Source organism: Poecilia mexicana, unplaced genomic scaffold (genome assembly GCF_051168715.1).
Source record: "Poecilia mexicana isolate PSO_F unplaced genomic scaffold, ASM5116871v1 scaffold_16, whole genome shotgun sequence".
NCBI lineage: Eukaryota > Metazoa > Chordata > Actinopteri > Cyprinodontiformes > Poeciliidae > Poecilia > Poecilia mexicana.
Genome location: NW_028263385.1, coordinates 16,882,109 through 16,954,197, shown reverse-complemented (window position 1 = coordinate 16,954,197; position 72,089 = coordinate 16,882,109). Strand labels below are relative to the sequence as shown.

The following is a 72,089-nucleotide window of genomic DNA, read 5'->3' as shown; positions in this document are numbered from 1 at the left end:
TTTTACAACAGAACATTACTTTGTTTTACCATTAATTACAGAGAAACTCTCAGAGTGGAAAGAGTATGCATAAGCTGGTTAATTAGTCAGGCTATCTGCTCAGGTAGCCAGACTAATACCACAGTTAAACAACTCCATATCCTTTTTTATGGGCATAGCAGAAGAACTTGATGCCAAGCAACACCCTGGCATTTCCTTATTGCACATTTGAAACTGTAGCACCAAATATTTGACCGTCTGCTAAGCTAGGCCAAAAAAATCCTGCAAGGAAATCTGTAAGCATGCTTCCCCTGCTGTGTACCACTGCTGCAGAAGTATAACTGCGATTATTGTTGTGATGCTTCACTCAACTCGGAGTGCTGCATTGCTTGAAAGTGAAATTCTAGAATGACATTCTTGCTGATTAATTCGGCTAATAATAAATTCACTAAGATGAAATTTCCAGAAACTCAGTAGATCCTTGAATTCTTAAATAAACAAAATGAATGGGAACGGTGACGTCACTGTAGTTTCAACCAGCGGCAATTTGCCGGATTATGTCAGTCTCGTGCGCTCTTTCTACATTTCTGTCTGTCAAATAAAAGAAAAATGAGGCCCAGAACAAATATATCAGCGTTCCTATTTCAGTTTTACAGCAGACATCTCTGGCTGAACTGGGAGAGATGAGTGTTCATTGTGTGCACTGCAGCCAGGTATCAGGGGTATAATGCGATTTATTGTGTATTGTGCATTTTTATGGATAGCTTTGAGAAGAAACTAATAAAGAAAGACTGTCCATCAATACGTAATACATCCCGTTTCACTTTTATTTTCAACAGTTCCTAGATTACAACTTTAGACAGAACTGAGTAACTGTGAGATATAAACCCCCAGCTTTTCTATTTTTGCTCCAGTCCTTTCTCTCCACCTGTCTACAGCAGCCACAAGAAAAAGAAAAAAATGTGAACACGGAAAAAGATAATGAATCATTTTTATAGGAAGCTACCCCTATAGTGAACAGCACTGCAGAGAATGATGAAAACAAAAGCAATAAATCAAGGCAAATGCTTAAGTCAGAAGCAATACTCCTGCAGAAATATTCTGAAGTAATCTAAAAAAAACGCCGCTGATTACTCACACTTTCACAGAACTCCAACAAGAATAACCACACAGAAATAAACACTCATTCAAAGAGTTTGAAATTGCTTTATCACACATTTGCACAAAAAAAATGATTTAATTAAGTCAGGCACAGTTTTTTTTCCTCTTAAAAATTTCACCTCTTTTTTGTTTGTTTGTTTTGTTCTCTCGCTTTAAACTTCACCAATATTTAAAATGCATTCCTGCTCCGCGGAGAGCGTGATTTTTTTTTTCTTTTTTTTTTTTTTTTTTCAGCAGAGCGCAGGTATGAATATTAAAATCATCAAAGGCTGGCGGCATTGGTGGATTGTAAACACATCTGTCACTACTGTTTAATTGGTAAACAAGTCTGACCGCTTTCTGTTTGTTTGTAAACAACCATGTCCCTGCTTGATATAAAAGGTCATTAAAACCAGCCTGTTTACTCCCGTCTGCTCCATCCGAACTGTCTGCACCTCCGCCTGGACATGTTTCATTTACATATAAATCGGAGCCCCCCTGCAGAGGATGTCCTTTCACTGTTAACGTGCAGGAAGGGGGAGGGAGGGCGGGTCACTTAGTGTTATGAAATCATAACCACTGTGAGTCCAAAGTCAGTTGACCTTTAGAGATAAGCACAGGAGGGAAAATGAGGGAAGAAAAAAAAAAAAGAAAAAAGATGAAGCGGAGGAGGACAGACGGCTGTGATTGAGCAGAGTGATAGGACTGAGAGGAGCTTCAAGGAGAAGTCGTTTCATTTTGGTGACGGGAACATTTTTTTTTTTTTTTTTTTTTTTTTAAGCAAGCCTCGTCGGTGTGCCTGCCTCACTCAAATAATGGATAATGGCACAGCAACTTTGTGGGAATCACAGTACAGACACCTCTATTCCTCTCCAGCCTGATTCCTTTGACTTGTAACTCACAGCAGCGAGCGCAGGCGGTGAATCAGGGGCCAGACTTGAACCGCTGCTGCAGACCGAATTTCACAGCATGCTTGCAGGTATGTCTTGGGTTTTTAGAAAACTTTTTTTCTTCTTCTTCTTTTGCAAGTTCACTACTACTGCACAAAAGTCCGGAGAGCCGGTGGTAAGCGGTAAAAAGAATAATGAAAGATGTGTAAGTGTAAGCATGTCAAATGTTTCTATGCTTGTTTATTTCCGAGGTTCACGCACCAGCATAATTTTGTGTTTTGGAAGGCTTTTGTTTATTTAAAAAAAAATTTTATGGATAAACCAATCAAGTATTTTCATTGTGGGGTCAGAATTTCTGCTACCTGGAATGTTCTGCATCTTTGGTAGCAAATAGATCCTCAGAAATTATTTTAAAGGGGCAGTATTTAAGAGCACAATCAAGCAATTATGTTACTTTCAGTTATTATAAACTGAAGGTATAAAAAGGCTGTACATCAAACGTAACCATTGCCCTTGGAAAACACAATAGAAAAGTGGAAAAATGGCATGTGGGCGTGTAGGTTAAGGGGTTAAAAGAAACTTGACTTTGCAATTTGACGCCTTGAAATTGGGACTCTGTCTCTTTAAGAAGCTCCTGCTCTTTCCAACACACTGCATTTAGCACGTCATCACAGAAACTTCACGTCCAAGTTTTGTACAAATAGGCGGCACTTTGAATGAGCAAGAATTAAGCAACTCCGAATAGTTGCCATGGGAGACGTAAAGATTTCTCAAACATGAATGAACAAATCAAAGCAACACTCCAGGTATGTTTTTGATTTTTATGTGTAATGCGATAAAACTAAAGAATAAAGTATTTTTTCTATAATCTTTCCCTTTATTCCTTTGCCCTAATTTATACAATAACTACAATACAATAATAGCTTTGCAATACTTTAGCAAAGCACTGATGAGCTGGTTGGATTTCTGATGTAAGCGGCTGCTTACATCAGAAATCCAACCAACTTTTGACTTACAAAAATCATTGTTCATTGTTCAAAATCTGTCAATGAAATTCATCAAGTGCTGGCGTTGATTTTATAATTACGAGAACCGACTATCCAGGAGAATAAGTACATAAAGAGGGAGCTCAACCAGCCAGAGAGAGACCATTTTTGAAAGAAGAAGAAACATTTTTGGAAGAGAGATCCTAGGACAATTCAAGAAAAGTATGTCAAGTCACAGCGGGAGACGCCTCGGGCAGCTACACAGAGCAAATATTATTATTAACTTCAACTTTTCAGATAATGTCTTTTAAATCAAATCCAGAGAAATCAACCTTGTGGTTTTCTAATTTTATTAAACAAAACACTTCTGAGTATCAGAGCCAGCGAAACTCGGCCCAGCAGGAGAACCAGCAGAGCAAAAAGGTAAAACAGCTGGAGACTTTTAATGCATCTACATCAAGGAGCCGCTTTAATTATCTCTCATCATATTGATCCCCTATTTAAGGTCCAATGTAACGTAACAAATTTTGTTTCATTTTGTGTATTCCATGTTGTTCTGTTCTGCAGTGTGTGAGAGACTGATTGACATGGTAAAGTGTTGTAAATGAATGAAAGTGAACAAGTTATAGATACTTGAAAGTTTAGGTCTTTGCTTCACATGTTTTTTGTTTCTTAGTTTTTTTTTTTTAGATTTGTAGATGGTCCATGAATGAGTCTCCCAAAGCCTTTGGTTGTCCTGGTATGTGAGGCCTAGTGTGCTCTTAAGAGCTGTCTGGTTCTTGTGTAACCAAAGCATGAAATGTGTCCAGATTTTTGCATCACAGTTGAGCTTGTTCCTGTTTTTAAGACTCAGGGATGCGTTTATTATCAATTCAGTTTGCAGCGTTCAGCTACAAAATCTTACTCATGAAGAGAAGTGACTGTGACTTTATTTTACATTCATATCTGAAGCTCCAGCATGGCTTTAATGCAAGCTACCCAATGTGTTTGCCTTTGTGTGGAATATCTTAGTCTCTTGTCCACGGACGGTGGTTAGATGGAGGTAGAAAAGCACACTGGGACCTCATCTCCAGTCGATCTTTTAATATTAACCTAAACCATGTAATATGGAACATGACCAAGATATTAGATACAAAGTGTTTGAAGTTAGTTACCTCAGACTCAGCCTTAGATGTAGGGTGAGGGGCTCCACTGCCTGAGGAAACTTTGAAGAAGAGCAGACGCTCCAGAGCATTTTCTGGAGGTGCTGCAAGGATGGATGGATGGATGGATGGATGGAGTTTCTGATGTTATTAAAACTGTGGTGACGATACCTAAAAAATTCTACAGAAAATATCAGACATACTGTAAAAGCCCTTTTATTACACTGAATTTATTTATTTTATTTTTTTAAATAAAGCTCAGGTCCATTAAAAACATCCCCCCCCCAAATCCGTAAGCAGGGTGGTTCTTAAGCTTGAGAAAACAAGCAAACATTTATAAAAAAGTGTCAGGAATGTTCGGTGAACCTGAAAACTTCAGTTCCTTTATTGTATCTGGTCATAATTTTTAAATAAACAATATTCTTTCCACTTCTAAATATGTACATTGTTGAACTGATTTCATAATTGAATGTAGTCCAGCTCATGTTAGGTAACAAATAACCTTAAGTGTTTGAGTGTGTGTACATGCATTCGTCTGTTTAATGAGGTTTACCTGTGATTTAAAAAAAAAAAAAAAAATCGGGGGACCGAAGCGGCACAAACTGTTTGTGTGCTTGAGTGTTTTATTGTGCGGATGAAACCAAAGTTGCTGAATTTTTATAGGCGGATGGATGCATTATTTCAGTTTTTGTGCGAGTCGGTCTGTGTATAAATGTGTGCTCATGTGTCAGAATGGCAGTGATCCATTGACCTGACAGCTCTTCCTGGGGGAGTGCACACATCCCTGTTATTACCGCGGCAGCAACTGCTGATTGACTGCTTTCAGCACTGCTCAGGAGATGTCAGTCAGTCACACTGCCGATAACAAACCAAAGTCAACACATCTGAGTGGTGCCGACAGGCCACACTGATCATTATGGATAATGAAGTGCATTTAGTTGTATTGCTTTGACTCCACAGCTCAGTCACATGTTGCAGTGACCGACCTGTAGAGCTGCAAAAACACCAGCAATCGTTGAGAAGTAAATAGATCTGATTGATGATCAACAGGTCAAAAACAGAAAATGACAAAGTGAAACTTGTTCTCCTTGTTTTTGGATGCATCAAAACCGAGAACTCTTTTAGTGCGTTTCATTGTTTTAAGTCAGAAATGCAGTCACCAAAGATAATTTCCTTTAATGCACCTTTTGTGACTTTGATAAAACTTTTATAACCTTTGGGACATATAAATGGTCATCAAAATTAAATTTGTTCATTACCGGCGTCATATTCAGTTTCCAGAAAAAAAAAAGTGATATAATCAGCTCAGATTCCCAATGAAAACTGGAAATCCTCATAAGTGCATATCAGTTATGATCATAATAATTTATGCTCATAAATTTCTTAGTAAGATCTAAATCACATGGAACAAATGATTGCTACCACCACATTATTAATGTATTACACTGGAAAAACTTAGTATTTAAAAGAGAATATCAATTTTAAGTGTTAAACTCATTTTATGTTTTAAAAAATAACACAGTTGCTCTGTGATTTTAGGTTGCAGCAGTTCTGATTTTAAATTGATCAGCGCCTGTTTGTGTCGCCCAACTCAATTTTTGTGCACTTTGTAAACATGACCTCAGGATTTTTAAGTTTGTCTTTAAGCAGAATTCCCTTCTGTTCGTCTCTTTTTGTAACTTGAGCTGTTTTTCAAAAGTGCTGTAAGTTTAATTAAATATTTCATACATTTTAAGTATCTTTTTACTGCATTTTTAAGAATTTGGGTCCTTCTCTGTTAACGTACCTTTAACAGTCCTTTATCTATTTTGCAGCTCTGAGTGAAGTTACTCATTCACCCATTTGCACCAGTTTTTCACATCATGTGTTGCAATTTTCCTTCTGGTTAAGCAGTTTTTTTTAATTAGATATAAAAAATGTATATTATTTATGTTATTTTCTAAGAAATTTAAACTGCAGTCTCTTTCCACTGATTCTCCACAAGTTGAATCTTATAAAATATGACACAATATGCCCTGCTGTAAACAAAAATGTTTATATAAAACTAATATCCAAAAGATAATTGCTGAAATTCCCAAATCCCACTTTTGTGATGTGGAATATTATCAAATAATAAAAAAAACAAAAAAAAACTTTTAATTACTTCTTACAGCAGGTGTGAAAATGTTCCAGGGTTTAGTATAAAAAACCATGACAGTGTGAGATGGTGATGGATCCCCTTCATAAATGGACTCTACATCAGTTTTTCCTGACGTCATTTCTAGAGGAGTTTTACAGTCCCCAGGGTGTAAAGTGGACCATTAAATGTATTCTTTTTATTTAAAGTGGAAACTTTTAAGTCAAACGCTATCTTATAATAACTAAGTCAACCACATTAACCAAGACAAAAATAAAGAAATGAGTGGGTTGAAAGTAAAAATTTAAATAAAAATTGAGCTTGCGTGGCAAAAAATATATATTGCATCTCCTATCGGGCACAAAAACAATTCAGGTGTTTCAGTTTATTTCTCCAGAATGTTCTGATCAACAACTTATGACACAGGTTATTAAGCACAGAAACTTCTGTGTTACACACACACACACACACACACACACTTCCTCTCATACTCACACACAGTGTTTTTGAACCCTAGAACTCCAGCCTTGTAAAGGATTGTTCTGCTCAGCACCTTCACATCTGATTAATTGACTTGTCAGCACGGTATTTTTATCCTGCTCCCCTGTGTGGGTGTGTGTGTTTGCACGCGTGTGTGTGTGTGTGTGTGTGTACGAGAGAGGGAGAGAAAAGGCACCTATATATGTAAACGTATATGTGTCCGCATGTAGGAATGTGGGGTGTTTGCAATCTTTCCCAGTGTCCTCCCTGCACTGGTTTTACTCCCCTGGTACTATGACAAACATGCCTATAGCGAAATCTGTGAGTACATAGTTGTGTCGACTCACAAGTCTTCTGTTTATGTTTTTGATGAGCAAAGTTAGAATATTCTTAGTTTTCCAAAGCTAGCTTTTGTTTTAAACCCTAATTAAGCAATTGAGCAACTTATAAGTGTGCCTGTGTTGTCTACTTTCTTTTGCATTTGATCAGAGCTGACTTCAATTAGGAGCAGCTAAAAGTTAAGTTAAAAGTTTGATGAACAACACAATGGAATCAGATTTGTAAAATGCTAATAATATGTGGATAGGGTTTTATGACTTAAAAATAGTTTAAAAAAAACTAAGACATTTATTGAAGAAAAAAAAAAACCTTAATGTTTTCAAGGCTCACATAGAGCTGGATGATAAATACAAATCTGTAAAGAGATGAAAAAGCTGTAATAAACAGAGGTAGGTGAAGGACGTGACTACATTTTCAAGTTTGAACGGCATCTCTAGTTGAAAGTACATCAAAGTAGTTGGTTGTGAAGGAGCTTAAAGTTTTTAGAAGAATGCTTCGTAAATTACGAGATGTTCGATGGGACCCAAGATGATCACAAAAAGCTGAATATTTCATAAACCATAGAAGATGTCAATACCAAAAAATATAGCCATAATGTCCTGAATGAGCGGAGTACGGCAATGTTTAATTGTTGAAATAGACAATCTAAGTGTAGTTAAGTGGTGAAAACTGTAAGGAAAAAAGTGGAGGACATCAAAACAACAGCAACAACAAAAAAACAAGATCATTTTGAGGCAATGCTTGTGGATTGCTTACAAATACCTGGGGCGATATCTTGGCAGCTTACATTGTTTGCATTGTGATTTTTACTCCTTTATTAATCCAGTTTGTTGAAATGCATGCATACTCAACCAATAGGCAAAGTTGTGAATCAGTTTCACTTTTCACAATCTAAGTCTGGGCTTAATGAAGTCAGGAAATCTCTGCTCTAAATCAGAAGGACAATCGGAAGTACTTTAACTCCATTATGTTCTCATTAGTGCTTGGGAGCCCCTTAAGAAAATCTCAAGATTTTTTTTTTTTTACTGACAACAGTTCTAAAGCCGACAATTTAACATTTGGTCATGAAATTAATTCTACTTAACACTAAAATAGTAAATTGAAGTGACTTTTTGTCTATTTTTCTTCCAGGCCACAGATGGTGGGGGCAGAATTTGGCAAAAATAATGTGAGACCACAGATCCTTTCAGCCTTGTGTCAACAGTCCATGCTGTTGGGGGTAAAACGGTCTGGGGACGGCTCCTTTGCCATTATGTCACTGTTTTAGAGGAAAATGGCAATTTTTTTTAGTCCCGCCGTCTGTGTAGACGTTACTTTCACATGTACCACCTGAGTATTGTTGCAAACCATGATGGAAACAGTATTTCATGATGGCCTCTTTCAGCACCTCTTTCAAAACAAAAATGGTTCCAGAGTGTTTTTTAGGAGCAGTGACTGGTTTGAGGTGTTGACTCTGCCGTCTAATTTCATCCCTGTTGAGAGTCTGTTGGATGTGCTGGGCGAAGGATCCCAATACTCACCCACAATGTACGGGACTTTAGGGATCTGCTGCTTCCGACATCCTGTGAAGTCCTTGCTTCGTTGTCAGGGTTGATTTGGCAGCAAAAGCTGACCAAAATTAGGCAGATGATCATAACGTCGTGTATATAGAAGACAAAATGCTCTTCGCCTGAAGCTACACCCAGTGAGTTGCAGTTTATGGTCATGAATACAAGGAGAGAGTTGTATTGCTTGACAGATGTTAAACAATGTAAAAAAACAACAACTACTTTTTAATAATAGGAATATTTGTGGAAAAAAATCTTAGTTGGTCTTTGAAATCATGTTACTTTTCTCGTTTTTTTCGTATGCAATATGATTTCCGCAGAGATGATAATGGACACCAGTCTCTCCTGAGTAGCATTTAGGAGATGGGAGAAGCTTCTGGTGTCAGGCCTCTGGCTGCAGACGCTCTCCAACAAGCAGATTTGGCAAAGATCAGTCATTAAACTGTTAAAAACAATAAACATCTGCTTTCCTGTTGGCCACATATTGCTACAATATGTTGCAACATGAACTAATTAAAACTTCTCTACTGATGCACACAAACTCTCCTGCAAACACTACCTAGTGCGCCTAGCATACACACACATTGGACCTACCACCAAATATAGACAAACATTAAAAGAGTTCAAGAAAATTAAGAGAAACGCATATAGAACTTTAAAACTCCAATTCCCAACCTCCCACTGGGGCAATCCCAGAGTATTTCTTGCCTTCACAACCAATCGGGAGAGAGCTAAATGAGCCACGGTCATCAGAGAACTGACTGATTGGTTTGGGGCTTTGAGGATGAGATACGCACAACTCAGAGAAACACATTCATCTTGAAATCCCAAGCATGAATTCTCAGTCTGGCGGCACATGTTGTATAAAGAATTTGTTTGCATAGACTGACATTCAGGCTGATGTGGCTAAACCTCAGCCGGGCCACCAGAGAGCGTTTTTTTTTACGGACACAGGAGCAGCTGCGTGACAGCTATGAACTCAAGTAGCACAGACTCTGACTGTCTCCTAATTTGTGCGCATCCACAACACAGACGGTAGTTGTTTGAAGTTTATGGTCCGAGGAATGCTCTGTTAGGTTAATGAGAAAATTCAGAACGATATTCATGCAGTGGCTCGTGAAATGTATGCACCTGTGCAAAAATGCCAAATTTGACAACTTCTGCCTTATGTCTTGTGGAATTCATTGGAAAAAAAAATTAAAAACCTACAAAACCTACTTGCATACGTGTACATGCTAAGCTGACACTTTGTCAAAATATATTTTTTGATTTTATTAAATGATTTTTTGTTCTCCTTTTATCAGTCCGAGCACTAAAAATCACTATTAGAAATGTCTTGTCGTTTGCCTTTTTGTATCCTTTGCAGAGATGTTGCAAAGGTTTAAAATGACCTCATTGTACTGACATATCTGTCTATAAAATGATACAGAAAATACATACTTGGCGAGAGAATGGGACACCTGCTATATTACAAAAGTTGAACATTTCTTCAATTAAGCTGAAAAAGAAACTATAGGAGAATTGTCAGGGTTTCTGCTAAGAGACAGACTGCCAGACAGGAGGAGCTGAATAACGTTCTGGTTGGTACTGTTGTGCTCAACATGTGACAAAAGTCTCCTACACTTTCCCGCTGTCTGGATTGAGGAATATAGTTGCAAGACAAATGCCTTTTTTTTTTTTTTTTGCAAAGGAAACCAGTCTATAAATATATCCTTTGTTTTCTGTTTCTCCAAGATCAGGTTGCATGAGCAACAAGTTCAGGAGAGAATTTCAGGCATCTTGGTCCCCGCCAACATTCACCAGTTCATTCTAGAATCCCCCAGATAGATAAGAAAGAATATTCCTGAAACAGAAAAGAAAAGAAAAAAAACTCCAGGCTTTATTAAAATATCTCCAAGAAACGGCACGCTCAGCAGTAGAATGATCGCTCTGCACCAGGCTGTCCCCACTGGCAGTGGACTTCTGGAATAAGCTCCATATGTTTGCTAAAGTTGAAATAATCTAGAAAATCTGATCTAATGTTATATTTAAAACTCTTTTTTTTTTGCCTCTAAGCTTAAGTTTTTGTAGTAAAATCTGACAAAACATGACTTTAGCAATTCAGTCCCAAAGCAGAGAATTTATTAGCAGCCTGAATTCGATATCTGGTTCAGAAATGACACAAGTTTGAACCTCACACTGATACAGGATCAAATTCTGCCTTTTTCTACGTACATGAGCTTGAAGGTTGCTGTGTTATTTGATCTTAGTTGCTAGCTAGCATCATATCACGCAGGGAGTGTTTCAAATGTATCCTGTGTATGAAATACTTTCTGATTTCCTCCGTGCCTCGTCTGCTTCTCTACTCCTCTGCAGCATTAGCTACCATCACATTCAGTTAAACCAGTTTCATGCATCCATCTGTTCATGTCTAGCATGTGTATGGATGCAAAATAAATATAAACTTGGAGCTATTCAGCAGCTCAGAAGTCTTGCTGTCCCGAGAAAACCAGAGCAGTTTCGACTGAGTTTATTCGCCTCTTTATGGGAGGCTTGTTCACCAAGGTTTAATCAGTAAAACAATATCTGGAAGTTTGCCCGCTTAGGACCATGCAGCCGGGATTCATAAGGGCCAAAATGTCCAATCCAGAGCACCGAAGATTACGACACACAGTGGGAGAGTGACCTCTTTCCCTGAACATGCTGCCAAAACACAGCTGCACCTTCACACAGCAAACAGTCGCCTGCAATAGTACAAGTCTTAACATTTAACCTTTAAGTACCGTTCTGGCATCCATCAGAAATGAAACTGTTAAACTGTTTATTCTTTGATGTTTTCTGCACTAATCTGAATATGTGGAGACAAAGACTTGATTAATAAACACGTAAGGGTTGCACAATACCAGGAAAATATGTAGTAGCTCACACAACACTGATATATTTTCAGTAGACTTTTCATTAGCTGAGTTAAGAGTTTCACATTCTTTAAAGGCCTAAAAAGTTATCGTGGTATAACACTTTGCAAAAAAAAATACTTTACTTGAACTTTTCCACATCTTGTCATGTCACTGAGCAGTTATTTTTATTTGCTCAAAAATAAAGAAAATTACTGCTTTGTTGATTTTTGATTTTTTCTTTCTTTCTTTCTTTCTTTCTTTCTTTGCTGTAACAATGCTTCCTGGAAATAAATTCTATAGCATTGAAAATCATTTTATTTCCATTTAAAGGGTGTCACATTGGTGAGGAAAATCTGTTTTTATGTGCAGCAGCAGAGCTCGGTCTGTGGGTTGTGCCAACCATTCTCTGCCTATCGCCACTTGTTTGGAGCTACTGCGTCTCTTTAGGTGCAGAAAAATCAGGTTCCTGATTGGTGGATGACGAACAGCTCCGGTGATGAGTCGGTGTCCACTCCAAGCATGCACACTGATTTGATCTGGATCAGGGCCGTGCCATAAAGTACAGCTTCAGCCAAACCAAGTTGCAGCTTTCTTTGGAGTGAGACCATGTGAAGCTTACAGTGGATGTAATTCACATTTCCTCCTGTGGTGCAAAAGTCACCTTGTCAAACAGATAAAAAAAATATGTTCTTGTGTTGTTTGACAGGCGCTGAATAGCATCTGTTGTGCTGATCTATACCATCGTATGAATGACCAGGAGTAGAACCAGATATCTGTTGTGAGTGCAAAACAAACATCAAACTGTAACATATCCTGGTTTTAAAGGGATCGGACTTTAGCTTCAGTCTTTTGTTCCAAACTGTTAAGAAATGTCAGCACTGTTGTGAGGCTTCATGAATATTCATCCGTATGAGCAAACATTCAGATGCACAAAGACAGAGCTTGCCATCGATGAATTATGGATGCCATGTGTTGTATGACGACCCTTAGATTCAGTCTCTGTGCTTGAAGGATGCATCAACCAGCAGCATTTAGCCTGCTCAGCAAGATGCACAATTCCTTCCAGCTCCGGCGGTACTTTTGTAAACCGGGCGCACAATCTGAGACACCTGGAGATTTAGAGATTTAGAGATAGTAGTTTCTGTCGTTAAACAGGAAGCGGGTTAAGCTGGAGTCCAGAGCACATTTTTCACAAGCAAGTGGACGATTCAATTTAAGCTGAGAGTGGTTTTGCTAAGTGCTTGACTTGTTTATAAACCAACTAAAAAGTATAATTTATTAGTTGCAGGAGGAAAGTTCTTCCTTTTTAAACTCTTTTTCTTTGCTGAATATAGGCACGTTTTACCTACAGCCTCATCTACTGTTTAAAAAAAGAACTGCACCAAATGCTGTATGCATGAAAGAAAAACAAAAGTTTTACTTTTCTGCCCTCAAGTCTGAATTTTCTCAAGACTACCTCTATAGTTTGCTTATTCATGCGAGGGGGAATGGTTATCTCCGACACGGAGGGAGGTCTAGTCATTAGAGTAAATTTGTAGCACTTCAAACAAACAGCAATGAGCTTCTGTTTGACTACAGAGTCAGAAAAACTGCAACTTTTTTGCCTTTCAAGTTTAGGCATTTTCTGAAAGTGTCTTACAACCTAATTCTACTTCACAGAATTACAGAGTTTAATCCAATAGAAGACAACGTATGACATTACAACAGAAACTGCAGAACAACAGAGACATACATTCATTTACCTGAGACAAATGGTAAAGGAGAAGGAAAGAAAGAAAAGCAAAGACGTCTTTGGAGAATTGCAAGAGCAAATCTGATTTGTTACTCCTGTGTAGAAAGTTTTATAGTAAAGACGCATTCTTGTCTTTTAATTTATTCAAATAAGGCATATCTTTGCTCATCCAACCAGGAGCTGTCTCTGACCCTCTCTAAAGTTAAAAACTCCCTGCAATTTGTTTCCAAGATCGAAGGCCATTTGTCCCCATTGTCTAAACAAAGTGGAAGCAGAGCTTCTTCTCTACTGGCCTGGACTCCTGCTGTTTTACAGCTTTTCACAGATCAGTGTGAAAACTGGAACTTCTCCTGATTGTTTCCCACACTGACAAAGGGCAGTTCAAAAAGATCTTGGCAAACGATCTGCTGTAACTACAGGTAAAATAAATAGGGCAGAATAAGTTATTAATCTGAAAACTATAATTAGGCTATTTCGATCAAGACATGTTAAGTTTTAAAACTAGCATATACTAAATTTATTTTCTTAACAGTTTCTGAAGAGCAGCCTACAATAGGAACACGGGGTAAATTAGGCTTTGATGATGTCTTTTGTGTTTGTATTTAAATATATACCGGCATCTGATTTCATCTTTACTTTCTGCTTTGGGATGACTTGCTGGGCATTCAGCAAATTTAAGTCTGGTCATGTTATAGCAAAAGTCAGAAAACGATAGTTTTAGTTTTTAAAAACTAAAGAGAGCCGTATTTGAAAAGAAGTTGCAAAAAGTGAAGAAGAGTTTGACTGTAAAAAAAAAGCTAACGATTTTTTATTAAAAATGTATATAAAACTGTTCAACATAAACTATTCATTTGCCTAAAATAGAAGACTTAAAGTGATGCTGAGTGACAGATTTAGAGCCATTTGGAAGACAGAAGAAGCGTCTCATCTAACGAAGCTGAACCAAAACTTTCTGAAAAAAACTCTAATTTTCCATGTTATCCCATTTGATGATGGAATATTTTGTCCACTATACACTGAGAGATGTAGATACATGTTCACATTTGTCTGGCTATAAAGTCACACAAGAAAACTATGTATTTTATTTAATATATAAGAAGAAACTTATGAATAAAGAAAATACAAACTGCTACATCTTTCTTTACAAATGAGTGAGTTCTTTTGCTAAGTGCAAAATACAATTTTTGGAGCTTTTATTATTATTTTTTCTTTAACAGTATTAGAAACTCATACTTGACACTACACCTACCTCCTGAAGCCGACTTGGCTTTTGGACTTTTGGAAAAACAAAAGTCATATTTAGCTTAGAAAGAACCAAACAAACAACACCAACATTTACAGCCGTAAGAGTGAAGCTACACATTGCATAAAAACAAACTAGGTGACCAAAAAGTGCCACTGAACCATTGTTCAATATTCACCGCGTCGTTGTTGGGTTTCAATAACGTGGTTAGTCTCCATCCACGGACCACAAACAAATGCATGTTGTCTTTGGTCTCTGTGAGCTGAGCAGAGCGTAGCTTTGAGGTGTTAGCTAGCAGAATCACTAAGTGGACTGTCATATTAGCGTAGCTGAGGCATTCGCTGGCAAAGTTGGAATGGATGTTTTCCCTCCCTGGGTGCTCCTGCGAGGATAAACAGGCCATCCATAATTAACGGCTGCTCCGCCTGCGTTCGGATCCACTCTGCTTTAAAAAGAGGGCCTGTCACCAGGAGTTAGAGAGGGAGGGGAGGAGGTGAAACGGAGACACGGGGATCACACCCAGGAAGGGATTCCTTTGCTTGATGTAACAAACACCGACAGTCGCGCACACGCCACAAACACACTTTTACACAAAGGCATATAAAGCTGTTCAAACTGTGCACACACTGAGCTCACACGCATAGGAAAGGCAAACACAGATTCTCAAACACCCACTAATACATAGGGAAAAACAGGCATTCTCTTACTCATACTCGGAGCACATTTTGCCTCCAGCCTCGGAATGAACAGTGAATGGCTTTTTAATGCGTTTACTGAAAATACATTCAGCAGTGAAAACAGAAAGCTTCCACGATGTGCTTCTCAAAATAAACAGACTCATTTGTCAAGCGCTTACACAGATTACATATCCCCGATACATCTACCTGTTCCTCTTTTTAGAGGAGTTTGTTTCAAGTTTTCGAAGCTTAAAACTGTGTTACGGTGAGGAGTCGCGGTAAAATAAAAAGGCTCGAATCTTCCGTAAGTCTTTTTAAAGAAAATGTAATCGTACTCGCAGAGAGAGAGAAGACATTTTAACTTCTTTCTCTCTGCAGATAGGGTTTTTTTTTTCATTGTTGCAAATTGTATATCAATTTAGCTTTGCAGGCTATTGTTACAGTGATGCAGTCAACGGTGTAAACTGTTTCTGCTGAGGAAGAGGCGAGTAGCGGCGTCGCTGTGATGTGACACTGGCGATGAGAAACGTTATCCGAAATGTATTATTAGTTTCTCTCATCACTCACTGTGGCATGTTTATAATCACTGATCTCCACAGTGATTAACAGCAGGACTACGACCCGCCGTCGTCAGCGCTGCCATCGCAAACTGGTTTCATGAATTGTCTGCTATTGCAATGACTTTGTTGGGGGGAGCGGGGGGGACTTAGTGAACTGATTTGTTCCTATTTAAAGGGGTTCGGCCCTGTTACATAACACCATAACTGTGTGACACAAATATCTTAATGCTGCAGTTTTGGCCTCTCATTTACACAATAACAGCATTTGGCCAGACAAAAATTCAACGTTTTGACAACGAGCTGCAGGGGGAAATCATATCTGTTTAAATGTAAACCGAAAACTTTCAAAAACAATGACTTGAGTCACATCTCTCGCACTTGCGCGCTCAGACCTGGTTTCTACAGCAGAACAACAATATTCTGTCTGTGCCGCTGCATGTCTCTGGATTATTTGGGTGTTAAAGCAAAATCTGCTCATTATGGATCATTTATTCCATCACTTAAGACACACAGAGTACATCTACAACCAAAAGGTTACAAAAACACATCTCTGTATGAGAAAGTTCCTGGTTTGTGAACTTCACAGTTTCCAGTGATCATTCTGCTGGAGGGGGCGGGGGGGATGCACAATGTTTTTAGAAACATTGTTTTAACAGAGCTTTAGTCTAGATTATCACTTATCGTTCCATGTCAATTGTAACCTGTCGATCCTCTATAGCTCTGCCAAGAACGGACTAAAGGTTTGCTCTGCATGTCACTCTCAACATCAAAGATGGTATGCCTCTGTGTTTTTCAGGCTCCTCTTCTTTACCTGTGTTGAAACCTGCACAAAGTGAATTTGCCTTCATCAACTGCAAAGATTCCCCTTCTGTCTTTACCAGGTGACTCTTGCATGCAGTTTTCAGGGACAGTCAGGTGAGCGACGACACGCAGAAGACACAAAACTACCTTGCATGATCTGAGACGCCACATTGAGATCAGCTTCATTACACATCGTACACTTTGCAATAAACATAAATTGCTCCTTACAAGGGACATTATCTCAAAAACTACTTATTAGAGATTTTGTCTGATCTGGAGCCGCCATGTGAAACATGAGACGCTTAAGATGCTCATCCTAAAGATGTCTTCACAGTTGCACAGTTTTGTTGGACTCTTCATAAACCAACATGCGAAGATGGGAACTGAAGCATGGTGTTCGCATTAAAAAAATGCAAATCTGGATTTCTTCGATATAAAACGTTTGAAACCTTGCATTTATAGAGGAATGTACCTCCAATGTTGAAAATGCAATCAGATAAGAGAAACCAGAGTAATATTGTCTGAATTATCGTATTAACTTGTAGCCATTTGCCATTTCCTGCAATGCATTGCATCAAAAGTGTAAATCATTACGTCTGTACCAGATTCTAGAATAGATTTACAGATTAAGAGCTGTCGTTATTTAATGACCAAAGATGAAACCAAGATGGAAGAAAAGCCCATTCATGACACAAACTGCAGAGTTTTAACTGGGAGTGTCTTTTCTTTTAACCATGACTATAAGTTTTACTCAACTGCATTGGTGTCATTCCGGCAGTTTCCCATGTCTGATTTCCATCCTATTTATAATGGATGTGTGTTACTGTGTGAGGTGCATGAATCAGAATCCAGGACAGTTGTCATGGGGAGCAGACTGATGCCGAAACAACAACACTTGATTGTACTGAATGTTTCTGGCACGAAAAGTAGCACTGCTCCTTTGTGTCTTCTCTCCTGTCTAGCCCCCTCCCCCGTCCCTCTCCTCCTCCCTGGTGTTTTCTTTCGTTCTTTCTTCCTTTCTCTCTTTTTCTTTTGCCCCGTGTCTCTCACATATGATCCCCTCTTTCTCCTTCCTTGTTCTTCCCATTTTCTGCAAGTTTATACGCAATCATCCTGCTACAGCAGTCTCATTTAAATGTGGAACAAATGTTGTGACAGACTAAAGCTGGATAGAAGTCCTTATCCGTGGAGTGAGAGCTGAATTATCCTGCTTGAGGGAGCTGCTGACACAGACACATCGTCAAGCAGGGAGAGAGAGTCGGAACAAGTCACATCTGAATTAAACCAACCTTTCTGTCTGTCTAATAGTCACCCCCGAAGAGCAATTCCTTCATTCCTCCTCTGAGAGATATTCAGACTTTGATGAGAATTTGTCGGGTTTGTCTTTCCTCAAAAGTCCATTGAAACCTCTGGGCTAAACGTAATAAAACCTTGTAGGGAACTCCAGTAATTTATTTGAGATGGGAGACTTTTAAATGGGGGGGGACATGTCTGCTTCTCTCTTTACCTATAATTTTTTTTTTACTTCTAAAAGTATTAAGAGATGCCGTAAGTTTGCCGTTTTGTTTGTCGATCCCTGCAGTCATGAGTTGGCAAATCACACATACTGGTGTCTTAAAAGAAACAATTACAGATACAAACACAACTTCAGAAAAATGTTTCACCCTTCCTGTACTCTCTGTAAGACAAATATGATTTTCTTTCATTTATATTTCTATTCATTTGTATGCTATTTTCTACAAGTTTAAGAAGTTGAGAATATTTTAACCTTTCAAGTTTAAATAAAAAAAAACAACTGAATTTTCTTGAGGGGAACCTTCTGAATATGTGATGGCTGAATTATGATACAAGCAAACTGGCCTCAAAATCATATCAGAAAACATTTTGAGCTTTTCAAATTATATTTTTGACCAGATCCATCAGAGGGCTGCTATAGTTTAACGAAACTGTTATGTCAATAATACAAAAAAGCAATGAGTAGCAATGTCAAAGCAGATCATTTCAGCCTTAAAACAGCTCCTGTCTGTATCTGTACAGTCTACTGATTAATGGGAGTCTGTTTTATAAAATTTTACACGACTGACACTGAAGTAGGCCTTAGGTTTGTACAAGAGATGTCCTAATCACTTTTGACCTTCCAGGTTTAGCTGATTCAGATTTCTTTTTTTATAATAATTTTAATTAGCAGCTTAAATTGTTTTTATCCCCCATCCCGTCCACAATGAGTAGTCTTTATTATTCGTGGTCTCACATCAGCTGTGTAACAGAGCATTTGCTGTGCGTAACCTCACGTGTGCGTATTCTCTGTAAAATGTGCATCCTTACCTGGGATGTCCAAAAAAGCCGCCAGCGTTTCCTAATCTAGCATGTTTCAAGATAGACAGAGGTAGAAAACTCAAAGGAATAAAACAATTACCAACCTCCTGTATTACATTTTCACTCTTACTCTCTGTTTAACTTGGAGCCTGAATGAACATCAGACTTTGTTCCAGAGAAATTAGAAAAGGGGACGACGTAAAACCCTTTGCTTTTATGCACGGTTTCATAACTTTTGTGCTTCATAGTGACTTTAGTTTTAAACATGCCACTGACACTGAACCATTACTGATACTAATAATGAAAAAAGCTTTCTTCCCTCAGCAACAGGATCCCAACCAAAACGTTCGTCAGTGTGTCATGTCGGCACACAGCTGGTGGTTTTACTGATCGTCAGATTGTCAGATTTCACTCGCTTGGCAATTTATAGGTGCATCTCCATTTTCATAAAATCCTGGTTATTTACATTGGAGACTATGTTGGTCCATAACAATATCATTCTTCGTTCACCTCCTAATTCTATAGCTTATTTGTATTTGAATACAGCATTTTAAAATCTGGATTTATCAAGAACAATAAACATTTCAAACCCAAGTCTATCACGAGTCTATAAAAAAAATGTGATCTGTGTTTTTCTGTGTAGTTATTTTGAGATTTTCTGTGTTTAGTCCCGTTTCCCTGTGAGCCTCTGTCCTGTCTTCCCTGTTGACTGATCCCAGCTGTGTCTAGTTGTCCTGATTACCCTCCCTGTGTATTTAAACCCACCTGTTGTCTTTGTCTCTTGTCTGGTCCTCATCGTGTCACGTCTTTGCTGCCTGTGTTCTGTGGTTTATTTCATTAAATTATCATCATCACTTCAACCTGGGTCTGCCTGTGTCCTCCCTCACCCCTCATCCACACATCATGACAAAAAAAAAACATGATATATAGAGAGTTGCCTCACATGATCTGGGAAATGCAGGATCTCTTCAAGAACAGGCAGAGAGACGGTGGTGATGAAAAAAAAAATGCGACTTCATCGTGAAATGCATCCTGTTGGATATTGAAGGCATAATCAAAGTGTTTGGGAGAAAGAGAACCTATTTACATATGTTTATGCTTCTTTATTAGATCCTGTTCATCACTTTTTTTTAGTATTTCCTTCTCCCAATTCAAGTGAATTAATTAAAATTTAAAACATTCTTTTAGAAAAACAATTTAACCTGTGTGATGCGATTTCCAATTGTCCATTGTTGATATAACGGTTGCTTGTCAAAGTTGCCATTGTCGCAATTCAAAGTGTTTTCATTTTTGGGTCATTCAGCCTGGGTGCACCAGATTTCTCTAGTTACAATAACAACACATGAATGTTTAATAATGCACAGATAAAACCTCTAATGCAGTGTCTCTCAACCCTGGTCCTCAGCACGCCTCCCCCCTCTCCCTGCTCTGCATGTTTTAGATGTGCCTCGATTCCAGAATAGCTGATTCAAATGACTGCATGACCATCAAGTGCTGCAGAAGGCTGTTAATCACCCAGAGATGCAATTCAGGTGTGTGGGAGAAGGGAAACACCTAAAACATGCAGGACGGGGGGGGGAGAGGGGCGGTGAGGACCAGGGTTGAGAAACACTGCTGTAATGGCAACATTGGAATTTGCTTTCTACAAGTTTAAGAAAACAATAAACTTGTAAGAATTTGCTACAAGTTGCAGATGCATTGCACACTGACACATGTGCAACGCATCTCTTGCACATGTGTTGGTGAATGTGCAAGAGCGTTCTTGCATGTCAGTAACGAGAAAGAAAGAAGAAAAGGAATAGCGTAAGGATATTTTTAGGTAGCATTTTAGCTAAAATCATGCTTTAACTGGTCATCCTTCAAAAGCAAACTAATCATGTTTTATTCTGGGAACAATAGGATCAATAATAGATGACGCATAAAATATAGCATAACAATTCAAGAAAACTAGTCGCTTTTCCTGAGTAATAAATAAATTAAGTGTACATTTTGTGGAACAAGAAGCGAAAAATGGTAAAACGTGGGATCTAGAATCCCATTAGCAATGCTGAAATACGAACGCCATCCGTACCAATATGACATTTACATCTCATATCATTTTCTACTGCAGAGCTGCTCGGCGTTGATCTATCCCATAAAATCTATTCAGGTTTGTGGTTATGATATAACAAAACGTGAAAACATTCAAGGGACTTTAATACGTTTGTGAGACATTGTATGTGCATGTTTGGAAATGAGGAAGTTGTTAATTTGCCAGTTCATCGTCCTTCGGTTTTGTTGTTGTGAATAAATGTGCAGGCCCTGTTAACGTATTCTGTGGCTTCAGCAGTGCGCTGTGTTTGTTTTCCCGAGAGTTGTCTTCACAAATACGGTTTAGTGTACTTATTAACCCTGATTGAATCAGTTTTCACGCAAACACAGCTGTCAGATGACAAAAAAGTGATTTTATGAAGGCAAGCGACCCGTCTCTGTTAAACACAATGAAACAAAATGAATGAAATCATTGTTACAGGCTTTATGCCATGGTGCTCTCCCCAGAGGCTGCTATGCAGCAGTCAGAGACACACAGGACACACACACACACCATCCTTCATTGCTCTTCATCTCTTTGCCAACTGACAGGTTTTTATACTGACTGTTATGTTCTCGTACGTGAATTTATGTATCCCAGCAGTGTTCGGTGTTCGATGGCCCATTTTTTATTTTTATTTTTTCACACGACCAATAACGTTTTTAGGCAAACCACGTTGACCCAAATTGGTTTAGCTTTGAGGAGAGAAAGAGGATAAGCACATTAATGTAATTTTAGTCTCTTGGCATTGATGTGGAATATATTTTCAGCAAAAACTTTTTCCTGAAATGTGAAACCCTGCACTGTTTCATGATCGTGTTAGTGAGCATATTAGACTCCCCTTTAAATTAAACTCGCAATCCAGTGTCAGCCAAACCGCACGGACGTTTAAACTCACCGTCTGTGCATTTCTATATCTTTAGCTGTACTAAAAATATCTCTGTCATCTCCGTTTTGCCAGCCGTTGCGTTTTTGTTATTCGCTCCTCTGCTGTATGCTTGTGTATGTGACCATGACTAACAGGTCACTGCTGTTCAGCACTGCAGCCAATTCCTTCAGGTCCTTGTTTCTGCTACTTGTTTAGCGACCTTGACAGCCTTTTGCTGTCCCTCTGAGTCGCACTATTCCCACTGTTTGTTCCTCCTCTCCTCTGCCTGCCTCCTCACTGCTCTCTTTTTTTTGCCTCTCTATTTTCCTCTCATCTCCTCTCCTCTCTGGTCTTTCTTTTATTTTGGTCTTTCCTCTTTGCTCCAAGTTTAGCCACATTGATGATCTGTTTTCTCCTCTCCACAGGTTAAATTTTTTCCACCCACTCCAAAACCCTTCCTCTGCTGCACCTCATTTCTCAGCAGCCTTTATTGGTTTCAGACAGGCAAAACTTGGAGACGTTGTCTGCAGACAATGGTTTAATATTGCTTGTCGGTTAATATTGCTTGTCGGTTAGGTATTCATTCATAATGTCGCAAAACCCAACCACAACGTCAAAAATCCGTCTGCAACGGGCTCTGTGGGTTGCTTTAAGAGTGCAGCTCTCTCCTCGTCCGGTGCGATGACCTCGAGAGTTCTCCCAAAGTTTTGACTCTGCACAGAGTTTCAGCTCTTGTGGGTGCATATCTCGCATGCATAAGTTGTGAACAGCAGTTATCGTGCACCTGTGTGATTTCGTCAGTGGAGGATTTGAAGCACGGGCTCACGCCAGGGCTTACACCCTCATAATGTTGACAGATGGACGGCGATGCTCCAAGCAATCTAATATAAGGTCAGGGCGCCACTATGCATATTCTGCAACATTTCTTTGGCTTTAGCCAAATTAATCTGGCCATGCAACAAAAAAAGTCCGAAGTCTCAATGCCAGTAAGTAGAGGGCAGATGTTGTGGTGGTAGAATTGTGACTACATCAAATATAGCAGCCTGGTTTTTAAAAAAATTGACTGTGATTAATGTTTTTATCAAGTACATTTATTCATTTGAAGTTATGAAGAGATTAAAACTGTTGGAAAACTCTAACCTGCTGAACAAACACATTAATATTTGCTTATTAACTTGTGATGGAGTGAATTATTGGTGTGTTCTTCTCTGTGGGTTCTGGAGTAATTTTCCTTTATTTAATCAAGGTTGCAAAGATTGTTTTAGTCTCTTGACATGAACAGAATGTTTCACCCATTGATCTTCTCACTTTCTATGGCGAAACCTTTTTGATTTGATCATAAAGAGGACAGACAATGTTAAGTTTCCTTCCTGGAGAGCTCTGTAACTCCCTGCAGGGAAAAAAAAACATACTGTAACGAGTTCAAGCATTGTCTACTTTAAGAGCAACAAGAGACGGCAAACTCCTTGACTTCCATTTCGTCCTCTTCGTCCCTACCTTCTCTCTCCCATCCTCTTCTTCTCACTTTATCCTCTTCTGACCGTTCTTCTTTTTCCCCCTTCTTCCGACTTCTCCTCCCAGTTCTTCCTCTTTCGTTCCCCTCCTTTTTCTCTCGCTCATCTCCTAATCCCTCCTCTCCACCCTAATTTAAACTCTTTGAAGCCTTCAATAAGGCTCCATAATAAGCTTCTGCCTCTCCAGGCAAGCCAAGAGAGCTGCTCCCAGTTGCTTTCTGTCTCCGAGTGCAGGCATGTTAATACGTGTGTGTTCTGTTTATTAGCGTCTCCACTCGTGAGCTTTCATGACTGTGTTTGTGCCTGTAACAAGCAGTGTGTGTGTGCGCGCACATGTGTGATCGAGTGCAGAGAAAACCCGAGTGCTGAGCAGAGAGCCCTGAGGGGAGGAGAGGGGCACACTGTGAAACATATTAGAATATGACTCAACTGCAGAATAAACTGTGTAAGGAGGTTATTGATGCTGAATTAAATTGAATTAAACATGGAGTGGAAGAAAGATCAAATTGATTAAAAAAAAAAAAAAAAAAAAGCAGCTAAGGACTGCCCAAAGTCTAAATTAACGATATTCCATGAACTCTTTGTGACGAAGATGCAGCATAAATGACCGACACTGTGGTCATTAAACCAGCTTTCGGTACCTTTGGCAGGGTGGGCCGGTACCAAGAACTGCTGGAAAATGAAATCACTGTCTGCCTAAAGCTCATCAGCAGTGAGTGCTCTAAGCGTTCCTGGTAGGTGGTTGTGTTTCCAGGTTTCGCTTCTGGACCTGCTTCTTCTGTGGCCTGATCTTGGATAAGTGGAAGTCACTGGACGGACAAAGGATATGAAAAGTGTTGAATTCATGCTAAAAAGTTACTCTTATCGTTCTTTTCTGAGCATCCAATTAGTAAATCAGGACACAATCGTTACCTATTAAGCTGCAGCCAAAACCGTATACCACTGACTCAGCCTCTATGGTAAAGCTAACCCAAAAATACATTGGACACAAATGTGAGAAGCACTTTAAGACCTTTACTCATACATAGATTGTTCCAACAGAGTAGACACCATTCAGTCTTCATACGGTCTGACTGGCAATATAATCAGACACCTTAAAATGGCGAGAAACATGATTTCATTTCAAGCATTGAACAAAATGGAGTGTGGTGTCCTGAGAGCCTTATAGGTGGGCAATCTGTTTGTGGGGTGTTTCTATTATGAGTCAGTATCAAGAATATTGGCAGCTTTTGTTTGTCAGCTGAAGATCTCTTTGAGCTGTAATAGATTAGAAAGTGGCTTCAGCACACACACATACTCAAAAAAAAAAAACCGCATGCAGCCCCGTAGCACTCACTCGGCTCGCACACACGTACAATCAGACAGCACAGAGAGACACACACTGCCCACTGGCTTGCTGTGTTTACACACACAGACACACACACTCCCTGCTCCATGGGTTTATCTTCATGATGATAGTAATCAGTATAAAGCCCACTGGCTACAGCAGCAGGCTGCTTGGTAGTCATTACCGTTAGCTTAACTGTTTACACTCGTTAATCAAATTAGCAAGTCTCTTGCTCTCTTTCTCTCGCACACACACACACGCAACTGCACACACGTTTGCAAAACTACACCACACCAAACGTGTGACATGCACTCAACTGAAACGCATTGGTGTACACACACATACAGCACACACGGGAGATGTAAACAAGGAGTGGGGCTCAGAGTTGCATCTTAGATTAATTATCTCTGTCCTAAAGCGGAGATGCCGTCAGAGACAGCGAGGTGGAAGGGAAGTGGAAGAAAGATCTCCACACTTCTGTAGCTAGAAAGATAAACTAGATAAATGTAGGGAGCTGGAGAAAGAGGGAAACAGACAGGCAGGGGAGCAGACGTAACGAGTGTGGGAGCTGAAGTTACACATCTGCTTCACATCTTAAAAAAACGTCTGAGGGAAGTTTAATATTCAAAGAAATGACAGGTGAAAACTGAAAAGTTGAACAGGAAATCCAGAGGTGGTTGTTGCTTTTAGTTCTTAGACACGTATGTGTACAATGTGCTTCGATCAACTTTTTCAGACAACAGTGATTTGAAGTTTTGTTTCCTGTTTGGACTGAGAGTAATGGATGGGGCGGATCGATATGTAAGGAAGAGAGGCATTAAATAGCCCACGTGTTACCAACATAACGTCTAGACACAAAGAGCTATAATTACAGGCAGTCCTACTCCAAAGTTTAATGTCGTTATGTCCGCCCATGATGGGCATCTACCACGTGAACAGTGAAACAACCTGGGACGTGTTTTACATTGAATTACGACTCTTTTTTTTTTTTTTTTTACAGGATAAAATTATATATTCAGAGTTGCACACAAACACAGTCCTCCATCAGTATTTGGAAATGCCTCAAAGCAGATTACACCTTGACTCCCACACATTTTACTTAACATATAAAAATGTATTCTGGTTGGATATTTGACCAAAGTTCTTTGCACAATTAAGTTTAAGTGGTTGGTTCCCTTGCATAAAAGAAAAAAGTTTGAAGCATTGTTCACAGATATAAAATGGGATTATGGTTTAGCTTCCCCCCAAAAGCTGAATGTTAAACTGCATTTTCCATTCCAAAGTAACTTTTGATATGTTTTAGATTATTTTCATGTGGTTTTGTCCAACTTTCAATCATTTTAACCGAAATATTTTTCCTCTCAGTGAAGGTTCAGCACTGTACACTACACCAGCTGTGAAGCATGGTGATGGCATCATGTTGTAGTTGTTTACTGGGATCAGGTCAGTGGGATAACACCTGTTCACCTGGGATGTGGCTGCTGAGGTAAAATCTACAGGTTTACCCTGTGACTGAGCCTTTCATCAGGGCTTTTTTTGCACATGTGCTGAACAGGAGTGTAAGGTTCACTTTCTTCAAACTTTGACTTGAGCTAAAGGGCAAAAACACTTTCACTAAAAGCTAAGGATAAGTTCGTGGAGACCATTAACCAATCACAGAAAAATAGATAATTGCATTATTAGCTTGAATCAGTAGCCTGGTGTCTTAGTAAATCCAACTGTCTTTCGAACCTGAGAGTTATGTTACGCTTGATTTTATTACTAGATCCATGTTCGTACTTTAGAGGTCCATAAAGTGCGTCATCCTTCGTTCATTTTTATTTACCTCACAAACAAACAGCAATATTTCCCTTGGGTTTCACTAAAATCAGCTGAGGAGCCATACTTGTACAAAAAGTCGAGAATCAAAGCATTTTCAGTTTTAGACTAAATTAATCAGATTTATACAGTATCAATACAGGAAGCTTCAGACCATCTTATACTATAAGGTCAGATTTTGTTGTAAAGTTATTCCAAATTTAAGTTGTGTGAAATAATAATGTCTTAAAATAGTCTGGTATCTGCAGCACCTTTACTGCTCCCCCAAAGGTTAGAGCTTAACAAAAGAGAGATGATTTTTTTCTTTTATGAACCAAAGGTGCTATAGAGTTATTTGTAAAACAGAAGGACATATACATGAATAAAGAAATAATAATGTATGCTGTATGCCTGTATAACATGGGGAAACCTGAAACATTGATTGCCAGTGTTTTAACACAGGATTTCTCCACCCACTCATGGGGAAAAAATCAGTTTGGCAAAGAACTCAATCCAACAACAAAAACAGAATTTAGGCTTTCTATTTTCTCCTCGGCTTTCCAATGGCTGCGAAATAAGAAAGGGATTGTGATTGTCTCACATTTACTAGAAAAAAAACAACAACAACAACAAAAAAACAATTACCCAGATATTGTGTGATGTCACTGTGTCTCGGATGGCAATGTGTCAGTGGAAAACGCATCTGAATGCTATACCCCTTGGTCTAAATTTTTCAAATAAAGATTAACAAGAAATAGGAGTGTGTGTGTGTAGGTGTGTGTGTGTGTGTGTGTGTGTGCGCGCATCTTTGTGACTGGAATAAGGCTTTCTCTAAGAAAAAGAAACCCTGAAGTGTCTTTATTGAAAGACAAGGACAGGGGATGAAACTAATGAAAAGAGCTAAAGCTCAGATTAGCGAGCAGCCATTTACACTGTGATCCCATTTTACAGGAAAAAAAAAAAACTATACACCAGTTTTAGCACAGCTATAGAGAACACTATATAGACTCGCACTTGACTGCTGACACACACACACTGTGAGAGAAAGAGAGAGAGAGAGAGAGAGAGCGAGAGAGAGAGAGAGAGATTAACAGACATTTATTTGCAAGCCAGTCTTTTAGTCCAGGACATGCTGCTGTGCATTTTACTGATGCTCCTATAATGACTGTTAAATCAGTTTCCAAAGCAGTGCATTATGAGCAAAGATTATACGGCAAGTTTTCATTTACTAGCAAATGAACTCGACTCTGGGGGAATGGGAATGCTCTAACTCGGAGGCATTTGCATAAACATGGATTTTTACTTGCAACAATGAGAGATGTTGGTACATAACTGTTGAATATTTAGGAACGTGTCCTGCTATTTGCAGCACAGAAGCAAATGCAAACGCTTTTTCTTTACAACTTTGCCTTCTCTCTGGTTAAACAAGTTCAACACCATCAGCTGAAGGAGCGTACTCCAGGAAGGTAGCGTCATCATGAAAACGAGGATTCGCATCAGCCCACAGCATCATACAGCTTCCGCTTTTCCAGGCAGACGTAGAAGAGGAGAATCATCCTCCAGTACCAAATGTAAGACCTCGTGTCATCCCCTGGTGGCGAACTAGTTGGAGAGGACGATACGATGCATTGTGTGGCACTTTCCTCTCCCATGAGAGCACCGATTTTTTATTTTTTTTTTCTCTTGGCCCACTGGGGGTTAATTTTTGCTTCAGAAATGATCCGGTTGGATGCTGTAAAAAACTGTTGCTTACAGTTGACAGGAATGGCAGAACTGAGCTGATACGCTGTTGGAACTTAGCGGCTGTGTTTTTCTCTCCCAACATTTTCTTAATTCAACTTTTCTGAGTCAAAATAAGCTTTGGTTTCTTGTAGCATTTTCATCAGACAGGATGTATAATTTATTTATTTGTATATAAATTTAGACACATTGTCTAATTTGCAACTTTGTGTGTCGAGTCTGCCTTTTCTAATTCGTGGTTAAGTTATGAGATTGACGGATTGAGTTGACTGTCAAAGGTTTGTCTCATTATTGACGTCTTTGCATCGGATGTCAATATGAGTAAAATATTTCTAACAGCAGTTTGAAATGTTTACAAAGAGTATCTTCAAAGCCTGTCTAACACTCTCTGGTTGTTGTTGTTTTTTTAATCTGGAGGAGAGTGATTTTTCTGCGATTGGACCTAAAGTATTGCTTTGTTTGTCTGAATGTACAGAAAGATGAGCCAACAGGAAAGTATTGAAACAGGCTGTAGATACACACAGACTGCAGAGAAGACAGAAACACTGCCAAGTGCTGAGAAAACAGGCATTAAAAAAAAGACAGAAAGAATAAGACACAAGACAAAAATCATTGAAAAAGAGACAAGCGGAGGGAACAGGAGGTAAATAAAATGATACAATGACAGTGATGTAAATCCTTTGGGACAGAGTGGAGAGAAAAGCAGGAGAAATGTACAAGGAAGGAAGGAACTAGCAGAGCAGAAACGGAAACTAAAACAAGACACAAATTACATAGGCAATCAATTATCTAGCAGTTTTGAGACCGAGTTTGAATCTAAATAGTTTTAGATTATATTTTTACCAAATGTCAAATCAGAAAAAAAAAGAGAGGATATATGAATTACAATGCTGGAGCGACACCACTGAGGTATTTTTTTAAACACTTCTGATTGTAGTTTTACTGGCCATGATCACAAATCATGAGCTGAAATAATTACATTAGTAAATGAACCCTTTAAATTATGAATTGAAAAAAAAGATTCATAATTTAATTCTTTAAATTAAATAAAATAACTGAATTAAAATATGAATTTAATTCCTTAAATTCATAATTGTTGAATAATTGTTCAACTGTAGGAAAAATGACCTCAAGAAGTGACTTTCCATCATGCAGAACATGTTAATACTTTAAACTTTAACAGTTTGTTTTCATTTCTCTCACTATTTTACCACCAAGCAATAATTGTGATCTAAACACGGTGGCAGCTACGTTCATGTCGACAGTATACATGCAGACCTCTGCTTTCACAATAAAACTTTCCAAAAACACGGTGAAGTTTTCTGCAACAGTAAAACACGTCGACCTCCACGAACCTCCGAATGATCTTGGGCAGCAGGAGACATGGAGTCCAGATGATTTGGTCCTTCGGCACATCATAAAATCAGACTGATTATGTGAGTCAGACGCTGAGACTCACAATATTGCAGCTCTAATCCCAAAACAATAATTGTGAGACAGTAACAATGAGTGATTATGCAAATAATACACTTTTTTTTTCTGGAGACATTTCAGAGGATGAACTATTGGTTAAAGAAAAAGACTCCAAAACTCATCTGGTCAGAAAAGCAAAAAAAAAAAACTTTTGTTTATCAAAGGATGTGCCACAAATACATTATACATTAAGAATTTGTGTTAGTTTAGTTACTGTCACCATGTCAAAGTGTTTCCAAAGAGGGAATCCAGACAGCTGCAGTAGTGCGAACGTTCAAAGCCTCGGTACATAATTGAGGATCCATGGGGGGCAGTCAAAGAAACGGCGATGTTGTGCTAATTATGGTTTCCCCCCGGTGTGACTGGAAATGAGATCCTGAAATAGCTACTTCCTGGTTCTATTTTCAGCTGAGGTCAGCAAGCGGAGGAGTACGACACTACAGGAGTTCGTGATGTGGCTCCGTCGGTTTGACCCTCACTTGCTGTGTATCCTTTATTAAAAACCCCGGAAGCTGAGTTTGTCATTGTGAGAGTAAGCATATTGGCACAAATACAAATGTTCTCCCGCTTTGAGCAGGTAACCAGGAGAGGGGTCCCCCGGATCTCTGCGTGCGTTCGTTCATTCACGTTGACGACCTTGGCTGCGAGGAAAACCACACTCGCATCTCACTCATCATTTAGGCTCGTTACACAAACACCGATTTTCTTGAACAGACATCATTTGGCAAACTACACACCAAACACACACATTTCATACCTTTCCTATTAACAGATGCAAATAACTACACATGCTGCTACAAGCCATCACGTGTGTGTATATGTAAACAGACACACAAAAATAGCTTAACCTTGAAAACTGACACATGTTAACATATTCAATTTCACTCTCTGTTTGTCTCTCACTTAGACTCACACACACACACACACACACACACATCGGAGGCTTTAGAGCAGCATTAGTCATCAGTCCTCTGCTGTAAGTCTTTCCGCTCACTGAAGAGCCTATAGAGCTGAAACTGAAGGTCACGTACATACAGTACTCAAACGCTTTCAGTAACATTTTCTACGTGTGGACTGGCAGTAATGAACCGATCAGAATTTTGTGGCTGATTTCCGATTATTGATTTCTCATAACTTTGATCAGCCAATAGCGAATGTAGTCAAAACCGATTTCTTAACACATAATGGGATAACAGCAACGTGCCTTTCTACTGTGAGTTGACATTTTTATATTAGTATCAAGGGCAGTATCATGTGAGTAGTTGTGGAAATGTTTATTTTTATCCACATGCATTTTTTCACTACTAATTCTTTTTCTTAATTTAAACTCATTAGTTTTCCTAAAGCTATTGAGTCAGACTGTTTACTAAATTATAATGAAGTTATATAGCACCATCTTAAGGATCTTTATTAGTGGTTAGCTGAGAAAGCATTATAAAACCAACATCCCTGTGTGTTTCATATAGACAAACTGTAATTTAACCTTGACTAGGATTTCCAAACAGCCAAGCTCAAAAGCGTAAATAGAAGCGATGTTGCTGTACTCTAGTTAGCTTCCCTGTTATCTGCTTTATGTCTTGCTCTCTCTCTCTCTCTTGGAGTCTAAATGGGACTGCAGACACGTTTCCTGTGGCCTTATTAAGGCAGGAAACATAAAAAAATACATTATTTTAAAGTTTTTGACCTGGTGATCACTGGTCAAGGCCAATCATGCTGAAAATCAGGCAATTTGAATCTCCAGTCGGTGCATCTCTAATTTGCAAGATCATCAAGGAGGAGTGTAACTGGTTGTAAATTTAATGCGCTTTAATCCTCAAACAAATCTTCAAATCATTATCGCCAGCAGCAAGAAGAGCATTGAGTCCAGATGGCACAGCCCTCATGCGCATCATAAAGTCAGCCTGTGATTACGTAATGAGGCAAGCTATGCCAGAAATGCCCGGAATATCGTACCTGCCAAGCGTCTTGTGAAACGTGTTGACTTGATTTCCATTTTAACTGATTCTTCACTTCATTTTCTATTAAACTGAAAACATATTTAGTCAAAATCAAGACCTCAGCCTACTGCGGACTACTGTAGGCGCCCCTTGTTTATGAGGAAGCATCATTAATTGATCCTGGTTATGCGCCTACAGGTTGTTACGCTGGAAGTCAGTGTGGTCATGTCTCCTTCACGGTACAGTAAGGTCATAAACCTGATATCTACATGTTATTTGTATAATAGGAGTGTGTGGATGACTGTGAGTGTGAGCCTATGTTTCCATTTGTGTCTCTGTAATACATAACAGTACGAGTGTGTGTCAGGTCTAGTGTTTTTGTGTCTCTGTGTGGCTGGCTGTAAGGGGCCAGGTTTTTCCCCTGCAGGCTGGTTTGAATCGATAGTGCTAGAAAGTGCTGAAATAGCAGCCTGATGCATACACACACACACACAAACACACACACACACACACACACAACCACATTCACATTCACAGATACAGATGGGTGACTCACTTGAACAGAAATCATAAACAAGAGAGGTGACTTCTGAAACAAGGCAAACGCACAGAGACAAAGGAACAGTGCGAAGGAAGCGAGGGATTCAGAGACTTCTGATTTAACCACGGTGTTTGGGGCTTCGAGATTGGCCACTGAAAACGAGAAAATGCTCTGCCCTCCCAGTCCCTGATCCACTCACTTGACCTTCAATGGCTTCACACTTCCTTAACTACCAAACCAAGTGAGGAACTTGGTCCCCTTCGAAGTCCAAGCTGTGCCACACACATATGGGCCGGTATTATGAGGAATGGGTGGCTTTTAACATTACAGGAAGCAAAAACAGAGATTTAAAAATAGTGGTGTATCACTAACTTCCTTCCTTGCCTGAATCAACTACTAATAAGTTAAGCAAAAAGAAAAAGAAAAATAACACAAACTTTATGAATTGTGTGCTTTTAGTAAATGCTGCATTGCAGGTTTTAACACTTCTGCACATGTCTTTACTAAGAAAAGTTTGAAGCACAGATGCACATACAAATAAAAATAAAAAATCTCAGCTCAACAGCGATCAGTAACCTGTGACTGAGCCAAGTTTAGAGTAGCTGCTGGCCTTTCTGGTCCATTGGATGCTCATTTGCTGTTCTTTGACTGCAGAAACTCTGCAGCAGCAAAACAGACTGAACCTTTTGTACCCGATAAAAAAAAAAACTTGACAATTACTTAAATGGAGGCTGAAAAGAATTGCAAAATGTGGAATTATGGCAGGGAGAAAATCCAAAGCCCAAGCCACAGATAAACATGAGCCGAGAAAAGCTGTCGACATGAGCATAACAGATGAACCTGACACTAACTAAAGTGGCCTGGACTTTTAAAAACTGGGAGGATTATTACTGAATGACAAATCAGGAGTGGGAAAGCACCAGAGGACTGATTAACTAAGAAAAACTAATGAAAGGAATGGCTTGAACACTAAAACACACGAGGGAAAAGAAGTGATTGGAGAACACTGGAATGAAAAGACTGATTGTCATGAAAATCAAACCTTTCAGCATCATGTAGCCCAAATGGAGAGCCTTCAAAGTACCAAAACCAATATAAGAATATTTACGAATTAAATAGTTGTATCTTTACAGTGACGATGCTTTGAGGGAGATCCTGGATGTTGTGGCTTTTCCACCAAAACACAAAACACTCAAGAAACATTTTGTTTTATTATATATTTATAATTTTTTTTCACATTAGTGGAGCAGTTACTGGATGAACAATTTTCACAATACACACCTGTGTAGTAGAGGTCATGTTCTTGCCAGTACCACCAGTTCAACCACTGCGCGACTGCATGGTCTCCATTTTTGTTCTTCATACATAAAGTGATTCAACAGGCTTGAGTTTAACTCCAGCAACAAGAGTCACAGTCAACAGTGTGTGCGTGCGTGTGTGTGTGTGTGGGTGTGTGCGTGTGTGTGTTTGTGTGTGTGTTAGCGTGCGAGTGGTTTCCGCTATTAAAGATTCACCGGCTCACTCAGCTGCTGCTGCTGTTAGGCTCCCAATCTGGGTCACGTCTCCCTCCTCTGCTCCCTGAGCTACCTCCATCCCTCCATCCTTTCCGTGCTTCTCCCTCCCCGTCTCGGCTTTCCGTCTCTCTCCGTTTCCTTGTCTCATTTCCTTCTCTCCATCTCTTCTCCTTTCTTGTTTTCCTTCGCCCGTTCCTCTGCCTCTCTTGCGCTCTCCGAGGGAGTATTTGCTTAACTACAGAGCTCCGAGGCAGGCCCATGCTCTCATCCAGAATCCAAGTCAAATAAAGACGCCCATAAATTTTTTAAAGATGCACTGAATAATTTCTACTATTTTCGGTGATTGTGTGTGTGTGTGTGTGTGTGGGGGTGTGTGTGCGTTCATGTGTGGTTTCGACATTATAGAGTTGTCGTTAGCACTTCATTACCGATGGAGTGTTGAGTTCAGACTGCTCGGTTGCATCAGCATTAGCTGCTTCATTTATGCCTCAGCAGCAGCTCATCAGCTACAGCAACAACTGGTGAAATTCATGCTTGTAGGCTGCATCATGTGGCAGCCTTAGACTCACTATCATTTTGGTGCATGCCCACACTGTTTACAGAGACTACAACCTCCACCACTGCACACTCCTACATGAAGGATTGCTCTCTATGAGTATTTATTTGACTCTCCTGGGAATATTCATTTCTTTTTGCAGCGCTGGGACAGTGGCTTTTTTACAGGTTTGTTCCTATGCTTCTTGTCACAAGACAGCTGAAACTTAATCTTCCCATACGTTTCCCTGTTTCTAGAAGCTAGCATTAGCATTGCTGCACAGCTTACCTACTACAGGAAGTTAGAACAGTTGCAGTTTAAGTGGGTAAATTTGAGGTGAGGCAACAGACTTGCGGTGTTTGCTGCTGACAGATAAAAAGGTAAAGTCGTAAACCCCAAAAATATTCACCTGAACTGAGCCACAGATTTCAATGTGGTGTTGGTGAAGATGCAAAGAAATCAGTAACGCAAATCAAAGCCATGCACAGGGGAGCACAAAATCTACAAGATGACAACTGCACTATAAGGGCTTCAATAATAAACATAAATAAAATCTCTCAAAGGTCACTTCTTCTCTTATATCATAAATTTGTCCATTTGTGCTTTAGCACCAAACAAGGGACTTTGGAAGGTGTGACAGATATGCTGTACATTTCAAAATGAGTTGTAATAAAATACAGTCAAATTTATTTCATAAATTGCCTTTCTAGCAGTTCTTCCTTCTGAGCAAGAATTATCCAGAAGCTGAAAGAAATTACTCCAGTCAACACATAGAAACTGTGAGATGAATTGGAATCAGCTTGAGTAGCTATTTTTCCTTACTGACTGAGTCGAAGGAGACAGAAAAAAACTTCTGAAGCACCGGTGCAGAGTCATAAACTACAAACAAAGTTCAACAAATCCAAGGATTCTTTAAGTTTTATCTTTGGTGGCACTATTTAAAAGACCAAGTGTAGTGAGTGCGGGAAAAAGCCAGTGGAATACCAATCACAATGACGAAGCAAAAAAAAGAAAGAAAGAAAGAAAGAAAATGCAGTAAATGTTAGTTTAAAAACCTTCATCACCACCACATCTTTACAGGAGAACTGGATCTGATCCTTTTGACTGAATTATTGACCTCCTGGAGGTGTCACTTCAAAAGTCTGAAGAACTAATCTGTACCACTTGCATCTCATTTGCAAACTATTAGAAATAGAAATGGCTCAGTTTTTGTGAGAAGTCTTTCAACTATATTTTTGAATTAAATATAATACAATTTATCTGAATGATCATATTGGAGAAAAAAAAACTTGTGAGCAACATGTAACAGAGGGCGTGGTGTCAACTATACTACAGCAGAGATGGATCTTTTTATGTAACAAAAAAGAAAAAGTATTTTATGCATAGTCAGTGGTGCGTCTAGTACATTTTGGTTAAACATGTTTTGTATGTAAATGAAAAAAAAAACCGATTGAGTAAGTTTTAAATTAGAACTTACAGTACAACTTATGCTTATATTTGGGGCACCTACTGTATTTTATTTCTTCTTCTCTTTTATCTCCTGCTGTGTTGCGGCAACTAAAAACACATTTTATTCCCGATGACAAATTAAGTCTTTTGATCGCTATTGTGGACATTTATGTTTTGCATCAGTAATCAGATATTTTTGGTGCCCCGTGCCAGATTCCTGGACATTTACGTCTCAAACACTGAATCATCTGCTGCAGGTGAAAAAAGTCACTTTTAGCCAAATTATGATGAAGACAACGTTTCTTCACATGTTATAAACGTGCTTGTAGCTCTTTAAGGTACTCTGCACATTTGTTCAACATACTGCTTTTCATCTTGATGGCACATAACAAACTAACTGCAAAATGTATTTTGACATACATATGTTGGTGTTTATGTCGATGCATATATGGCTTCTATTTCTATGGTGAGAGATGGTGATTTTTTTTTTTACACTGTTTATTAATGCCTCTTATTCTTAGGAATAGATAATTCGGCTGTTGCTAATCCTCTTTGACGTTTTTTTTATTGTGCATTTACACAATCTCTTTGAAACATAAACCTTCATATTTACTCCTTGTTCAGAAAGTGAATCAATGAAGTAGCAGTTTTCGTTGAAATACATTCTCATCTGACTTTCATTAGCGACACGGTGACGAGCAGAGCGGGCCACACTGAGGACCAACATTTCTCTCCTCACTCCGCACCTCCACCTACCGCAGCTGTGAACAGCACTTGTCTCCTTGCTGATGTTTCTGATGACAGCTGACGTTTCTACAAACAGCCTGGGAAGTGGTGAGAACATTCACAACCCTGTCCTACGCTGCTTTGCTCTAAACGTCATGCATCATGTCTGGAGTGGCTGTGGGGAGGATGCAGCCACACCGATGCAGAGGTTTTACCGCTCACTCTGTGGCAGCGCATAGAAGTGCTGGAAAGTACAACAGTCGACTTGCCCTGTTTCTCAGACAGTGTTGCATATCAGGGTTTTTTTAATCTGAAATTGCACTCCAATATTATTTATATTCAATACAATTTCTGCTAAGAATTACAGTCCCCTCTGCGTTTATTGGTGCCCCTGGTATAGATAAGTAAAAAGCCTTCAAATAAACTCATCTATCATTTTAGATGCATAATATTACACTGAAGCATTGAGGAAAATCCAACCGGGTCAGTGAGTGCTGCAGTGCAGGTTGGTAGCTCTTAATAAAGCAGTTTGTGGTTTGAGTCATTTGAACATCAAATTAGTAATAATTGACCTCAGATTATGAGGAAAAGTTCAATGCCGTTGCGATAAGACAGATGTGAGTTGATATTCACAAATGAAGAAATGGCGAGAAATATGTCGGGTAACACTTTATTTGAAGGGGGTTGAATAAGACTGTCATGACACTGTCATAAACATGACATAACACCTGTCATGAACATGAATAAGCCTTCATGAATATTTATGACTGTTGTCATAAAGCGTCATTCGGTAAATTATGACACTTTTAATACAAAGTTGACATTATTCAAAATGTCTTTGTTATGACAACTTGACATTAACCAGGAAATCATTACTGTTTAAACTTTACCTTTAATAACATAAAGTTACCTAATTTTTAAAGTGCAATCAGTAACACTTTTATAACAAATTTATATCAGTAATGATTTATTGGTTAATGTCAAGTTGTCATAACAAAGACATTTTGAATAATGTCAACTTTGTATTAAAAGTGTCATAATTTACCGAATGACGCTTTATGACAACAGTCATAAATATTCATGAAGGCTTATTCATATTCTTGACAGGTGTTATGTCATGTTTATGACAGTGTCATGTCAGTCTTATTCAACCCCCTTCAAATAAAGGGTTACCAAATGTCGCTTCGCTTAAACCCTTAAAACATCTGAAATAATTCAGAGTTTAACGCAGCTTAAAATGATGAGAAACAAGGTTGGACATAGAGCCAAGTGTATTTCCTCTCTATGCAAATTGAGACTGATGAGGGTAAAAAAATAGACTTGATGTTTTGAGAAATGCATTAATATTGTCTTTTAAGGAGTCAGATATGAATAAAAACCCATGTTTCTCATGCATTTTTGCCAGTGTGTAGCCATAAGATGTGGAGAGAGCTGTGTACATTTCAGTGTTTGTTTTCTTTAATCTGTTGACTAAGCAATACCTTACAGGAAAAACAAAAAAACTTATTTCAGTCCTGCTTGATTTCTTAATGTTAGTAAATGTATTGTATTATTGTAAAGGTATGTATCTTCATCACTTTAGTGAAGTGGCATATTAACTGTCATACCTCATCTGTCGCAAATACAACTGGACAACTTTTGGGGGAAGAGGGTTTCCAATTTGGTTGAAAAATCAGAACAGTTATTCGATTTTTCAAATATAATATTTCTTTTTTATTATTATTTCAAAATGTCTTCCTTACTATTTGGATATATTAGATAGATGAGCCTATGCTAATTGTGCCAGTGTTTCCATGCAGCAAAAAGGCTCTGCCGTCAGATCCCAGCCTGGGGCACAGACGCTTTCTGCACAGAGTTTCTTCATGTTCTCCCTGTGGATGTGTGGGTTCTGTTTGGGTTTCCTCCCATGGTCCAAAAATACAATTGTTTATTTTTTTATCAGTCCTGATGTGTGCATACATTGTTTGACCAGTGTGTGTCTGTGTGGCCTGTTGATGAAGTGGTGATCTGTCCAGGATGGACACTGCTTCTTGCCTGCTACCTTCTATAAATAATAGTTATAGCATTGATATTTCATCAAATGTAAAAAACAAACAAAAAAAAAAAAGTATAGAAGGAGACAGAGGAAAAGATAAGGGGAGAAGAGATGAGGAAGTGAAATTTCTGACGTGTCAGTCTTCAAAGAAAACCATAACCAGCAGCATAAGAACAAGCAGCTTCCTCTTGATAAAACGTTACACTGACACCCAATTTGATTCTGCTCAGTTCTGCAGGAAAGTCGATCTCACGGAGCGGCTGATCTTGATTGTTTGGCTACATAAAGATTCAGACTTTCCTCCATTTAACTTAGAAAGATTAAAATGTTTTATCATCTTTTGCTCTGAATCCGTTTGTGTCTTACTGCACAAGTGAAGCCAAACATTCAGCAGTTTCATTTTGCTCTTGCACAGTTTCATAAAAGGACAACAATCCTTATTAGCATGATGAGCAAAAGAAAACCTGAGAGTTCACTGCTTTAAGGAAAGAAAGATGGAGCTGAGAGAATGTCAGGAAACACGAGAAGCAAAGCAGGAACAGTGAAGCAAAACAGGGGTGAAACATTGAAGGAAGGAGGGGAATTCACATTTGGAGGTATTCATATTTGGTTAAATTCAAACTGAGATAAAGTAAAGAGGTTAAAGTCACAAACTTTCAGCCCCCAACAGATGAACTTTCCACACTAATCGGACATCTGCTCCATACACACCTGACCTTTTGGTATTTTAATTTCATTTTGCATCCTCAGCACTTGCTCGTTCCCTCCGACGACACATCCACACGCGTGCGCGCGCCCTGAATGATGCGTGCACACACACCCGTTCATTTGACTTGCCAGGAAAGAAAGACCGCGATCCGCTCAAGTAGGTCCCTGGACATGAATCTAAAGACAGTAGGGAGCGTGCAGAGCAATCAAGTGATAAAGCTTATTATCTGAGAAGAGCTATATTCTAAGACTTATTATCTACCAGGAGTTAAATGACTTTCAGGTCCTCAAAGGCCCGATGGCCTGGTTTGACTCTGCTGGAGAGGAAAAAGAAGAGGTGGTTGGACGAGAGGGGGGGGGGAAGTAAAAAAAATTATCCGAGAGAAGAGAAAGGAGAGGTGAAATGATGAGAGGAAAAATATGAGGAGAGGAGATGCTTGAAGACAGGAGTGAGAGAGAAGAAGGTGATTCATGGGTGTAGGCAGTTGTTGTTCTGACTTCATGCAGCTACTGTGAAACCAATATTCTGTCAAGGGTTGGCAAATACACTCTACTTCATAAAGCTGCCAGGGGCTGCATTCTTTCTTTGTTGAAGCTGCACAGGTAGCTTAGTGTTGATACTGTACATAGTTTATTGCAGTGGATGCCACAGATGTTGGAAAAGCAAAAATAGATTTGGAGTGCGAATGCTTATGGGGAGAAGGCTGAACTGCAGCTTTACTAAAGGATGAGTTGCATGCTGCAGGAAATGAGAGAGCAGCATTTAGAGAAGAGGGATGATTGTAAATTCAGCATTTTGCTGCATACAGTACATACCATAGTCAAGTGTTTCTATTCACACGCATGTAAAATTGTTCGGTTTCAACGCTCACGGTGAGCGAGTTGAATTTTAATTGTTTCCATTACTTAACTTCTAGCTTTGGTGAAAATGCTCTCACCTCTATTCATTTTAGATTGTCAGCTAAATATTACTGCCATCAGTGCAAAATCTACTGAAATCCAGGTCAATTTCCCACTCCCGACATTTACTCTGATATTTTTCCCAAGAGTAAAAGGCTTCTATAGATCATGAGTAGAATGTGACCTCCATCTTCTGCTAAACACGAAGTGGCATTGTATTATTCCCATATTTTTTAAATCGTTAGAGAAACATTTTTTTTAGCTGCTTATCTAGCTTCCTGTCAGGGACAGCTGTGCTGTAGTTCTCAGTAACAGCCCTGCAGTCCACCGTAGTGTCACCACCTGCGCTTACGGATAAACAAAAGATGAACTGCTGTTTATGCAACGTAGGCATTTTCTCTAGCGGGCAACTTGAAGATTTAAAATGACGTAGCATTGCTTGAGAAATACGGTCATCATAAAGACCGAACACAACCGTGACAGTGGTTTAATACTTCATTACGTGTCTACCTTCATGTCCACCTTCATGCTCTTGCCGCTGCTTTTATTAACGGTTAGCTGCAGGAAAATTGAATAAATTTATACACGCTCACCCCAAGGGAGTCGATAAAACATTAACTGCTCGTAGATTTGAAGAGGACCTGCTTTTAAACAGTTTGAACTATTTCTTTAACGATTTACTGGTTAAAACGTCAAAGTCGATTGCGGCAATCCCAGAAGGCAAAAAACTGTAAACGTTATCGACACAGAGCGCAACCAGAAGTGAGCTCCCAAATAAAAGTCTACCTATTGGGCCAATACAACCTTATTTCACCCCTATAAGCGCGTCGCTGGATTTGTCAAAATACACGGCAAGATAAAACACACAATGTGACAAGAGCTTAAGAAAGTAGAATGCAGTAAAAACAAAAAAAAAAAGAATGTGTTTAACATGAAACATTTTCTAAACTCTTCCTTTTCATCTTCACATTACAAATATGCCATGAGATATTTACACCACACTATCACTTTGCTGTGGGAAGCAAATGAACAAGTGTTTCTAATTGCAGTCGGAGGGAAAATGCAATTTCATACGCGTTCTGAGCTGATCGGGAAAGTTTCTCTGCACTTAAACCAATGGAAATGCACTTGAAGCAGGAGCTCTAACCATGCCCTTTTCCAAACCACTCTTTAAACACCTTTTAAGGCATTATCAAACTGCAGTATTTAACAGTAGAGGCAGCTTAAAAAATGCTAACAAGCTTGCTGTGAATTAATGTCAGCTCAGCGCCTCTTTAAACATACAATATTGACAAAGCTAATGCAAACTAAGAGCTGTTTAGCTCAGAGTCAAGTGTTTTTCTTCTGTGTAAATGAACTAAGCACTCCTCTGACTAGGAAAGAAAACTTTGCACATCGGTATGAATTGCCTTAAAAGCTACTTAGACAGCAGAGACAACCTATAATATTCCCCCAAGAGTGCGGCACTGTGCCGAGCATTTACAATGACTCGAAAGAGAACTTGAACCTAAAGACAAAAACACAGAGCTACAACATAATATCCTTGGTTGATTAAGATTAATCTTTATTATGAAGTGCCACAAAATGCTTTGTGATCATTGTGCTTACATTGTCTGAATACTGGCTCAAAAAAAAACTAAACAAAAAAAAACTCACAGGAGATTCTCACTCTGGAACAGAGATCCAACCCTTCTGCGTTAAGGTAAGTCAGATATCGCTATACAGCAGTAAAAACGTCTCAATCCAAAGGATTCTTTACAAACCCTCCTGCAATAAATGATTATTTAGGCTATCATCATTCTTTAACTTGGAAATACAAAAGAAGAAGAAGAAGAAGAGAGGTCAAGCTAGTACAAGTTTTTATTTTTTTTAATATAATTCTTCTCTACCTGATTTCTAGTTAGTTTCATTGTGCTACTTTCTTTAAAGGTGGAGATGACTACAATGGAAGTACTTAAAGAGGCCAGATCAGGAGCTCACCAGGAGACAGACTCAAGCAGGCAGACTTCATAAAGTATTCCTTCTGCTTTAAAACCACTGAAAAGCCTCATGACAGTTTCAGCCAAACACCCAGAAGACAGAATAGAGTGCAAAGTCTATCAACCAACACTTTGAGACATTAAGACGGGAAACAGTCGGAGCATCATCACATGCACTCGGTTGCTGCAGTAAAGGTCGCTATGGCTGTTAGAAGTCCTGATTATTACGTCTCTAGACCTTTGAGTTAGACTAAGAAATATAAAGACTGCATTTTTTGTTTTGTTTGTACAACTTTTGCTATAAAAAACATTTTAATCATCTGTGATGCTGAAGCAAAATTTAAAAGGTTGTCTTTATTGTACATAAAAGCTGTTCTAAATTACAAACTGAAAAAATCAACAACAAAAAAAACCCAAAAAGGGCTTCAAAAATTTAGTGATCTACGATCAATGATTTGATAAATTTTAGATGACCGAAGTCCAGATCAAGACCATGACTGGCTGGTTCATGTTCTTATTTTACAAGAAATATATATTTAAAAAAAGTTTTCTCTTTCACCAAGATCTCAACACTTTTTTCCAGCGGTTATTGTAGAAGATAAAGAAGTCAGAAGTGTGAGATGTTATCTTCTCGCACTTCTGACACTTCTGATTTAGGCTTTTTGCCTTCAGAACATCTTTGCAGATGCATCAAAATTTATGCGAGGTTTTTCTTCTTTCACTCTTATAACAAGTTAAGAAAACTAAGCTTATTCTGTGCAATCTTTACGACGCCCTATGTCAAAAACATCTCCAAACAGCATTAGTCCTCAGGAAGCAGTGTTATTATCAAAGCTCAGAGATCCACATAGCTAAACGTAGCTGCAGACGGATTTGTTATTCCAAATGGCTTATAATTAGGCACTGTGTGCTTGCATGCATATGGATGCACTTGTTAACACATTTCTGAATGTTTCTGCTCAAGCTTACAATATGCACAAACTGTATAGTGTCACGGATTCACATAAGTACGATCTAAAAACGCACGTCTGTGCTCAGTCTGTCTCATGGGAAGCTCCATGAATCTGAAGGAAAAAAACAAAAAGGTTTCTGAGCTGCAGAGATCTGGGTTCAGCATCACTGCTGTTGACCACCTACATTAGAAACTAAATGATTTATGGGGTCAGAGCTGATTCAAGTTAACCTGTCTGCAGGTATATCACTCATGAAGTGAGCCTATGGGGTGGCCCGGTAGGGGTGGATCGGGGGGGCCTGCTGCAGAACAATGCAAACTCTGTTCCATGCAGCAGCGGCAGCATGAAACTGTGAACTGTAATCAGACTGGCCGGTCAAAGTGCAGCCTGCGTCTGTTGTTGAAGAATGCACAGTTAATGTTGTGGAAGCGCTCAGGGGGAGATGGCTGAATAATGCATTGGAGTCAGAGTTGACCTCAGTCTAGCTTCAGCAATGCACCAAACTTTGCCTTGGTTTTTCCAATAAGGCATGCTGAGAGTTACGTGTTGCCTCCCAGCTTGGGTTTGTGCAGATCTTATGGCAAAAACTCAGTGTGATTCCTTTTGGCTTCCCGCTGAATATCACAGCAAAATTTAATAAGTCTGCCTCAGTAAATTTGACTATTGCAAAAAAGATGATTTATTTCAGTAATTTGGGCTAAAAAAAAGAGAAATGGATTCATATAATTTGGCTGTTTTTGGTCACTTTACAGCTAATGAAAACCCAAAATTGTTATTTCCAGAAAATGTTAATGTTACTATTGCATAGCAACAATAAAAAATAGTATTTGGATACAGAAATATTGTGCTGTGGCCTACAGAGTGATGGGAGTGACTGCCTACAGAAACAGGAGAGTGAAATATCTCGATACAAAAGCTGTACTCGTAGTTCACACTCTGCGAAACTCTCTGACACTCATGAAGGGAATTTGTGTAACAATACTTTAAAAGTTATATATCACCCTGTTGCTTGGGCTTTACTTTTCTACCACACTTTTTCCTTCCACTTAACATCCCATCACCATGCCTGGATTAAGCACTTTGTGAACAGCATACTTTTTAAGCAATGACCTTCAATCACTTAAACTTTTTCCGGACAATGTCAAGACTGTCTGCTTTCAGTCAGCAGTCTTATCTGTGTAGGTTTCCGAGAAACAATACTTTGACTTTTCATGAGCTCGGCACATTAACAGAAATGGATGCTTGAAGCACATCACCCAGTGTGTAGCGAATCCCTATCATATACAAGTTTCCCTTTCTGAATCAAATTACTGAAATAAACGTACTTTTCCATGATATCCAGCTTTTCGGAATGCACCTGTCCATCCGTTGACTGGATGATGCAGAAAGTTGCCAGGTATGTAACAACCGCACAGCAGTTATCCTGCAATAGGCCCCACACCCAGCAGACAGCTGATCCCAGCCTCTCAAAGCCTAAATCCTACATTAGTTCTACTCACTAAGAGGCAGGCAGTGCATAACAAGAAAGGAAAAACGGGAGTTTTCTTTTCGTCACTCTAACACTACATTGGCATGATCCCTGATGTCTGCAATGTTAGTATTTTTCAGTTTATGACTATAGGTGAAGTAAAACATACCTGATTCTTCAAACTGCTATACAGTAGTAGGTAATACTTCATAACTTCATCATAAAATTCCATGCATTAGGTGATTATTGCTTTTACGAGTCCTATGGAGGCTCCAAGAGAAAAAATATTGCCCTCGGGTTCTATCTATAGGAATTTTGGCAAAAATTCATAAGCTTTTTTTTTTTATGTGGTTGGCATAGGTTTCGTTATTTTTCTTTTTTTTGTTTTTGCATGCAGTAATGTTAATAAAAAAAAAAGAAGGTAAACAATATAATAGAAAAAAATCGTATGCAAAAAAAGTGACATATGCTTTGGCCTGTAGTGGTAAAAAGACATATCCAGAACTTAAAGTGCAAATAAACAGCATCTGTTGTCGTCAAATCAAGTAGAAATATACAACACATAATAAAAAGAAACATTGCTAAAATAAATAAATAAATAAATAAATAAATAAATAGTTGTTTTTTTTTACCTCAAAGGTGGAGAGATTATGGTCACTTGGTGCAGCAGAGCATTATTAATATTATTCTCATTATTATTAATATTCTTATTAGTACTATTCCCCCAAAAAGCAGAATCAGAATGAAAAAAACAACAACAAAAAAACACTTTCACTGCATTTCAGTGCATGGAGAAAACTAGTAGCTATATGTTTGCTATTGTCATTATTCTCATCATTATCATCATCAATGTTCCAAAATATATGTAGTCATATTATATCTAGATGCCAGGAGGAAGCTGCGGTAATATCAGTGTCTCTGCCCTAAACAGACAGAGAAAAAGGAGGTGACGTGATTTCAAGGAAGTGCATGCGTCGATCAGTTAAATCCTTAAGTGGGAAAATCTCAAGGAGAAAAATTGTGCTATCTTCATCGTATTCGTCATTGTGGACAGGCTCCAAGGGAGAGGAGGGGGGGACGGGAGTGGGCAGGTAAGGGAGGTAGAAGGAGGGAAAGCAAGGTCGCATTCTGACCAAAAATATACCGTCTGCAGTTTAGTCTTTAAGGATAATGGTAATTTGTGTCTGCGGTTTTGTCCCTCATTTGATCTCTTTGTAGGTTGTCATGCGTCTAATGGGCCGAGAGGGGAGAAGGGGCCTTTGAAGCAGGCAGATTCGTAGTGCTTGTTCAGATAGCTCTTGAGCGCGAAGGTCTTGTTGCAGCGTTTGCATTTGAAGTGCTTGAAGGCCGAATGCGTCTGCATGTGGGCGCGCAGGTTCGAGCGGTCCGCGAAGGCCTTCCCGCAGTGGGCGCACCCGAACGGTTTCTCACCGGTGTGGGAGCGCATGTGGCCCTGCAGGAGCCACGGCCGGCTGAACGCCTTCCCGCACACGTCGCACTTGTGCTTGAGGTCATGAGTGAGCAGGTGCATTGCCATGGCGGGCATGGACACGTACACCTTCCCGCAGGTGGGGCACTTCTTTGCCAGCTTGCTGTCAAGTGAGCGGTGCGTCTGTTTGTGCCGGCTCAGGTTGGAAGACGTGGCGTAGGTCTTGCCACACTCGTTGCAGGTGTGCCTCTGGACGCTCCTGGGGCTGCCGAGGGCTTTCCTTCTTGAACGGCCGTCGGTGATGAAGAAGGCGTCGACTGTGTATCCCTCGCTCACCGCGGCGTCGCCGTTGATGTAGCCGTCTGTGATTTCCGAGCCCGGACTGTCCGGAGACTCCGAGTCGGGGGCACCGTAGTCGCTGTGGATACCGTCATAGAGGGGGTCAGGAGAGGGCACCTTGATCCCGCCATCGCTCTCACCATCATACACGACAGGACTGATGTAGTCACTGATGTAGGCCGCTAAGGTGGGAACAAGAAAATAGTGTCACACCAAAGTAGGAGTCACAGTTAGGAATGATGCACATTAATGTTACTGTCCCTGAAGAACTTTGATATGTTTGTCAGACACTAAAGAAAACACATCTACGCTGTTTTGCTAAGCTATTTATGTCCCTTGAACATTCACGCAGTCCCATTACAACTTCAGACTTCAGTGCATTGTCTTAGGGCTGTTCCCACAGAATAGCAGCTGTGAGACGGACAGAAAGGATCCCTGGTCTTTAAAGGTTTTCACAAAAACAACTCTGAAAACTGTAGCATGAGTATTCTGTCCAAGTCAATAATATCTGGAAGCATTTTTTCTGCATCTCTAGCTAATCTTTTGGGTCATCTCTCCAACAGCTTTGCAGATATATAGACTAAAATAGTTTGCAAAATAACTCAAACTCAGTCAGAATGGATGTAGACCGTCTGTGAACAGAATATACCGAACATGTCAATCTAAACGTTTACATTGTAACTCTGGCTGAATGTTTTGTGCTATTGCTTTCCTGTAAGGTGAACCTTCACCCTAATCTCAAGCCTCAAGCAGACCGATAGCTTTTCTTCCAGTATTTCCCTCGATTTAGTTCCATCCGTCTCCCATTTGACTCCAACTAGCTTTCCTGATGTTTCTGGAGAAAAGCATCCCCACAGTATGATACTGCCATCACAGTTTTCGTAAAGCCACAAACCATTAAATTCAACCGAAAAACATTAAAATATGAAAAAGCAGCAGGATAAAATGTGAACAAGTCCAAGGTGTTTGAATTTTCTTTCATGGCACTACATAACACGGCTGCCTGTTGAGGACAGAGAGGCACACTGACAAAATCCTCGGCAAACTCCCAGAGAACAGCAATTTAGATGATACAAATAATACCAATTTATTACTGCACGTATGGCTCCTCTGGGACAAAGTGGCGACTATCAGTGATTAAAACCATTAAAGTCCTAAAGACAGTGAGTGATGAAAACCTGAAGTTTCTTAAGCATATATGTTTTGACGTTCACAAATGACACAAAATTCATAAAAAACTAATCAAAGACGAATTTGTTGAGGCACCAGATTTTTTTATTTAAACTAATAATTATGTAGTCTCGGCTGAAACAGTAATTGAAACATACAGTAGGCCTCCACTGTTGATTTACAAACCCAAGGTGATTAACCATTGTTATTTCAGAAAATCAAATATTCCTTCCTGTCATTACATGTGGCAGTAAAGCAGCAAGCACTTCATCATGCTCAAACCACGAGCAATCAGACACTCAATAAAAAGCTTAGAACGTTAAAGATTATCTAAAAATATAGGGCAGAAGAAACAAACTAGCCTATTTTTAATGGCTATAAGATTTACTTAAGCATTGAAAAAGGCAATAAAAAGTATTCAAGATTCAAGACTGTGGTAGTAGATGGATGATTATAATTGCAGAGTTACAAATATTAACATAATACAGTGTTTAAAAGCATCAGGTGTGACAGCATGCCTGCACCGACAGCTGCAGTCCTTCTGTATCTGTGCTGTAATAATGCCGCAGCAACTGTATCCAAGTTCTGCATAAGTGGTAAAGTGTGAAATCAACGTACAATCAGTGAAACAGCAGTAATTTCAGCGTGTGTCAAACATCTGTTTAAAAATAAATATATATATATATATATATTTGAATTTCCTTTTCATGAGTCGGAGCATCTGTCTCTCCTCGCTGTACACCTGTGACCAGGAGAGGCTGCTTGAAAGGAACCGCAGTGTGAGTCCTGAACTAATTTAGCAATACATCTCCCTTTGGCCCTCAAGAGCTGCAGTTAAAAACACTCTCCCTCTAAAAGATGAATGCACACAGGCTGACCCTGAACCTGAGGAAAAAGAAGCTGATTTAGCGTGTGAAAACAGGAATCAGCACCGCGGACTGATCCAGCGCGGGACCGGGTCGATGCTACAGTGACCACTGGCTCCCAGGCAGCGCAGCTTCGGTCAGTGCAGTGACCTGTTGGCTTTGTGCTTCTTTGACTTGACAGAAAAATTAAGAACTTTTTCTTAAAACTATTTTATTTTATTTTATTTTCCCCGAGAGTCAGAACTGGTTGTGTTCTGGTCTTACTGGAAGCAGTAGCAAAAATCACTTGTATTCACACAAAGCTGGTAAAACATACATAATTTCAATTATGTTTAATGACTACACTCTATATAGGTAACCTATAAGTTACCATATTAAGCTGCAGAAGTCTGAAATTTTTTTTGCCTTATCTTCATGAACTCAATAAATTGTAAATTACTTTAAAATTTTTATGCAATATATTCTGATCCACTATCTTTGAGCCTAGTTGTGTTGCTAGTTAATGCTGTTTTGTTTTGCTATACATTTTATTTCTAATTTTAATCTTTGCACATTCATCTGATCCTGGGTGTAGTTTCATAAAAAAAAAAACATTTTTATACAATATAAACTATGTGGAAGTTCTATACATTTCAGCTGATTTGACATCAAACCTCTGTAGCTTTGACAGAACAGGTGTCTCTGTTTATTAACTACACAGCTTATGTTGGCATGTATTCACATTCAGTTTTATTAAGGAGGAGTAGAAAAGAGATTGTTTAAATTTATACCACACTTTCTTTTGTAAAAAACAAAAACAAAAAAACAAAACCATGAATCATCCTTTTCAAATTATCCACTACTTTTTTTTATCTAACACATTCAATCCCATTAAAAGATATTACTGGTAAGGTGAGAGAATGTGTAAAACTTCTAGATGTGTGAATTTATTTTTAGACAGATTTAAGTTACACTAATATAAATCTACTCTCGCTACACATTTTCTTTAGTCGTTGGCAATTCCACATAAACAATATAACTCTCATCTAGATCCACTTTATGCTCTCATGATTGGGTCTGCTTCAGTGATGATCCAAACCTTCCCTTCAGGTTTCTCTAAACACCAATGTCCACAAACATCCAGCAAAACTGAACATTAGTTGTGATGTTGCCCATTGTTGAACTTCTGCCTCTTATGTGCCACACTTACTTAAAGTCGTTCCTTGAAATATCTAAACTAAGACAAATTCATAAAAACTCAATCAGTGCAGTCATAACTGGTCAATGTAATTGTATTTCTTATTCCTGTAATTATGTCTATTTATTTTGGTGATGGCACTCATCAATATGTAATGTTTGTTCAATTGTTGGTTTAGGTGTTCTGTAGGTTATGTGGTTGTAAAAACATGTTTCTTCAGTTTTTGTTTGAGTCTCAGAGAGGAGCAGGAATGGCAGACAGAAGCAACAAATCCCATGTGGCAAACATATCTGTTTGCATATAATAACAGCAGTTCGCAGTCCCATGAGAATACACAGTGACGACACTTACGCCGAGGCAGAACGCGGATGGGGTATAAATATAAATAATGAGTCTAAAAGGCGTCATGTTCAGACCGAAAGTTTTCCTAAAATGGCCCTCTGTAGTGGGGATGTTTGAAGAAGCTGCTTTGAGCTGCTAAAATCAGAGGTAAGAGACTGGAGACAAAAGGTGGCTGAGGCAGACTGCGTTACAGAAAGCGCTCTAGTGTCAAACCAGGCAGGTTGTTAGGTTTTCGACATTAAAAAGCCGTTTTTGCTTTAGAAGCACAGGATTGGTGGCATGGAGCATGCGCGTTGGCGTGCAGCAATCTGTCATTGATTCCCAGCTGGAAATAAAGCAGTTTATTCTGCGTCTCACACACACACTTAAGGTGTGAGGGTAGGTTTGCAGTTTTCATATAGTTCAAAATAATCAGCTTCGCTGACAGGATTGTAGCAAAGGCCAGATTTGTTAAGAAGCTGAAATGTGAAACGTTTACAACAAGATTCAATACATTTACTGCCAAATGTCTCATTTTGGTAAACAGCATTTCTGCTTTTTACCTCCAAAAGAGAGTTAGGACTTATCTGGGAAACAGGCTGTAAATGTCAAGTAAATGTTCCTGCTTCAGACATTCTTTGTAAAATTGTTAAATAAATGCTTTTCCCAGAATTGCATCTCCTTGGATGCAATATTTACATGGCTGCAAAAGACTAGGGAATTACACATAAATGGGAGAAAAAAAAATATCACAAAAGTAGGTCACACTTTTTAAAACCATTCAGTAAGCAGAGTGGTATTTAAAAATCTGCATTTTCTGACATTTATTTAATTTGTTATGCCTTAACTGGTTAAATAAAAAAAAGTTTATGTCAATTTTCCCTTTTAAAATGTTGTCCTTATGTGACAGTTTAATATTATGGCAGCTGTTGCAGGTAGAGAGTGAATCATCCAGAGCGAGAAAACCAGCGTGCAAAAAAAAAAAAAAGTGCCAACACTGCAAAAGTAGAGCAGTAACACCTGGTGCACGGAAACGTTGTAGAGCGTGTCAGAGGATCAGCCTCCGGTAAGGTCAGTTTAATATACAATCTTGTCTGATAACAGCAGTGGCTTGGAGAAGCTCGTTGCATTGCTAAACGTAAGCTACCAAATTCCTGGTTTAGCTGTTCATATTGCACCTGTTGTGTAGTGTATCAGTGTGTCTGAGGTGAGAATCAAACAGATTTAAACGTGAATAAAATGCCCTTTTTTTCTTTTTTTTTTTTTTTTTATCAGATCGTTTTCTGCAACCTCCAGGACACCAAAGAGGCGATTCTGACGCGTCTCCATCCGAGCATGTCTGAAAATGGTGCATTTTTGCTTTCACAGAAGCGGGAAAGTAAAAGCACGTCGGCTCTCTTTATCTTTTTTTTTTTTTTTGTCGTTACTTATTATTCTGCGTGGGAGCAAGAAGGTCCCAGCTGAGCATTAGGAAGGATCAGCGAAGCGTGCGAGAAACTCTTGATTGAGTTAATTTCACAAGTGACCTTTACGCAGACCAACTCCAAGAGGAGAACAAATATGCTACAGGATCAAATCCAGCAAAGAATGTTTTACATTTTGCAGGAAAAAAAACGCTACAATTGACGAGTTCTGCGTGTTTTTTGCTGTCCACCGCAGCATCTCCTCATCTGATCCCTCCCAGTCCTGTGGAGCTTAAATCTCTTACAGGCTGCTGTGTCATCTAACTTTGATATATTTTCAATAGCTGATTGAGGGAATGAGACATAAGTAAGTGTTAATGACCATGTGATAACTCTGTGCTGTCTGAAGTCGTTGCCTAATAATTGATTACAGGCTGTCCCACTACAACACCCACCTTATTGAAGGGTTTGAAACAGAACCAGACTGAAAGTGTGGCCAGCTATAAAAACATGACATGAAGATGATGATATTACAAAATGTCCCTCTAGATGAAATGAATGCAGTAAAAACCCATTACTCTGGCTACACACCCACCCACCACGCATAACATTATGACCACCGACAGGCAAGGAGAGACACATTGATAAAGTTCTCTATTAACGTAGCCGTTTGTAAAAAAAAAAAAAAACAACTGCATTTTGTTTACACTGAAACATTAAAAATGAAAATCCAGCTCTGGTGGGGATTTCCCTAAACAGATTACTAACTAATGGCCCAGTGGTGAAACTAAAGGGGGGTGTAATGGGCAATAGCCTCCCCTAAAATTTGCTTCCCCCAATCCAAATTATTGTTTAGTTCTATAGTTTTAGCCTTGGTGAGTTGCAGCATCTTCTTATTTACTGTATTCAGTCTTACGTTACACTTCTGGATCCCTCCTGGTATAACATCACTCATTCCCCGGCCTACCTATACATGACATCATAACACTTCTGCTTCCCCATCGCCACCCTCACACAGACTGACACCCTCATTCAAGACACCACACAAGAACGCCTGCGCACGCACACACACACACACACACACACACACACACACGCACACACACACCCACACACACACACACACACACAACAGATTTAACAATCTGCTGTTCCCATAATTAACTTTTCCGTTTATAGCCACTCAACCTGTCCATATTTGCCTTTGTTAATTTGTTTACAGCTGGTAAATTTCCATCTGATTCTCTGCCTGAGGTTTTTTTACACAAACAGCGCTGCTGTGCAGTTTGCTGAGGTGTTTGCTGATAGCTGCTCTGTGTGCCGTCAGCTACCCTCCCAGGGACAAATACAGTATTTAAAAGAAATGTTTTGGCTTTAGGTTTTGCTGTGCTGACTCCATACTCTGGATGGCCTTTCCCATTAGTCCATCCATGTAAAAACTTTGTGGAAGTGCCTCTTTTAGGGCGATGCAAACTGCACTTGTGCTCCTGTCACCAGGGGAGCCCGAGCTCCCAAGAGACACAAGAAGACATCCAGATTTGTCATGTTTTATGGTTGACTGCAATCAAGGATCGACCTGCCTGTAGAGGTTTCTCTGTGCTCTTATAGGATAGATTTGCACAGCCTTGCATCCCTTAAAATTGATCGCTCTGGTTGTTTTCTTTGTTATTACTTGACTATTATTTATACAGATTATCTCACTGAGATCCAAAATCCCATATACAAGCAACCTGTTTTAATAAAACAAACAAAACAAAACAAAAAATAAAAACACAGCAACAAAACAAGTACTTGTTAATAAAATTGACTCAAATAAGCTGATAAAAAATAAACGAGCTAAAAATAAGAACAAGTTTAATAAGAAAACCATCTTTTTTTTTTTTAAAGAAATTTGAATTGTCACAAAGTTATTTCCTCTGCCGTTAAAGTGTCTCGCAGAAGTTAGAGATCCTTCTTTAGGGGCTTAATAAAACCAGGCAGGAGTTTTTAAAGCTGCTGTAGTTTGAGCTGCTGAGAAACTTGATGCGGTTTGTTGTGCATGGCGCTGCATACCAGCCAGTTTTGCCCAAACTGGTTATAATATTATGCTTGTAGCTTAGATAAACTTTATATCTGACACAGTGTTGGTCTGTGCGTGAATTTTAGCTTCTTGTAACCCGCAGCTCTGGTAAAGATTTAAAACAATCACAGAAAGAAAAAAAAATAAAACCTTCAAGACCCAACAGGTAAATCTACCTCTTTGTCTCATGCATTATAGACCAGCCTTATTACAGAAACATAACCCCCTCCTCTCCTGACTGCATCCCTCTCCTCCTCTTCCTCCTCCTCCTCCTCCTCACTGGGATCGATCTGTATCCGAGACACCTGTAAGTCCCGCGCTGTGTAGGCAGCCTGACCTACCTTTGTCATGCAGCCGCAGGCTGAGGTCTGTCCTGTGCCGGTAGGCGTGTTCCAACTCCGCCCCGGTGGAGAAATCATCCAGTTTCACCTTTTTCACCAGGAAAGACCTTGGCATGATGGTGAGAGACACCGGCACGCACGCGAGCACGCACGCTCCCACAAACACAACGTACACGCGGACGCAGCGATACACACACGCGCGCACACTCTCGCGGATGTAAAGCCCCTCGCCGACGGCCTGGCCAGCGTGGCGATCCCGTCCGTCCGTCAACACGCCGAGCAGAGGGGCCGATTGTCTTCAGGTGGTGGCGGGAGCCGAGCTGCCGAATTATCCGGTCAAAAGAGTTATTGTTCTGCTTGAGTGTCCCTGCCTGGCCCGGTCCAGTCCTCTTGCAGGAATGGGAGGAAATGCAACTTCAGCACCGGACAGCTCCCACCGTAGGGGAGGAAGAGGAGGAGGAGAAGGAGAAGGAGGAGGAGGAGGAGGGGGTGCCTCGTGCTTTTTGCACTCGCGGACAAACGGAAGACTGAAGGCTCTCGAACAATAATAAAATAAAAATGAATATAAAAAGGCGATGGAAGACACCTCGCAAAGCCCGGGCCTCTTTAAAAAAAGAAATGGAGGAGGAAGAAGGGAAGGACGAGGGAGGGATGCGAAGAAAATCAGAGGTTTAAAAAATATGCAATAATAACTTAGAATGCTTTTATGTATATAAAAAAAAAGTCCCTTTTACGAAAAAAAAAGTCCTTTATATCCCTTTAAGTCAAAAAAAATTGTACAAAAAGGGACTCCGATGAATCAACAGATCCCCCTCTTTCTCTCTCTGGATCCCTCTCTCTTCACTCTCTTCCCCTCGCCTCTCTCTTTCTGCTGCTTCGAGCTGTTCCCGCGAGTGTGCCGTCTCGCGATCAGCTGTTGGCATTTATACGGAGAGAGGGAGAGAGAGAGAGGGATGGACGGATGGATAGACACAAGGGTGGAGAGAGTGCTTAATTTAATCCATCCCGCATCCCCTGGGAGCGGCGACTGGCCCGGATGATTTATTGAAGCTGTTATCACCCCCTCTTTTTCTTTCTCTGTCTTTCACTCTCCTTCGCTCTCCTTCTCTTCATTGTGTGTGTGTTTGCATGTGTGTGTGTGTGTGTGCGTGTGTGTGTCAGAGAGAGAGAGAGAGAGAGAGAGAGAGAGAGGCAAGACGCCATGTTTTGTGGAGATAAGAATGGAAATTATTTTTTTCAAGCATTCGTCGACTTGATTTAGCTATCTCAACGTGAAACATGCTTTTTAAAGATTGCTCCATTGTTCATAATTTTTTTGCGACTCATACTTCTTTTTTTTTACTGCTAAGCTTATTTCTAGTTATTTCTTTTCCTTTTTTTTCTGTGATGACAAGGATTTTAAAGGGGGATATTAACTGGCATGCTGAGAGCTTAGTAATTATCATTAATGTAGCCCTGAAGGCAAAAAGGGAGTAGACCAAATGGAGTGTTTTACAGTAGCCTAACCACCGGATTAATATGGAGGTAGGGTATATCAGCTCCAGGGTCACAATGGGTTCACTTGCAACTATTTCAGATTTTTATGTGGGGGAAAACAAATCCAATGTAATGTAAAACTGAATGAACTTTTTCAGAATTACTGTTCTCTTCAACTTTTCCAGAGTTCTCTGTTGAGACTGACGTGCTTTAAAATGGGAATAAAAATGTGATGCGTTTGTATTCGATTAGGCTTAATTTACAGCGTACACCCCTATGGATTAACTTTAATTTAAACAAAAAGAAAGTAAGAAAAGCATTGGACTAGTTTTGCTAAGTTACATGTATTTGATTGTCTTTCTTTACACACGAGGTTAAAGAGTTACCATCAAACATTATACTGCTATGAAATACTTTAATACTTGAATTTTACTCCTGCGTTAGATTTTTACAGTCATGCCATTTTACAAACACCTGTATTATATGAGTTGCTGCTGGAGAAACATTGATGGTGGTTTCTAATGAAGGGGATCTCTCTGGGTACTCCGACTTCCTCCCACAGTCCCAAAACATGAGTAAGAACTCAACTAAAACCTCTAAAAAGACAATGATGTAGATGGTCACCAGCCAGCTTTTGCATTAATCATTGAGAAGGTTAGAAGTTATTTTCAACATCTTAATTTATTATTAAAATGCTAAAAAAAAAAACAGAAAAAAATGTTTTTCAGAACAGATACTCCATTTGTTCTAGTATTTTTTTTTTTTACCTCTTTCATTTTAAATTGAAACTAAACTTCATTGAATGAAAGATAATTTTAAGTCTAAATCTTTATTATCAGAGCCAGAAAGTTTTATTTAAAGGCCACCAGAGCACTGGATGTCTAATTACCAAAATACACAAGGCGTAGTTTGATGCTCTGACATTGAATATCAGGTAGGGCATATCAGCTCCAGAGTCACATTGGGTTCACTTGCAGCTATTTCTGATAGTTGCAAGTTGCAAAACATATAAAGAATGTTTTCTGCAATTGTACAGAAAACATTCTTTATATGACCGATATGTCATATCATTGCAGATGTTGCCACCTAACAGACTGGAGCACTGCAACTCTGGAGTCTGCATGAAGCTTCCTAGAAGTGAGTTACACTACATAAGCATTTTTAGTGAATTGCTAAAAAAAAGTTCTCCCAAATAAGCATTTTATGGCAATTTGCTGAAATATTCCCTGAAGGTTTCCTCAGTCTTCTAGACCTCAGTTTATGTCAACAAATTCTTTAAACTAAGATAATGCGAACCAACTGCTTTTAAATGATATTTGCATTTCCCTCTTTGCTCCAAATTATTTACATCTCCAGACCAAAAGGGGAGCTTTCTTTCCTAAAGGAGCCCCTGCTGCTGCTGCTGCTTGCAGCGACAGGGTTTGAGTACTTGTGAAACTTTGAAATCTGCAGCATCTGTCCTTTCTGTGTGATGACTGTGTACAACGTCTAGCCTTAACAAGCTGACTGAGCTCTGTGAGCTACGCAAGCTATGTGCAAGCTCAAATCCCTTAGGCCGCTCAAATATTTGCACAACACCTCTTTCCTAATTCTTACTTCAAAGTTCTGGCAAACAGAAATTATTCAGTAATGGCTCATAAAACGTTAAACTGAAAAAAATAATAATCATACAACCTTTTGCATGAATGTGTTTTTAAATAATCACTGAAATCTGCCACAAACACATTCAAAGTTAATTGATAACTTGGCTTTTCACACACATTGATATTTCATATTGTGCTCATGTGCACAATATGTATGTACATTATTTTGTGCGTCATGAAATGTCAGGAAACTCTTGGAGCTTCATAGCAGTGCTACACCCTCTGCAATGACAACAATTAAGCATCTACTTGCAGTGCAAATAGAAACATATGTTGCTTGTAGGTTGTTTTACATGCGTCAGCCTCATCTGTCTCGGGGGAAACTTTTTTTGTTTGTTTCTAATCTGCCGCTTCAGCGTTGAAGTAAATAGCCATAATCTTTGCCAAGGCGGCAGACGGAGACGGACAGCAGAGATGTCACGTTAAAGAAGCAGAATGAAGATGATCTGCAGAGAGACGGAGGTGAGTTTATTTAGTCGGAAGGGAAGATGAGAAAGGTGATAATGATGGAGACGAGCTAGCCGAGGCACAACTTGAATGACGCAAATCTGATGCGTCAATATCTGGCAGCAGAGGATTTGTATGCAATGTTTTGTTGAAGTCAAGATGCTTCACTGTTCCACTTTCCATGTTTCTATAGATTACAGCCAACGTGACAGGTAGAATATGTGTTCAATGTTTTCCATGATACATCATGACTGGGAGAGATTTGCTTGCACGTGCGTGTGCGTGTGCGTGTGCGTGCGTGTGTGTGTGCGTGTCTGTGTCTGTTCCTACCCGTCCATCTGTTGTTCTTAATCAGGAGAAGAGCAGATGAGTCCCGTCACCTGGAGACTGGCTCAGGGAGGTCCAATTAAACACACAAACACGCACAACTGGCTCGACGCGCAACACACAAATGCCTTCACAGCCACTGCCAGTTGACTAAGATAACCCCCAACATTAACAACATATTTCATCATCATTACAGCCTGTGTGGATACACATTTACAGCCCAACAGGCATACACGTGGAGAGAAATCATATAGTCAGTAAAAATATGAGCATGCACAGACATCAGACACGTTTATGTATATTAAAGATTTGAAAGCAGTGGATGACAACCCGTAACATTCTTCTTTTTTTTTCACACATTTTATTTCACAAACCGTTCTGATTTTAAATATTGACTATATAAAACTTGACATTTGGCATTTTTGAAAATAATTTTCTACGTGTTGAAAATGAGAGCATGTCTCTGAGGGTTTCTGCATCAAATGGAGCATTTGAGTGCAATCTCCAAAGATAAAAGTAACAACGTTTTGCTGCAGCACACATGAGTGCGAACGGAAGCCAAAATAGGAAAGTCTCAGATGCTGTCATCATCACACTTCAGTATCACCACATTTTATTTTGGGGACACATGCTAGACTTTTTTTTTTTTTTGTACTTGTGAGAAAACGTGTAATGAAAAGTCTGTCTGTCTAGATTTGATCCATCTATCTGCTATGTTTTGCAGCAAAATCCTAAGGTTTTCATGACTTTGTTTTTATGAGGTTCCACATTTTTAGTAGGTATTCTGAGAAACTAGTTTCTGATGAAAACCTGTACATGTTCAGCTGGAGGAACTTTTACTGGTTGCTTGTCAGTGAGGAATTTAAATGTTCAATTTTTATTTTTATTTTTATTTTTTTCCACCAGTCTGTCAAAAACAACATCTGAACTAACAGGTCACACTGCAGCACCACTCTTTGGTGTGGATGCTGTGACTGAAGAAGAAACAAAGTTTGCTATATTTTTAAATATTCTATATGTAGACAATGCAATTAACTTATTCTTAAATGTTGTGGAGATCAAGACTATTAAGACCCACAAAATAAATTTTCATCAGCATGACATAAGCAATTGATAAAATAGGAAATAGCAGAGAATTGGACATAATCATATGAGTGGATGTACAGAAGCATTTGCAAACTGTTCAAAGAAATGAGCACAAGTGACAGAATGATTTGAAGTCTGAACTGAATGAATTTCAGTTCTGATCTGAGAAATGCAACGGAGCAACTGAGGAAAAACTGTGAATCACAGCATTATGGGTGAGCTTAGACACGTCCTTCAAAAGACATGTAAGCCAAACGTTTCACATTAATGTTGATTTTATTTTCAGCTTTACATATATGGTGCCCTCATACTGTGCATGGGACTTTATTTTTCTTTATTTTGTATCTTTTAAGTTGAGCAGATCTGTGTTTAGAAATCCCTCCGGTTCTAAAACCTCCTTGTACTGAAAGCGGAGCAGTAACACAATGTTGATCTCATTAATATTCTTCCAATCACCTTCTAAACAGATGTTTTAATGTGTCTGTGAACTGACTACATTTACCAGCTGACTGGCCTTGACATGGCATTGATCTGTAATTGTACGACTGGCATGTTTGCGCGGCCTGGTGTGTGTCTGTATGTGTGTACTTGTTAATATCTCACGATTGGCTGTGAAACCTAAAAGGACACCGACTTACAGGGACATCCTTGAAATATGAGTTATTTTACCCTGTAAGTCAGAGGATAGGATAGTTGTGATTTGTCTGGTTCAAGGTCTTCTCAGTCTGAACACATGAAATTGGTCCAATGAAGCTTGCCAAAAAATGATAGCCTTTTATCGCACGCTGCTTTTGGTGGTTTTCTTGACACGCTTCCTTCAGAGTCCTGTGAATCTCTGCAGTTCTGAAATGTTTTATTGTTTTAAAGAAGCTAGAATAGTCTTGTAGATCTTACATTGATAAAAACAAGTTGTTTTATTGTTGAAACTGTGTTCCTGTGTTATCCAGGAGTGAGCATGTGTGGCGGGAAAAAAACGGTTGGTTTTAGCACAACACACTGTTTCTTGAAAAAGCAAAACATTGCACATGTAGCCTGGAAAGTCAGAATGTATTTCTGTCTCTTCCTCCCTCTTTGCCTCTCATTTGGTCTTTTTGTGAAGGTGAGGCTTTGTTCTGTCCTAAAGCTGTTCTGTCGCAGTAACGCTAAATATTGCTGAGCAGCTCTTCTCATCAGGCACACACACACACACACGCATACACACACACGCACGCACACACAAAGATGCAAGCATACACACATGCACACTTGCAGACACATGCAGAAGTGCTGGGCTAGGGGAGAAATGTGGCCTGTTTCTTTGCAGTTTTTGATGACTCTCACTGTACTGGGTGAAACAGAATGCAGCTTACATTAGCACAGGATAGAGTGTCCCAAAACGAAACGAGACGAGACGAGACGAGACGAGGAGAGGAGAGGAGAGGAGAGGAGAGGAGAGGAGAGGAGAGGAGAGGAGAGGAGAGGAGAGGAGAGGAGAGGAGAGGAGAGGAGAGGAGAGGAGAGGAGAGGAGAGGAGAGGAGAGGAGAGGAGAGGAGAGAGTTTTTGATATTTTTCTAAATAATTTTGAATCTCTCTTTGTTTATTTAGAACATCAGAGCTGCATGGTGTTTAGACAATGCTACACCTTCAGAAATCTTATTTTACACCAATATAAGTACACGTGTTCCGTCAGTGTAAACAATTTCAACTAGTACTCCAACAGCTGCTCCACTTTTCAATTTATTTCTCTGAGAGCAAAGATCAAATGGGCCTTTAATTATGATTCACAAGGAATAGAAACTTGGAAAAACAGTTAGCCTCATTCTGCCTACAGCAATAATATTTTTATTTTATCATCTGGAAAATCAGCAAACATATATTTTGTTCATTTAATCTTTTTTCACAGAATATTGTGAAAACCAGTGGCGCAAACTGCCTGAGATTGTCCTTTTAGTTTGTTTCTTTTTAAAATGTCAAACTGCAATTTAAAATCAGTAATGCTGTTATTAAAATATATGATAAAGTAATGCAAAATCAGTCGATCAATCAAATTTAGCGTCACTTCATCACTTGGAAAATAGAATTCAATAAAACAAAAGAGTTCCTCTAAAACATTTAACATATTACAGTTGAAATACGTCACTGCAAATGAAGTGCAGTGATGTTAAGACGTCAGCCTGAACAGGAGTTCAGCACATCGACATGTTGAGACAGAAAGGTGGGCAGCAGTCTAGTGGGTCTGCTTCCGTTGTTGTGATATCGTTTGCTCGATGGAATTATCCAATTATCTTCTCAGCTGCCTTCAGTGTCCTCCTCAGACAAGCCTCAGTCTGCAGTACTGGAACTGTGATTGTGAGATTTGCAGAACTAGCTTTTTATTTGTTTGCCGTTCATTGTTGGCTATATATATATATATATAAAAAAAAAAAAAAAAAAAAATTCCCTTCTCACCCTCCGCGGGTGGTCTCTTTCATCCTCTGAGCTCGGGTCCTCTACCAGAGGCCTGGGAGCTTGAGGGTTCTGCGCAGTATCTTGGCTGTGCCTAGAACTGCACATTTCTGGACTGAGATGTCTGATGTTGTTCCTGGGATCTGTTTGAGCCACTGCTCCAGTTTGGGGGTGACTGCCCCGAGGGCCCCGATGACCACAGGCACCACTGTGGTCTTCACCTTCCAGGCCTTCTCCAGTTCCTCTCTGAGGCCCTGGTATTTCTCCAGTTTCTCATGCTCCTTTTTCCTGATGTTGTGGTCACTTGGTATTGCTACATCCACCACAACGGCTTTCCTCTGTTCTTTATCCACCACCACAATGTCCGGTTGGTTCGCCATTACCATCTTGTCTGTCTGGATCTGGAAGTCCCACAGGATCTTAGCTCGGTCATTCTCCACCACCTTTGGGGGTGTTCCCCACTTTGACCTCGGGGCTTCCAGTCCATATTCGGCACAGATGTTCCTGTACACTATGCCCGCCACTTGGTTATGTCGTTCCATGTATGCTTTCCCTGCCAGCATCTTGCACCCTGCTGTTATGTGCTGGACTGTCTCAGAGGCCTCCTTGCACAACCTACACCTTGGGTCTTGTCTGGTGTGGTAGATCTGAGCCTCTATTGCTCTGGTGTTTAGTGCCTGTTCCTGGGCGGCCAGGATGAGGGCCTCTGTGCTGTCCTTGAGTCCAGCTTTCTCCAGCCATTGGTAGGATTTCCTGATATCAGCCACTTCAGTTATTTGTCAGTGGTACATCCCATGTAGGGGCTTGTCTTCCCATGATGGTTCCTCCAGCACCTCGTCCTCTGTTCCCCATTGTCTGAGACATTCGCTGAGCACATCGTCCATTGAGGCTTTGTCCTTGATGTATTTATGGATCTTGGATGTTTCATCCTGGACAGTGGCTCTCACACTCACTAGTCCTCTGCCTCCTTCCTTACGGCTTGTGTACAGTCTCAGGGTGCTGGATTTGGGGTGGAACCCTCCATGCATGGTTAGCAGCTTCCGAGTCTTAACGTCCGTGGCCTTTATCTCTTCCATTGGCCAGCTAATTATTCCGGCAGGGTATCTGATTACTGGTAAGGCATAGCTGTTTATTGCACGGATCTTGTTCTTGCCATTGAGCTGGCTTCTCAGGACTTGCCTTATTCGTTGGAGGTATTTGGCTGTGGCTCCTTTCCTTGTGACCTCATCGAGGTTGCCATTTGCTTGTGGTATTCCCAGGTACTTGTAGCTGTGCTCTATGTCTGCTATTGTTCCCTCTGGGAGTGAGACCCCTTCTGTGTGGATGACCTTCCCTCTCTTTGTAACCATCCGGCCACACTTCTCTAGTCCGAATGACATCCCAATGTCAGTGCTGTAGATCCTGGTGGTGTGGATCAGTGAGTCGATGTCTCGCTCGTTCTTGGCGTACAGCTTGATGTCATCCATGTAGAGGAGGTGACTGATTGTGGCCCCATTCTTGAGTCGGTATCCGTAGCCAGTCTTGTTGATGATTTGGCTGAGGGGGTTCAGGCCTATGCAGAACAGCAGTGGGGACAGAGCATCTCCTTGGTATATGCCACATTTGATGGACACTTGTGCAAGTGGTTTGCAGTTGGCTTCAAGGGTGGTTTTCCACAGCCCCATCGAGTTTGCAATGAAGGCTCTTAGAGTCCTATTGATGTTGTACATCTCTAAGCATTCAATGATCCAAGTGTGTGGCATCGAGTCATAGGCTTTCTTGTAATCAATCCAAGCGGTGCACAGGTTGGTGTGTCGGGTTTTGCAGTCTCGGGTGATTGTGTGGTCTACAAGGAGTTGGTGTTTGGCTCCTCTGCTATTTATGCCGATGCCCTTCTGTGCCGTGTTCATGTATTTATCCATGTGCCCGCTTATCTTAGCTGCTATGATGCCTGACATGAGCTTCCATGTTGTAGAGAGACAGGTTATCGGCCGATAGTTGGATGGGACTGAACCCTTTGAGGGATCCTTCTGGATCAGGATTGTGCGCCCTTCAGTTAGCCATTCAGGGTGAGTCCCATTCTGTAGCAGCTGGTTCAGTTGAACTGCCAGTCGCTCATGGAGGGCAGTGAGTTTCTTTAGCCAGTAGGCATGGATCATGTCAGGCCCTGGTGCTGTCCAGTTTTTCATACCCGAGACTCTTTCTTGGACATCTGCCACAGTGATGGTTACCGGGGCTTGTTCAGGGAGGTTGCTGTGGTCCTCTCGTAGAGAGGTTAGCCACTGTGCATTGCTGTTGTGGGACGCCTCCCTCTCCCATATGCCTTTCCAGTATTGTTCAGTCTCCAGCCTTGGTGGGTCTGCTCTGTTGTTATTACCCTGCCATTGAGAGTACACTTTAGCTGGTTGGGTGGAGAAGAGCCGGTTAATCCTCCTGGCTTCATTCTCTCTTGTGTATCTCTTTAGGCGGCTGGCCAAGGCTTGGAGCCTTTGTTTGGCAGTTTCGAGTGCTTCAGGTATGGGTATCTGGCTGTACTTCTTAGGTACTGGTCTTTTCATTGCACCTCTTTGGAGCTCTGACAGTTGGCTCACTTCCCTCCTTGTTATCTTGATCTTAGCCTCTAACCGTCTTTTCCATGATGGATATTGGGTCTCATGGTTGCTCTTATAGCCAAGCATTTCAAGGATCACTGATGCTGAGTTGTATATCAGCTCATTGGTTTCTGTTATGGTGTTGGTAGGGATTGTTCTCAATGCTGCATTCACATCTTCAATGAGACTTTCTGATGGTACTTCACTCAGCCGTTGTAATTGGCGTCGGGGTTGCCTGGTGTTCATTCGGGCCACGATTCTCTCTCTCAGGTCAGTTGCTGTCTCGTTCAGCTTTGATAGTTCGTTCATTACTGGGGCTGCATACCCAGTCTCGGGGTGGGGAGTAGTTAACTCCCCCCTGACCTTATCTTTGGGCTCCTCCCTTTTGCCGTAGCATTTGTGTTGTACCTCGTCAATCTCAAGTTGTGATAGCAGTTGCCGTTTGCGGATGTTGGAACACTGAGCTACTAGTTGTTTGGCAGTCATTGTAGACTGTGGGTGTCGAAGTAACCATTCCACCCTCAGTCTTTGCATGTAACCCCTCTGACTAGGGTTACTTGAGTAGTAGCATTCCAACAGATCCATGTTTTCGTCTCTCGCCCATTTCCGTCTTGTTCCAGTAGCCCATTTTTCATCAAGGTGCTCTGGTTCCCCAGCACCTGACGCAGACCTTGTTTGGCCGGGCGACGTCTGAGCCGGCATGTTATGCGTATCAATGTCTCTCATGTTATGAGGTAGGCTATATAGCTCCAAGGGTCTTGCCTAAGGACCCACACTGCATATATGGGTATATATATATATATATATATATATATATATATATATATATATATATATATAGACACACACACACACACACACATATTATTGTGGCTGCCCAGATGAGAAAACACCATGCAGTGCAATGTGATTTGCCTCTTTTACTCATCCCATAATACATGTCCAAACCGGGCGTCTCCACTTCCAGTCCTTGACAGACACCGTCTCTGTTCCACTTGAGTGAAATGAATAGATCATTACAGTCCTCTCCAGAGCTTGATGACATGTTGAGGAGTTAATTCAGTCGTCTGATTCTGATTCTGGTGTGATGGATAAGGGATTCGTGTAAAAACTGGAAGATGGTGTCTGTGAAGACGACTTACCTGGACCATCAAACTGCTTTTGAGATGTGAAGCTTATTTTTGGACATATTTATAAATGACCATCCAGATCCCTTTTTTGCAAACATATAATTTTCATCTTATCCTTTTCTTAAACATAGTGCATTCATTTTCTGCAGCAGGGTGAAGTAACAGGCTGTGCAGCCTGATCGCCTCAAATTGGTTTGTTGAATATCTTAATGAGTTCAACTCCACTCCAATGAAATCCACCATGACCAGATCTCGATCGCAGAGCACCTTTTGGATGTTTAAAATCATTGATTTGCACCTGACAAAATTTGCAGCATTGATGAGTACACCTTGTTTTATGAGTGCCTGATTGGGATCTTTTTGAAAATGAAGTCCAACTTGATATTAGACCAGAAGTATGCTCGGTTCTAGAGAACCAGCTGTTGTGCAGATCCAAACTTCTCGGTTGTTGTGCAAAAGCTCTGCTGTGACTGCTCTCTTTATCTTTCACCGTGTGCTTTCCTAAACTCCTTCTGACCCACAATACTACTGTAAGAGATATTTCTTTTCCGCTCTCCATCTCGGGGTAATTGTGTGAATCAGGACAGATTGCATTTACTCAGACAGTTGAGTGGCGAGCTGGCAGGGTAATAAATGGCCCAAAAAAACCGGTACAACTGCGATTCCTCTCACCACTGAAATAAGAGCAAAAAAAAAAAAAACATAAAAAATCATTACCTGCCTCAGACAAGCCTATTCCATAATGTCACATGTGATCAAGAGATACATGTTTTAGAAACATGTGGCGGGACGGAGAAAAGGGAAAACAATCAAAAGGGCTCAGAGACAGAGAGAGAGAAGTAAAGGAGCTGCACTACTGATAACAGGTTTCTCTTGTTCTTCACATTGCCCTAATTATTAAGTTATTTTAAACACGCAGCCGAGAGAATAAAGGCAAAGATGAAAAAAAGAACAATAATTAAAACTAAAAGGTTTTAATTCTTGAGAATTTATGTCTCTTTCAATAACAAACTACAAGAAATTAGGAGCACAAATTCTTAAAAAGAGATTCTGTGATTAAAAAATTGAAATGGTATTAAAAAAAATTGACCTGATATGAAGTACATGAACATTTTCATGGTAATTTTATGAGTAGACATGTATTTTATTTAATTTTTTTTTTTGCTTTGGGTTAAATGCAAGTATTGGCTTTGAAGCAGACGTTATTTATTTAGCTTCCTTTCATGTTCAGTACAAAGGCAGCCATCGCAGCATCAAGTTGATGTTTCTAGGGTTCGTTTGTTCCAGGATTGGATCACATAACAACAAAGTGTGTTCGTGTCAAAGCAAACAAAGACTTTCAAATCACAGCAGATTTGACAGAGCTCATTACGAGTGAGAATGAAAGTTGTTGTTTTTTTATTCAATAAAATAAACTAAAATCTGTAATGATTAAAAGAAAAATCTAAAGTCATTATGAATAATTATATTGTTTGTTTTGTTTTTAACATGAACGTTCTGAGGAATCCCGTGAATATATTCCACAAGTTCAGGCTTTTAATGTTTACTTTGGCTTTATTTCCTGTGATTCTTCAGCAACTGAATCTGAATTTTTTACTCCATCTCTTGTTTGCTACAGCTACTTCTTCACAACACAGCCTGCCGTGATCGAGCAGGCTAGTTAGCATGGCTACTAATGACGGCAGATAAACAGTTTTTCTCAAATGGCGAATTGTTTCTCCACCTTTGGCAGACTGAGCAGCATATACACAAGCATGACTGACAGCGCTAAGACCCTCCTGCTGGCTCTGATTGGTTGCTTCTGACCGGGAGCGGTGCATTTCTGCAGCTTTGCAGTAAGACTCCAGGCAAGAGGAGTTTGATTTTGTTCACACCACTGAACTCATCTTCTTCAGTGTTGGAGCTGAACAGCCTCAGAGTTACTTGATCATCCTCAGTCTCTTGTTTTGTTGTTGCTTTTCGAAACTTGTTGTTAAAAAGTTGGGTACTAGTCGCTTTACAGTGTTCAAAACGTGAAAAAAAAAAGCAGCTCTTAGTCAGTAAATCATTGCATTAAAAACAAAATGCTTTCCAATACAAGCAATGCTTGTTTGCTCCTGTTCTGGCTTTGGCCAAAGTGTGATTTACCGACTGGTTCTGCAGAGTTTTCTTCTTCTGATGTTTGAGGTTAGAAACTGGGGTTCCTTAGACAGTAATCTGTGGGCACTTTTTATATGCTTTCCCTCATCTAGGCACTCCAAAAACGACTTTTCTAATGTTCCCGGCTACATTGCTTGCTTTTATTGCTCCCAAATGGTCAAATTATTGTTTGCTGCTGATTTGTGGTCTTAACTTAGAACAATTCAAACCACAACTGAGAAACATACTTCAGTTTGTTGAAACACCTTTCCTTGCACACAATGCTCCAGTGACGCAATATTAACTCTCAGTACACTTAGATCAGAATAGTTTCTTTAACATAAAAAAAAGAAAATGAGGCAGGATTGTGCAGGTTTTTCAGTGGCAGGGGGATCTTCTCACTTCTTTCTCCTGTCTGAGTGTTTCTCCAATGTGGTTTCATCGTTTTGTTGCCCCCACGCCAAAATTGCTTCTTATATGTTTCTTTTTCTTCGCTCACAAGCAATCTGTCTCCCATACACATGTACACATGTTCACACACACACACACATGCTACCAGCAGACATGATTACAGAAAGACAAAACCAGCCATCAGAGAAACACGCGCACACACACACACACACACACACACACACACACACTACTCCGTCCTGTACGTTTCTAACCCTGAGGCTCTGCTGCAGCTCCAGCAGCTGCCTGATGTTCCATCAGCAGGACAACACATTACTATTCCAACACGCCTGTTCAACGGCTTTAATGTTGTGTCAATACAGTTAAATCTACTTTATTTGGCCCCCGTAGGGCAAATAGTTTACAAACACACTTTTATTAGGAAGAAATGAAATGAACTTCAAATGAACCCATCACATAACCATACTTTTCCTCCTACATAATGTGCCTTTTTCTTAGTTTTAAGCTTTTACCCATTTCTAGATATCAGTTTTATGAGGTCTATCTGACAAAGTTATAGACCTGGCCGTGAATCAGCTCTTTGCATCGATGACATATATAACTTGACTGTGCATGTGATGTTTTAAGAACAACATAAATATTTGCACACTCAGCATCTGTATTAGGGAATGTGGGAAAACTGTATCAGGAGGTCAACAGTCAAAGCTACGTTCACATAAGGGCTGCAGCAATTCCTCGAATGATTTGAGTGTCTCGATTATTAAAGTCCCTCGAGGAAAATTTATCTGCCTCGAAGCTTTTTTAAATTGTGTTTTTTCTGGCCGGATCATTATTTTTGTTGGGCAGTGCTCTGACTTCACCCTATGAATTGTTGCTAAGTGCTAGCAGCATAAGAAAGACAGAGAGAGAAATTTCCAATTAATTGTAACAATAATCGATAGAGAATTCAATTGCTGAAATATTCTAATACAGTGAATTCTAATTCATATAAATGCAGGAAAAAAACCCATTGTCTCCAAAAAAAACTCTGTTATTATAGTTTTGAATTGACCTACTAAATTCTCTATTTAGTCTGAGTAAAGCTTTACTTCAGTCAAAACAAAGGCATTAAGACAAAATACAGCATCCTGAAAATTAATCACCTCCTTCCCTTTTAATGCAGAATTAACTCCTTAACCTGAATGTTCGTCGTGTCATAATTATGAATCTGACAGAGCTTTTATACTTGTTTTTAAAATATTTTTAATGTGCAAAGAACACTAAATGTTCACAAAAGACAAACTCTCTCTGACTAGATCAGGACAAACTTCCTTTAACGTACCAGCTGAAAAATATGACACAACTCTCGTGTTTTTCAAAAGTCGGTTTTTGGTTTGTTGATCAATCTCGGACTGAATTGGTCCATGATGTTCTCACTGGTGGACAGAAAAAAAACAGCTTTAATTAAAAATGGAGGCTGGATTTGACCAATCAAACCATGACGGACCATCCTGAAGGAGCGCAATAATGATAATTGTTATTGTTCACACTATGTCAAGTAGATTGTTCCTGACAAATAAATATTAGTATGTTTTTGAAGTTTTGTCAGGTTTGTTTTTTAAGCCTTTAGAAACTTTTTTACAGTGCGCGCACACCCTTTTCTAGTTATTGACTTGTATTTTATTTTACTTTATTTGGGAATTGTTAATAAAGTAATTGCTAACTTTTGATTTTCTCTTTATTTTTTGCAAATAAATAAACAAGAGGAAAATCAAAAGTTGTCTCGTCTCATTCCCTAAAGAGTCCACTTGTTAAACATTTAGTTAGAGCACGTGAATAATGTAACCGATAAAAGTAGATTTGTTGATTAAGCCATGAGGCTCGTTTGAATTTTATGGCGGAGTTGTGAGCATAAAAAGGGATTCAAACAGGCTGATTGCTGCCGCATAAAAGAGGTGAAGAATGACCTGATAGGCTGAGCTGTAAAGATGGCTGCTGCGGGATGACCTTACTGTTTTTTTTCTTCTTCTCATTCTTCTTGGGATACAGCTGTAAGGTTTGTCTCCAGGGCTTCCCCTCGTGTGTAGACAGTTACGTGAAAATGTCGCCAGCATCGCGCATTTTGTGCAGCAGTGACCTTTTATGGATGACAAGGATGCAGGAGCAGAGCTGCACAAAGGAGCCAGACTGCTGGAAGTAAATCATGTTTAGGTTTATGCAGCAAAAATGAACAAACTACCTCATATAGGTCGTTCCCTCCGGGGAATAAATGATTGTAGCTATTCATAAAGGTGCTCTGTTTCTGATCCAGTTTTTTTGCACTCCGGTGTCTGACGTACTTTGATTAATTACGTTCTCCGAATGTCTTTTAAAAGGGATAATTTACCAGAATTGCAGACTAATTTCATTCAAATAAGACCATATTTCAATTATTGATTGATGATTTGAGGAAAAAGATTTGGGGAGCTCAGTCTGGCTCTTCTTTCAGTAAAAGGCAAAAAGTTTGACCTTATTGTTTCTGCAGGAGCTAAGAGACCAAAAACACATAAGGTTTGACACTTTGGAGCCGTGGAGGATTCAGGTGAGCGTTAACACGACACCGAACAGGAAGGACATCAGCCGTGACCTTAGAGACGCAGTGGGTGCTGCAAATCAATCAGGAAAGCGCACCGGAGTCATTTTCAAACAAAATTAGAGTTAATGCCTCTCCACTGACAAAGAACAAACGTTTTAAGATTGTTACCATATTTTAAATCAAGTTAACAGTGAGGTCCGGTCATCCAGTGATCAGCAAAAATACAAAACGCTCAATAAAGAGTAGCACAAAAGCACTGCTTAAGTTTCCTCCAAGCTCTGCCACATTGTGGTTATTTTTGCTTCATTCATACAAATATTGCTTTGTGTTAAGTCAAAGCTCCGCACTATAGGATGCGCAGGTACAGACACTATTTATTGCAAACATTTTTCTTGGAATCACAAACTTGATACAAAGCGTAAAGAAAGAGTTTGTCGATTATTCCTTTGTCAACAAAAGAAACGATTTCAGGTCAGCCCATCTGAACCATAAGCTGTCGAGCACAGAGGCGGAGGAGTCATGGTCTGGGATTGTCATTTAGAACATTAGAACTGGACAAAAATAACAAAACGGCGTTCTCAAGCATGAACAGAAGCCCGGTTTCAGTTAAGGAAAAGTGACGCGAGACCCTAATGAGGTCACCCCGGAATGATTCATTCAACTTTAAGCCTTAAAAGGTTCCTTCACTGATTGTTGTATCATTGAGAATTTTTATTTTTTTTCACCAAATACAATGTTTCAATACCTTGAAACGAAGCTGCCATATAATAAAGAAGAAAATAAATGAAGTGTGTTGCTTGTTAGGCTTCTGTTTGCTAATTAGAGTAAATTTAGGGCAACAGATTGTACCATGTGTGAAATTCCTCAATTCTCCCTCCTTAAAAAGTTATTTAAGAGTCAGACTTTGCTTTCTCTACTTTTGATATAGGCAAATTTGTGTGTTATTTTAAAATAGTGCTAATTATAAAATGACCATATGATCCTCCATATGGCTCTTCTTTAATTGCATCTCCTCTCATCTGCACACTGATAATAAGCTTCAGCTTTCTCTGTGTTTCTGCTTGCTCTCTTTTTCACTCAAAGCTCTGAGCTAAGAAAAAAAAAAAATCAGGGGAAACGAGTAAAAATATCACCTGGATTTGTTCCACCGTCCTCTCTTTGTTTTCATCATATGTTCGCCAACTTCTCCATTATTTATCATTTTTATTAATTCAGTTTTTAGTTAAATCTCTTTTTTCTTTCTCCGAAGACGCAGCAGAACTCCTGCCAGGAGAGCCGTGTCCTTCGTAGTATGGGTTTGCTTAGGTGCCAGTAACCTGCAGGAGATAAATAAAAGGTTTAGCATTTGCCAGCACTCACCTGACTCAAGGCTAGCGCTGCCCAGGAAACGGCCCCGTCCAAGGCGGTGGAAAAGGCTTTCTATGTTACGAGTTAGCTTCCTTCCTGAGAGTAAAATTAGAATATCGTGGTTGGCGTCAAGTCGCAGTCGGCTTTGCTTAACATAAACGCCTCGAGCAATGGCTCTGAAACCACAAACACCCACTACTTTCTAAATTTCACTAATTAATATGATAAACTGTTTCTCTTTTGGGATAGAGGAAACGAGCTCAGATCTCACGGGCTGCAAACATGTAGCTTCAGCCTCCAAACAGTATTTTTTTATTTATTTTTTTTTTCCACCTGTTAAATCACTTAAGCATTCTCAAACAGGTGGATGCTGCAAAAAGATCGTATCATCTGCAGGAAGCTTACTTGAAGAAGTTATCAACAAAGATGAATCAGGGTCAAATTCAGGATTATGAAAACTAATGACCAATCACAATTTGGTGAGTTTTAATATTTCACACCAAATGTCCACGTGCCACATAAATATAGGATTTATAATTGTATGCTTCAGCTGAATTTAATAACCCAGTTTGCAACCTCATTCATGCCACTGCTAAGACTTTTGATCTGCTCAAGACCTGGCATCCGCGTCTCTGCTTGCAGCACCATGGACAGTCTTCAGTCAGAAATTAGTCAGGTTTGTAAAAGCGCTCTCAGAAACAATGCCTGGTTGTATCAGCATTCATAAATTTGACCAAAGAACCAAAACCTTTATGAAAGCAATCACACAAAGTCTCAGGGCATGAAGATATAACTTAACTGAAATCATAAAATATTTATCTCATGGATCTGCGTTAAAGTCGAGATGAAATGTTTGGTTTCTGAGATGAACTGCAACAGTTTTGCACCTGAAAGAGGCTTGGAAAAAAACTCGCAAAATCCAATACGCTCCAAACCTCTGCTATTTATTCGCATGGATTGTGTGTTTCCTGTGGGGAGAGGATTTCTGACTTCAGTGATTAAAAATGAGAAAAGATCTGTGTTTAATTGCATGCCTGAGGCTTGTAATAGTCCAAGAACATTTTTGGGTTACTATAAGTGCTTCTAAATTT

General features: G+C 39.7%; 1 protein-coding gene across 1 annotated transcript; it reads right to left on the bottom strand.

Annotated features, from left to right (window-relative positions):
• Positions 1–44,031: 44,031 nt before the first annotated feature.
• LOC106930727 (transcriptional repressor scratch 1-like) lies at positions 44,032–55,641 on the bottom strand. Its single transcript, XM_015008464.2, has 2 exons — positions 53,465–55,641; positions 44,032–46,309 (listed from the first exon to the last, which is right to left on the bottom strand). Exons 1-2 carry the CDS (start codon positions 53,577–53,579, stop codon positions 45,582–45,584), a joined length of 843 nt encoding a protein of 280 aa, XP_014863950.1. The 5' UTR covers positions 53,580–55,641; the 3' UTR covers positions 44,032–45,581.
• Positions 55,642–72,089: the final 16,448 nt, after the last annotated feature.

Bases quoted from the DNA above. Each gene is read 5' to 3' on its own strand.
- LOC106930727 (XM_015008464.2), bottom strand. From the start codon at position 53,579: ATGCCAAGGTCTTTCCTGGTGAAAAAGGTGAAACTGGATGATTTCTCC. The intron at 46,310-53,464 runs GTAGGTCAGGCT...TTCCCACCTTAG, and splicing joins CCTGCGGCTGCATGACAAAG to CGGCCTACATCAGTGACTAC.